The sequence below is a fragment of the Paramormyrops kingsleyae genome, chromosome 2, assembly GCF_048594095.1.
Source record: "Paramormyrops kingsleyae isolate MSU_618 chromosome 2, PKINGS_0.4, whole genome shotgun sequence".
In the NCBI taxonomy this organism is placed as follows: domain Eukaryota; kingdom Metazoa; phylum Chordata; class Actinopteri; order Osteoglossiformes; family Mormyridae; genus Paramormyrops; species Paramormyrops kingsleyae.
In genome coordinates this window covers 35,765,696-35,837,784 of record NC_132798.1, presented here as the reverse complement: position 1 = coordinate 35,837,784, position 72,089 = coordinate 35,765,696, and the positions used below count along the sequence as shown (strand labels likewise).

At 43.8% G+C, this 72,089-nt stretch overlaps 1 protein-coding gene, 2 long non-coding RNA genes and 1 pseudogene across 3 annotated transcripts; all 4 read right to left on the bottom strand.

The window, feature by feature from the left end:
- Positions 1–3,026: 3,026 nt before the first annotated feature.
- LOC140587708 (chemerin-like receptor 1) lies at positions 3,027–5,025 on the bottom strand. The gene is made up of 2 exons (XM_072709249.1): positions 4,966–5,025; positions 3,027–4,356 (listed from the first exon to the last, which is right to left on the bottom strand). Exon 2 carries the CDS (start codon positions 4,260–4,262, stop codon positions 3,414–3,416), a length of 849 nt encoding a protein of 282 aa, XP_072565350.1. The 5' UTR covers positions 4,263–4,356; positions 4,966–5,025; the 3' UTR covers positions 3,027–3,413.
- Positions 5,026–36,381: 31,356 nt separating this feature from the next.
- Positions 36,382–40,541, bottom strand: LOC140587735 (chemerin-like receptor 1; annotated as a pseudogene).
- Positions 40,542–51,319: 10,778 nt separating this feature from the next.
- Positions 51,320–53,731, bottom strand: LOC111838966 (uncharacterized). Its single transcript, XR_002837001.2, has 2 exons — positions 53,449–53,731; positions 51,320–53,239 (listed from the first exon to the last, which is right to left on the bottom strand). It is a non-coding gene; the product is annotated as an uncharacterized lncRNA (long non-coding RNA).
- Positions 53,732–58,930: 5,199 nt separating this feature from the next.
- Positions 58,931–61,072, bottom strand: LOC140587635 (uncharacterized). The gene is made up of 3 exons (XR_011989302.1): positions 60,456–61,072; positions 60,037–60,319; positions 58,931–59,909 (listed from the first exon to the last, which is right to left on the bottom strand). It is a non-coding gene; the product is annotated as an uncharacterized lncRNA (long non-coding RNA).
- Between the last annotated feature and the right edge of the window lie 11,017 nt (positions 61,073–72,089).

Sequence of the window (72,089 nt, the reverse complement as noted above, 5' to 3'; positions counted from 1 at the left end):
AGGCTTCATGTTGGACCGTCCTAATGATGACCACTGCGCTCCGATTGAGAATGTCCACCTTCAAGGGCATGTGACATCGATGCCATCCTTGTCACATCTCCTTGTTCTTTCCTTTCCTGAAGGTCTGAATGATGTGGATCAGAGCACCAACAGCCCTTGTGATAGAACTCCAGCGTGAGAAGTGACTGAAACAGTGTGAGCCTAGACGCATGAGAGCTGTGGTCGACAGTGTGGTCACAAATAGTCGTATCTCGGCATCTTGATCCGGGTGTAGGAGTTCAAAGCTCTCCTCTGGAGAAGACGAGTCTACAGGCTGAGACAAGAAGGCTGGTCCAGTGAACCACATCGTGTCTTTCAGGTGGCACGCTGGAATCAACCATGTTGCAATGTCCTCAGGATTATGGCATGTGTGCACATACCTCCACTGATGTGGCAGTGTGCTTCGTCTGATTCTTTGAACTCGGTTGGTCACGTAAACGTAAAACCTTCTCTTCTCATTAAAAATGTACCCGAGCACAATTTTGCTATTGGTATAGAAGGTTACTGCATCAAAGGCAACATCAATTTCAGACGTGATGACCTCTGCCAGGTTCACCGCCATGACCGCACCGCACAGCTCCAAACGCGGTATGGTGTGTTCTGGTCTTGGCGCGAGTCTGGCTTTGCTTGAGATCAGTCCTGTGTGACATTTTCCATCCACGTCCACGGTTTTTAAATAGGCAACTGCCTTTTCCGATACATCTGAGAATATGCATAGTTCTATCCGCTTAGCTGCAGAGACAGATGCCAGTGTGTAGGACCTAGGAATCTTTAAGTCGTGCAGTTCTTTAAGAGAATCTCTCCAGCATTTCCACGACCTTTCCTTTCTTGCAGGCAAAGGAGCGTCCCAGTCCGGCTAGTCTGTGGTGAATTCTCAAAGGAGTGCTTTACCTTGTATTGTCACTGGAGAGACACTCATACAGGCTGGAGAGAGGATCATACAGGCTGTTAATTGTTGACAGGACTCCTCGTCGAGTGAAAGGTTTTCCCCCATCCTACACACGGTAGGATAAGCAATCTGAATCCAGGTCCCAATGCAACCCGAGGCTCCTCTGCACCGGAAGGCTGTCGGCAGCCAGATCCAGGTCCTTTAGATCTGTGGCACGATCTTCACAGGAGAAGGGCTCCATGACTTCTTTGTGTTGACAATGCTGTTTGAGGCTAGTTTTTGCAGTCAGCTATCTTGCTAGCGGATGAGCTCGCTGACGTTTTGGAGTTTTTGGACGAACAAGACACACTGGACCTGGTTTCCACGGACCCTATGTTTTTCCTGCCATCTTGAGGTTAGATTTACTGCAATTGCCTAACGTTACGCTTCGGGTGAGTTCAATGCTGCACAGCACATAGACCCAACTCTGTTTGTTCTTCCAATCGCGAGTATTAGCTCGCTAGAAGGTGTCGTTTTACTGTGCTGTCCTGCCCCAACGCCTTGCCGGGGTCGACAGCTCATTAACTACTCTTCAACAAATCACACGGACGATGAGTTTAGTCCACTCTTTATGGTGCTGAAGTCGGGTAAAACTAACAAAAGAAATACAAACATTCAGAATAAGATCCAAAACTACCGAATTTAAGCGCCAAGTTAGCTTCACCACGGAAAAATACTAATGTATGTATAACACATTCATCACAACTAAGGCAGTAATCCTGTATTACTAAGATTCTATATGGACCTAAACTGTGATTCACAATGTCACAAAAATCCGAACCAGTTCAAGTTCTTCAGTAAATATGTTAAGTTCAGTTCACAGTTAATAGAAAAATTAACTTAACAGTCTGACTACAGTATGTGCATATCCTTGATGGCTACAAATGTTTGCCCTCCACATAATAACATGGCAATGAATAATGAAAACACAACAGGTACATTTTCCCCTTTGCACTGCAAAACAGTAAAGTAGCCATACACACCGTAAACGCCATATGAATTACACTTAACTACATAGATCAGCCATTGATATTCTTGCTATTTTTCTGCCAAATGCTGTGCCAGCCAGATGCATATTGTTTACTACATTGGTATAGCTCCTTGCCTCTCAAAGTGTGAGGCGGGCACCACTAGTGGGGAAGAGACCAGACAGGTGGGGCGCAACAAACATGAGGAAAGTTGTCTTTCTATGCCAGTTATGTAATACCTTTCTTTAGTGCCTATAAAGAATAGCAACCTATACATTTTACACAGACACACCCACAATATTCAAAAGATATGAAAAGGAAAAAAAAATTATGATGTGGTCTGTCACGGTTCAGGAACAGGCGAGCCGGGAAGCAGGCGAGTGGAGCCGGACTTACGGTTAAACGAGGTTTATTTTAGGGATCCGGGCAGACATCGATCACAACAATACACAACAATGACAGAATTGGGGAATACTGACTGAGACACGGACTAAATACCCAAGATTAGCCAGAAATAACAGGACACAGGTGAACACAATCAGGAATTGACACGAGGTAACGAGGGGGCGTGGCACACACGAGGATCGTACGGAGCTGGGCGTGACATGGTCTCATTTTTTGAGATTGTGGGGGAGTGCACTAACATCTGCATGGATCTTGAGTATCAGTCCTCTATATTTCCTAATTCATGCATTTGGAAGACATGGAGCTGATAATGTACATAAAACTGAGGGGCTGCTGCTGCCTCACCTGTGCAATTTCATTCAGGATAATCTTTTTAAAAGTAATTTTAAAAAAACATTGGACTTAGAAGTTAAATGTCAAAGTAATGTAAAACTAATAGAATTTACCTCAAAATTACAAAGAAAAATGCTAAGTTTTTAGTATGGTCATAATCTTTAAATTATGACTTACATTTTAAATTAGTCAATTGTTACGATTTTACATAAATTTGTACATAATTTGAGAAAGTGGGAAACATACAGTATAAATGAAAAAGTATTTTTCATTTAAAAAATGTGAAATACGTGTAATTTTTCATTACTGGAGTTATGCGTAAAATAAAAGTTTATTAATTCAGGGATAATACCTGTAATTTTACATAGTTTTGCAGATAGGTTTAAAAAATGAGAAACTACTGTAAAAAATGAAGTTATTTTCTGTAAAATTACATTTTTTTTATACAGTGCAGTATTTACCTATTAGTTTTTTTCATATGCTATAATGTGTTGACTTGCGAATGCAGGCCTTCTGTACAAAAACTCTGTTTATATACTAATCTAGGATAAGTAATCTAATGAAGTCTATGTTCCCCATTGTACTAAACTGGTCATTTCATTCCATGGCCTTTTCTGCCTTGAGTGTGAAAATGCATTTTGAATTCAGATGGACTGAGTCTGACTGCATGTCCCTTTGATGCAGTTAAGCCACATCTTGGAGCATGACTGCCCCCTGTAAATAGACCTCAGCCTCTTGCCTCAAAGGTGGGCGGAGGCTCTGCCATCCATTGAACTGGACCTGGAAAAGTAACGGCTGGTCGTACGAACTTCCTCACCCATTGCGTTCTCTATTTTTGACAACAAAGAGCTCTTGAACTTATGCTTGAAGTCTTTGCCCATGAAAACATACAGAATAGGATTTAAAAAACTATTAGCACTGGCAAAACTGGTGCCCAATGTTAACCCAGCTTTTAAAAACTCAATGTTATTGTGATTATGGTTTAGCTCCAGCAGAACAAATGTATGATAGGGCAACCAGAAAATGAAGAATGCCGCTATCAGTGCAGACATGACCTTGAATGGTTTGGAAGACTTGGTTATTCTGCTGCTTCTAAGTTTACAAATGATGACAGAATAGCAAGAGATAATGATTAGAAAAGGCAACAGAAACCCACACACAAACCGACTCAAGACAACAGCGGAGTGGCTGGAGGACAGCTCATAATCATTGTAGCACACAGTTCTTCCTCCCTTGACTTTAGTTTTTCGGAAAACTGCTGAAGGAGAGCTCAGAGCAATGGAAACAATCCAGGCCAAGGTAACCATGGTAAATGCCTTTCTCAGTGTGCGTTGGTTTTGTGACCAGACTGGGAACACCACGGAGACACAACGGTCAATACTGATGATGACCAGCAGAAAGATGCTGCTAAACATGTTGAGGAACATAACAAAGGAGGTGATCTTGCACATGGGGAGTCCAAAGATCCAGTTTTGGGTGGCTGTATACACGGCATTTATAGGGAGGAAAAGGCAGAACAGGAAGTCGGAGATCGCCAGGCTGAGATACCAGGTTGTGTTGACAGTCTTGACCATTTTGAGCCCAGCCATCCAGATGACAACACCATTCCCAAAAATCCCCAGTAAACAGATGATGGTACTGACTGTAGTGACAATTATGCACAAAATGTCATTCCTGCAGGATCTGTGGTGATGAGAAAAAGCATGATCCAATGTTGTGTCTTCAGAGGTGTAATTATTATAGGTGTAATTTTCATAGTCATTGGAATATTCTTCCAAGTCAAACTGCACCATACTGTAGGAAATGGTTTGTCTGCTTTCAGTCCAAAAATAAGTAGAAATCTATAAAATCTTACAATTTACATTCCCACACTCTGCCACCTATTTGAAAAACAATAATTAGTAATAATTCGGTTTACTGACACATCATGTGGCAGTCTATTTTTACATTTTCTTTTACATTTCATGCACATATCTTGTGTTTCTAGCTTTTGACTTTTATTGTCTCCTAAATATGAGTTGGTTAGTATGACTGTGTTACTGTATAACTAGATTTCTACAAGCTCTTTTTCCTTTTGCTATTCTTTATGGTTTTTAGCTACTTTTGCAACCAGCTATTTTGGTGAGGTACTATAAATGGAGGCTCTGCATTGTTTACATTTTAGGTAACATTGTTTTATTTAAAACTAATGCTACACAATAATGGATAATGGACTTCAAAAAAGGTTAAGTGATTGTAATATTTACCAACACAGTGTGTTTAGAAGTAAATAAAGAAAAGCTAAGACCTTACCTTGTGAATAATGAACACAGACAACATCATCTAGAATGGCCAGTCAAAACAAGACTCTCTTAAATACATTCAATGTCACACTTCCTTTTTTGAAGTTCTTTTTAGTAATGCTAAACTCAACATGACACTCCTGTAACAGTTTCCTCCGGCTGATGTTGGATTGTGGTAGGAAAAAAAACCTACGTCACCACGAACGAGGAAAAACAGCAACTTTATATACCTTTTCTAAGCTTCCCTAAAAGGACATTCTCAACAGAATTGGTTATTGTAGTACGTGGTCCTCAACAGGATTGGTTATTGGAGTACATGATCAAAGCATGACTTCCTCCTTTCACAAGATGTGTACTATTCTCACTTCCAACCCCTCTTCTCATTATTATCACGTCTCAACCTCAGCAGAGTATTTTTATCTTATCAGGTTTGAGACATACTTGCAAATTTCCTGTCATTTCTCTTCTTGGTAGTTCACTGGCCACACTTGAGACCCTGACACCACAGCCTGAACCAAAAAAAACTACACATCCTGTTCCATCAACTCATGCAAACAATTTTCTTCATGCCAAAAGCCTAAACATGACAGCAATCCTGTAATGATTCCCTTTCATTTTAGCTGATCAATTTCCCATTCACAGTCTCCCCTTTTGAAGAAGCACCTGCGCCTTTCACACACTCTCCAGTCCCTTCACGAGACTCCCTCCAACTCGCAGGGATTTTCAGAGCAGGAGGCCAGTGAGGGAAGACATTCAGGGACTATGACCACTTGGGAAACAGGACACATCATCAATGCTTGAAAAAGTGACTCTTCCACCACAGGGGAAGCCGGGTGGGGAGAAGTCCTCAACAGCTTGACCTTCTTTGCCTGAGAGACTATGATAGCTGAGCAGCACTAGAAGAGAAGAAGAATCATCAGAAATACAAGTAGCACTGCCACCAGAGTGAAAAGCAAGGGTTTAAAGATACCAGATAATCCCAGAATTAGCAAAGAAAACCAACTGTTTCAGCTGTACTCAAACAGGACATGTTGCTTATGAGTCACCTGTTTAACCATACACAGTTCACCCTTAACAGCTTTTATGGTGACAACTATCAGGTTGGCCACCTTTTCCATTGCAGTCTGCAGGGCTGCAACTTACAGTTTCATTTACATGTTGCAATGCTTTGTCAAGGGTCCACATAAGAGCTACCCGTTAGATAAGAACATGACTCAAACATCTCTTTTGCCCCCCCTTTGGATTCTCACTTGTGGTTTTGGTGTGTTCGACTTGGTTAATTAACCAGTGTTCTCACGCATTACGGGGTCCGCCTCTTCCCTGGTCTCTGGGCATTACAGCTGTGTGCAATGAGGTATATATTTTAAACATTTTCCACTAAAATGCACCCCTAAAAATCCATAAGACATCGATATTATTCACACGGAAAACAAAGCACATAAAAATTATTTATTATAAGCCTATAAATAAAAGGATAAAAAACATTCAAAAATGGCTGGAGGTCTACTAGAAATAAGAAAAACACTGTATTCTATTTATTAGGAAGACAATTGATATTTTCGTAATACTATTCACAAAAGTTTGTATATGTATGTTTGATGTTGAGCTCACAGAGTACAGTTGAAATAGAATGCAACCATCATGTAATGGGAACACCTACATGTAAACACAATGATGTGCTACAGCATTTTGTTGTTTGATACTAAAATGACAACTCAGAGTTTCATTCTCAAATTTCACTTCATCAAATTTCACCAATCGTTGTGTAAATAGGCAGTAAAATGATAGCAATAAACATTCAACATTGGACTGTAAAACTGTCTGTTATGTCTGTGTTTATCTAGTGGATCTTAATCTATGCAATGCTTTTCCATTTCAATTTCTTTCAGATGTGATTTATATATACACTCACCTAAAGGATTATTAGGAACACCATACTAATACGGTGTTTGACCACCTTTCGCCTTCAGAACTGCCTTAATTCTACGTGACATTGATTCAACAAGGTGCTGAAAGCATTCTTTAGAAATGTTGGCCCATATTGATAGGATAGCATCTTGCAGTTGATGGAGATTTCTGGGATGCACATCCAGGGCACGAAGCTCCTGTTCCACCACATCCCAAAGATGCTCTATTGGGTTGAGATCTGGTGACTGTGGGGGCCACTGTAGTACAGTGAACTCATTGTCATGTTCAAGAAACCAATTTGAAATGATTAGAGCTTTGTGACATGGTGCATTATCCTGCTGGAAGTAGCCATCAGAGGATGGGTACATGGTGGTCATAAAGGGATGGACATGGTCAGAAACAATGCTCAGGTAGGCCGTGGCATTTAAACGATGCCCAATTGGCACTAAGGGGCCTAAAGTCTGCCAAGAAATCATCCCCCACACCATTACACCACCACCACCAGCCTGCACAGTGGTAACAAGGCATGATGGATCCATGTTCTCATTCTGTTTACGCCAAATTCTGACTCTACCATTTGAATGTTTCAACAGAAATCGAGACTCATCAGACCAGGCAACATTTTTCCAGTCTTCAACTGTCCAATTTTGGTGAGCTTGTGCAAATTGTAGCCTCTTTTTCCTATTTGTAGTGGAGATGAGTGGTACCCGGTGGGGTCTTACATAAGAACATAAGAAATTTACAAAGGAGAGGAGGCCATTCGGCCCATCAAGCTCGTTTGGGGAGAACTTAGCTAATAGCTCAGAGTTGTTAAAATTTTATCTAGCTCTGATTTAAAGGAACCCATGGTTTTAGCTTCCACTACAATAGCAGGAAGACTATTCCATACTCTGACTACATGCTGTGTAAAGAAGTGCTTCCTCAAATTTGTTTTAAAATGTTCTCCCGCTAATTTCCACTTATGGCCACGAGTTCTAGTATTTAGACTAATATTGAAATAGTCATTTGGCTGAACAGCATCCAGACCCGTTAGAATCTTATAGACCTGAATCATATCCCAACTTAGTCTCCTTTGCTCAAGGCTGAACAGATTCAGTTCCGCTAACCTCTCCTCGTAAGACATTCCTCTAAGACCAGGAATCATTCTCGTAGCTCTTCGTTGCACCTTTTCTAAGGCAGCAATGTCCTTCTTGAGGTATGGTGACCAAACCTGCACACAGTATTCTTATTATATAAGTGTAACATCACCTCCCTTGACTTAAACTCCACACATCTAGAGATATAACCCAATATTCTGTTCGCCTTTTTTATTGCTTCCCCACATTGGCGAGAGTGGGACATGGAAGCATCAACATACATACCGAGATCTTTCTCGTAATCAGCTACCTTTATTTCAGTGGAACCCATAAAATATCTGTACTGTATATTTCTGCTCCCTGCATGGATTACCTTACATTTATCTGTGTTAAATTTCATCTGCCAAGTATCAGCCCATTCGCTAATTAAATCCAGATCCCGTTGAAGCCTCTCTGCTGCTAGATTAGTATCTGCTACCCCGCCCACCTTAGTGTCGTCTGCAAATTTAACCAGTTTACTGTATGTATTCGTGTCAATATCATTAATGTAAATTAGGAACAATAGTGGTCCTAAAATTGAACCCTGCGGTACCCCACTATAAACGGAGGCCCACTGTGACATAGTGCCTCTAATAACTACTCGCTGCTTCCTATCAGTTAGCCAGTTTTTGATCCAAGCTGCCACAGTTCCTAAAATTCCTGCAGCTTTAAGCTTTAACAAGAGCCGTTTGTGGGGGACAACATCAAAGGCTTTCTGGAAATCTAAGTAAATCACATCATAGGCCTTTTTGTGATCAATTTCACTTGTAGCTTCCTCAAAGAACTCAAGCAGATTCGTTAAGCAGGATCTACCTCTCCTAAATCCATGTTGGCTATCCTTTATAATGTTATTTGCATCTAGGTAATCTACCATTTTCACTTGAATTATAGGTTCCATTATTTTTCCAGTAATGCTAGTTAAACTGATTGGCCTATAGTTTGCTGGATTACTTCTATCCCCTTTTTTGAATATGGGTGTTATATTAGCATGCTTGCAATCTGATGGTACCACACCCGCAGATAACGATTTCTGGAATATTAAAGTCAAAGGTTGGCTAATAATATCCCTCATCTCTTTCAAGACTAAAGGTAAGATGCCATCAGGCCCCTGCGATTTATTTATTTTGAGTTTAGCTAGGCTTAGTATCACATCAACCTCAGTTATACATATACAGTATTGGTCATAGACGATGCTGTATTCGTATTAATTGGTGGTAAGTTACTTGTGTTCTCTATTGTGAACACCCTTGAAAAATAATCATTAAACTCGTTTACCATATCAATTTCGTTATCAATTATAAGGCCCTTACTATCCTGCAAATTAGTGATTTCAGCTTTTAGTGCTCTCTTGGAGTTAAAATATTGGAAGAAACCTTTACTGTCATGCTTAGCCTCCAATGCAATTTTTCTTTCTACATCCCTCTTTGATAGCCTAATGTCATTTTTTAACTCTGCCTGTAGACTTAGATACTCCTGCTTGATTTTGAAATCATTAGTTATTTTCCAGTTGTGGAACAGAGCCCTTTTCCTCCTGACTTTATTCTTAATTTCCTTAGTAAACCACCTTGGTTGTCGTTTCCTAGATTTAGTTTTGCTGGAAACAGGTATGAAGTCCTCTTGCACTTGCAACAATGTGCTTTTGAAAAATTCCCATGCCTCTTCAACTGTTTTGCTATTTAACTCTGTCCAGTTTACAGTTTCTAATTTCCGTCTCATACCATTAAAGTTAGCCTTCCTAACATTGTATACTTTTAATTTAGACTTTGCTCTTCGGACACTAAAATTAACCTCGAATTTAACCATGTTATGATCACTACCGTACAATGGGTCTAAAACCTCTAATTTTCCAATCCTATCCTGGTTATTACAAAAAACGAGATCAAGAAGGGCTTCTCCCCTGGTAGGAGTATTAACAAACTGAGTAAAAAAACAATCCTGTACTAATTCCACCATCTCAAGTTCATTTACAGAAGAGCCAGAGACTGTGTCCCACTGTATCCCAGGTAAATTAAAATCACCCATAACCACCACATCATTTTTATTACCCATAATCCTGATATCATCATATAATATTCTGCTTTCCTCTACAGCTACATTAGGTGCCCTATAACAAACCCCGACAATTAGGCCATTTGAATCTTTAGCATCAAGTTTGACCCATACAGCTTCTGAATTTTTATTTTTATCAGTGAGATCCCTTGCCTGCAAGTTTTCTTTTACAGTACGTATACTGCAACACCACCTCCCTTCTTGCCTATCCGGTCTCTACGGAACAACGTATAACCATCCATATTATATTCATCACCATCATTGTCACTCATCCATGTTTCAGTTATTCCTATAATGTCGTAATTGTCTGAAGAAATTAAAGCCTCTAAGTCATTAATTTTGTTTCTAATACTCCTAGCATTCAAATACAGACCACTAATGGTAGGCCTTTTACAGTGTCTACTTTTAATATTTATTTGGGCTTTCCGTCTCTCCCCACATAAATTCTTAACTGACCTCCCTGCCCCCCCAGTCCCTAGTTTAAACATTCCTCAACTATTCTGCACATACGCCTCCCCAATACACTGGTTCCCCTATGGTTCAGATGCAACCCGTCCGGCTTGAACAGGTCCCACCTGTTCCAGAAGGTCTTCCAGTGCCCCATAAACCTGAACCACTCTTTCCTACACCACCATTTTAGCCACGCATTTAATCCCCTTATCTCAGCTAATTTTGCCTGACTTGCACGTGGCACGGGAAGTATTCCAGAGAATACCACCGTGGATGTTCTGCTTCTAAGCTTATCCGCGACTTCTATCCGCAATTTTGAGCGTGGCATGGTTGTTGGTGCCAGACGGGCCGGTCTGAGTATTTCACAATCTGCTCAGTTACTGGGATTTTCACGCACAACCATTTCAGGGTTTACAAAGAATGGTGTGCAAAGGGAAAAACATCCAGTATGCGGCAGTCCTGTGGGCGAAAATGCCTTGTTGATGCTAGAGGTCAGAGGAGAATGGGCCGACTGATTCAAGCTGATAGAAGAGCAACTTTCACTGAAATAACCACTCGTTACAACCGAGGTGTGCAGCAAAGCATTTGTGAAGCCACAACACGCACAACCTTCCAGCAGGATAATGCACCATGTCACAAAGCTCGAATCATTTCAAATTGGTTTCTTGAACATGACAATGAGTTCACTGTACTAAAATGGCCCCCACAGTCACCAGATCTCAACCCAATAGAGCATCTTTGGGATGTGGTGGAACGGGAGCTTCGTGCCCTGGCTGTGCATCCCACAAATCTCCATCAACTGCAAGATGCTATCCTATCAATATGGGCCAACATTTCTAAAGAATGCTTTCAGCACCTTGTTGAATCAATGCCACGTAGAATTAAGGCAGTTCTGAAGGCGAAAGGGGGTCAAACACCGTATTAGTATGGTGTTCCTAATAATCCTTTAGGTGAGTGTATATATAATATATATATATATATATAAGCGGAAACATAGGGTCTAATGCCTTGTCCACACGTACACGGGTACACGGGTATTTTGTAAAATGGCATTTTTCCTCCTCTGTTTTAAAAAAAATCCCCGTCCACAGGAACATTATCTTCTAAAATATTTCCGTCCACATGAAACCGCTAATATCAGAGTGCGAATTACCCCTCCAGAATTGGAGGGTACTGCCTTCATAACACTTCTATGACCACAGTGGCGACTGGCCCATAGGGGGCGCTCGGGCGCCGCCCTCCCAGATGTGGGGGAAATATTATATATATATATTTTATATGTTTAACATATAATGTTAAAAGTCTAATATATGTTTAACAAAACAGTATCTGGGCTATCAGATGAAGCTTCTAAAAATGTCCATAAATATGAACTTGTGGAATGCAGAATCAATACCACTAAAATTCAAATAATAGGGCTTATTATTAACTAGCTAGTTTTTTTTTACGTTGCTCCTATAGGTTTCACTGATAGCAATGTTTTTTCAGAGCATAATGTTAGATCTTCTTATGCATTAACATTAGCCTAATAACAAGCCACACAGGCTAAGTGGCGAAATAATTTCAGAAAGGCACAATTTATTCATGATAAAATGAGAATGAAAACATAGGGAGTTCATCTCCTTGAAAAATGACCGTGATCGATTTTACTTCACCGAATAAGCCTGGTTTAAATAGAGAACGTAACTTATCTTGCTAGTTAACGTAACTAACGTTTACTGTACCGGCCTCAGAAGGACAATGGTAAGTAATTCAACTTATAAAGATGTCAGCTTGCATTAGTAGATGAAACACTTAAACGAATAAATGAAGGTTGTAAAATAATACATTTTCAACAGGCTACTTACAGTTACAAATGCACGATGAACACAATGAACAGGTCACTCAATTAGAATGAATGACGCAACCGACTGGCTAACCTGCCTTTAGCGCTGAGGTGGTTAAAATAGTACAGTCCACATTAGGGGTGTTTGAAATCGTTTTACCTAAAATTTTCCTACAAGGTGAGGTTATCTTTTTTCTTTCTTTTTTTTTACAACAAACAAAAAAATGGTAGTACCCCCCCCCCCCCCAAACTGCTATTTTTGTCTCTTTGGTGGGGTCTGGGTCTTGATCGGGGGGTACAGTACCCCCCAGTACCCCCTGTTATTCGGACCATGGCTAAAATGCGAAAACAACAGGCGGCATTATAACTGTAACCGTACTGCCATGTTAGCCAATCAGAAGCCTAATTGCCAGTCCTGTTAAGTTGAAAACCATGGCGCACATTCTGACTCCTGTGTTGATCAATGTAATGCGAGAGTGACTCAACATTTATTTGTACACATGTAAGAAGTCCTGTCAGCAAGGTTAGCACAAGCACTATTTCGGCTAAGTCCACCATTGCTCAAACTCGCCTACACAGCAAACAGCGCACGCTCTGACGTTAAACAAAGTGGACAACGGCGCACAATCTGACGTTTCGAGCCAAAAACTCTGTTTTCCCTGTCTACATGTCGACGCTGAAGACGGAGTTTCTTAAAATCTTCATCCTGGATGGAGTTTTACAAAAGCTCCGTTTTCAGTGACCTAAGAAGCCCAAAACGGAATAAGCCTTGCATGTGCTGTGATAGCATCGTGCATGTTTACACTAGCTGAATACATATATTTAGACAGTAAAAATACATTTAGACAATGATAGATAGTGTCACGGTAGAAAGGGAACAGAGACCAGGATCCAGAAATGCAGGGTGGACAAAGGTTTAATGGGTGTTTCAAGGAAAGTGCACCACATCAGTAATCAGAGCAGGAGGCACCGTCCACCGGATCTTCCCTCCGTGTCAGTTTCCTACAACAAGAAGTTGAGAGTAGTGAACACACTGTATACTTAACTAAACCTAGAAACACCAATAAGGATGCACAATCGAAGTCATATGCAGCACTGCAAGCCAGATTCAGTTAAGTGGAGACAATTGGAAAAGGGCCAATGTACCATCAGCTGTAGCCCTCTATACTAGCAACACAGACACCCCATTCGTTCCTCGTTGTTTGTTCTGTGACAGTACAAGCCATAAATCAGAACAGGACACAGACAACACGGTAGCAAGAAGGAGGGAAAAATTAAAGAAAATTGGGAGATGTTTTATCTGCTTAAAACCACGACACATTGCTAAAGACTGTAGAACAAAAATGTGTCATGCACAATTTGTGGAAGGAGATATTACCCTACAGTGTGTGAGAGGGGTGAATGAACAGAGAGCCCAGATGCTACTGGAGAGACGAGCGACGCTCTTGTTTCCGCTGTCATGCCACGTGCAGCGAAGACAGGTTCTGAGAGGCATGATGCAGTACTGCTGCAGACTATGAGATGCCTGGACTGAAGGACCTTGAGGAAGGAAAATGGTGCGCTGCTTGATGGATGGTGGAAGCCAACGCAGCTTCATTCATGAGAAATGAGTTAAGGCTCTTAGGTTGCCAACCGTGAAAAGGGAGACACTGAAGCTCCATACATTTGGATCTATGTTCAAACACCAAAGATATGCACTGCTGTTATGAAAGTCCCTGCCGAAGCTGGGCTGAGGTTAGCCGATGTGTCAGCAGGTGGAGAAGAAGATCCAGAAATGTCTTTATTGATTGGGGCCGATTTCTACTGGAAGATAGTGACTGGCAAAATCAAAAGATTGCCAGAAGCCTTGGTTGCCATAGAAACCATCTTCGGCTGGGCAGTGCAAGGACCAGTGGCCATGTCCAGCCTGAATGAGGCTACCTGCATGAACGTTGGCGTTGATGGAACTGCTACTGAGCTCTCAAACCAGCTTTGCGTGTTTTGGGATATAGAGTCTCTTGGCATCACCAGTAATACTGAAGAGACCGCTGAAGAAACAGAGGCCAAATTGAGCTTTGACAAGTCAGTCAGATACATTGATGGAAGATATGAAGTTACCTTGGCGACAGGATGCACCAGAACTCCCAAATAATACGAGAGTCGCCCAGAAAAGGTTTGAAACTCTGAAACGAAGGCTGAAATCTGACGTGACACTTTTCAAAAGGTATAATGATGCAATAGAAGACTATTTGCAGCAAGGCATATGTGAAGATGTTCCAGAGCGTGGCAAGCCAGCAGAGACAGATAAGTGTAATTTATCATTTGCCTCACCATGCTGTAATCAGGGAGGACAAGCCAAACAACTAAGTTGCGAGTAGTGTTTGATGCCTCGTCACATGAGAAGGGCTGTCCATCGCTGACCGGCCCAAATCTGAATCCTGACCTCCTGAGTGTTTTAATCAGATTTAGACAGCATCCAATAGCCTTCATGGGTGATATCGCTAAGGCTTTCTTGCAAATATCCATCGCTGAAAAGGAAAGAGATGCTGTGAGATATAGGTGGCTCACATGGGCACCAGATGCAGAGGGCATGAAAGCACGCATGATGCGAACGGCATGGGTAGTGTTTGGAGTATCGTCAAGCCCGTTCTTACTCGCAGCTACAATCAGACATCACATGGAAAAATATGAAGATGCCCAACCATACGTGGTGAGCGTTCTGAAGGATTCGCTTTATGTGGATGATTTCATTGCCAGTTCAAATAATGTTGAAAGTGCCTATGCACTGACAGCAGGTGCAAAAGAGATCCTGGCTGCTGCCAGCATGAAAGTATGCAAGTGGTCTACAAACTCCCCCGAACTGAAGGCCAAATGGTTAAAGAGTGACCTTAACTTCGTACAGGAAGCTGAAGCACATGGCAGCATGCTAAAGGTGCTTGATCTGGTGTGGAGACCAGAACCTGATGATTTTGTCTTTGATCTCAAACATCTGATGGACATCCTAAAAGGAAAGCGGAACAAGAAGTGGAGTGTTTTGAGGTCATCGGCCAGAATGTTCGATCCCATAGGATTCCTGACGCCTTTCACTATCAGAGTAAAATGGTTATTCCAAGAGATGTGGCACCAGGGCCTCAGCAGGGATGAAGAGTTGTCACCTCAGCTCTCACAAGCATGGCAGCAGTGGTGCATGGAGCTACCTCAGATCCGCCAAATAGTTATTCCCAGGTGGTATGGGTCAGAGGAGCTGTCAAGTGAGCAATCGCAAGTTCTTCATGTTTTTACTGAAAAGGCCTACGGAGCAGTAGCCCATCTGCAAGGATGTACCACAGGAGAAGAGACTGTGATTAGGCTAATTGCATCCAAGTCAAGATTAGTGCCGAAAAAGATGATGACTCTTCCATGCCTGGAGCTAATGGGTTTTTTAATTGGAGCTAGAATGGGAAACAACCTGCTGAAGGTGCTGAACATGCAACCCTCTCAGCTCAGAATGTGGTCAGACTCCATGATAGTGATCCATTGGATTTGAAGCTCAGCTCCAAGTCGGAAGCAATTTGTTGCCAATAGAGTGATGGAAATACAGTCATTGATAGCACCAAAATTGTGGTCACACTCCAATGGGAAAATGAACCCAGCTGATCTTACCACAAGAGATCAGACAGTGTTGAGGCTGAAAGAAGAGGAGCTCTGGTCATCAGGTCCCCCATTCCTAAAGTCAGAGAAACGGTCAATAGAACAGTAAGAGTCAACTGAAGAGGAGTTGTCAGAAGACGGGGCAAAAGCTGAGCTTAAGACAAAGCATGGCATGGTTCAACTGAGCAACAGTGAAAAGGGTGTCACCAGATCTGTTACTACAGTTGGGAAAATACAGCAGGTTACAAACTGTACTAAGGATGACGACCTGGATCAAACAGTTTATCTACAACTGCTGTTCAACTGAAAGGAAAAGGGGACAACTGACTTCAGAAGAGCTATCAGAAGCAGAAAGAGTTTGGATACGTGAAACACAAAATCATGGTTTCGGCATAGAAATAAGTGAAATGAAAGCTGGACAAAGCCTGCACAAGGACTCAAAGATTAGAGACTTTAAACCATCCTTTGATAAGCATGGACTACTCTGTGTTGAAGGAAGGCTGCATCAGTCAGACATGATCGAGCTTCAAGGAGTAGCATCCATGGCTGTTGCCACCTGATCACAGATTTGCAGAAATGATGATTAAATACTTCCACGACAAGGTCATGCATTGAGGTGTGAGGGACACTCTCGTACAGCTGAAAGAAAAGTATTGGATTGCCAGCGCTAGACAGTTGGTGAAAAAATGTATTGCAGATTGCACCGTCTGTAAAAGATTCAGAGTAAAGGCAGGACAGCAGACAACTGCACCCTTACCTCAAGACAGACTTACTGAATCACCTCAATTTGAGATCACTGGAGTGGACTTTGCAGGGCCTCTGTATGTGAAAGCCAAAACACTGTGGAGAAGACCTACATAGCGCTCTTCACTTGCACTGTGATACACGCTGCACACTTGTAGTTGGTGTCTAGCCTGCCTACAGAAAGTTTCCTTTTGGCGCAAAAGAGATTCATATCCAGAAGGGGTCTCTGTAGAATAATTTATTCAGACAATACCCAAACCTTCAAGCAAGCTAATCAGGACCTCAAGGAGCTTTGGAAATCTATGTAGGAGCCCGACCTTTAGAGTATTTCTCTGAAAAGGGCATCAGCTGGAAGTTCATAGCAGAATGAGCGGCTTGGTGGAGTGTATTCTGGGAAATACTAGTTCGCTCTGTGAAAACCTGTTTGAATAGAGTGATGGGGAGAGCTTCTCTGAGCTTTGAAGAGTTGACCTCTCTATTGTCAGAAATAGAGGCAACAATCAATTCAAGACCACTAACCTGGGTACACACCAGGGTAAACATGACACTAAGACAGGGGCAATGCACTAACAGGAACGAAACACAGGCAAGAAACCAGACAGAACAGGGAACGCAGGACACAACTGATACACAGGCTAACAAAGGGCAGACAGGTGAAAGGTCACCAGGGCAACACAAAATCAGCAGGGACAGACAAACAGGGGAGAATCATGGGCCTGGGAAGACACAAGGCAGGATTGGGCCCCCGTTGATAATGGAGGCCACTTTGGGACAGGGGAAATGGGCGGTTCCAGTTTGGGGTAGGGACCAGACTCCACAGTGTGGCCCTCGGGGCCACTCCAGAGGGGTCCCACTCCAGGTCATCTGGTGGGTTGACCGCTGGGTTCACCCTCTCAGAGCAGGCAGTAGCCAGAAAGTCAGGCTCGGGGCTGGAGGCCAGTGGAGGGACAGGCTCAGGGCTGGAGGTGAGTTGAGGTTGGAGTGTGAGCTGATGAGATGGCAGTGGCTGCAGATGAGCAGGCCGGAGCAGAGGCTGTGGGTGAGCAGGCCTGCAGGTATCTCTGGAGCCAGGGACAGCCCCCTGGGAGTCAGGCAGAGCTCAGACATCTCCAAAGATGGGCAGAGCTCAGTGAATAATTACTTTCTGTAAAATGTAACTAAATCCACTAATTGAACACAGTTTTATTTATTTATCATAAATCTCACCTTACAAAAGTAGTTTCTTCATTAATTCACTCTTCTCTGCAACTCTGTCAATCACTGTGTCAGTATCAAGGGACACAAGGACATCCTTTTCAGTGGCCATCAACATAAAAGTTTCCAGTTTCCTGGCAGACATGGAATTCCTCAGTCTGTTTTTGATGTAGCGCAGGGTTGAAAATGACCACTCATAGGCTACCTGAGTTATTGACAGGGTCAGCAAAAACTTGTACTGTATGCCAACCCAAGTAGGGGATATGCATGAGTCAGCATGTTAAATCTGAGAAGGATTTTGTAGCAGCACAGGGGGCACTTTTTGCAAGAGACACAGGTTTCGCTCATTATGTCCATCTCTTCTTTATCATCTGATTCTTCTTTAACTGCACTATTTACGTAGTCATCCAATGGCGATTGAACCAGCCTGTTCCATTGCTGTGCAAAGTTTCTCAGTTCAATTTATAGATTGGTAACAGTTGCCCTGCTGTCAAACACAACTAGGCACTTGCTGAGTCCTTCAAGTGCAGATTTAGGGAGAGCACTGGTGTGGATAAGGGGGACGGTTTTGGGATGTAGGAGAGATAAACCTAGATTCAGGGTGCCATGGGTGAGGAATCTTTTGTGCATGACCTCAACTGCTGTATCAAGAATCTTTTGGTGAACATTGATCTCACAGGCCTTTTCTGAATCACTGAGGCTTTCATCCTGGGCTATCTCTCCTGCCAACACTTTCTTCCTCTTTACCCTCCACTTCTACATCTTGTTCATCGTGCTCCTCTAGTTTTTCATTTGCCCAATGGACAAAATGGTCAGCTGCATCTTTGACAGCCGGGAAATCTCTTGCTATCTCTTTTAATGAATCTTGTGTTGTGGTGACCATTCTATGTGCTAAGAGGATGTCCATTCCTCCGGTCTGTAGGTATTTTGATAGTGAACATAAGAACATAAGAACATAAGAACTATACAAACGAGAGGAGGCCATTCGGCCCATCGAGCTTGCTTGGGGAGAACTTAACTAATAGCTCAGAGTTGTTAAAATCTTATCTAGCTCTGATTTAAAGGAACCCAAGGATTCAGCTTGCACTACGTTATCAGGAAGACTATTCCATACTCTGACTACACGCTGTGTAAAGAAGTGCTTCCTTAAATCCAGTTTGAAATGTTCTCCCGCTAATTTCCACCTATGGCCACGAGTTCTTGTATTTGAACTAATGCTGAAGTAACTATTCGGTTGAACAGCATCCAAACCTGTTAGAATCTTATAGACCTGGATCATGTCCCCCCTCAGTCTCCTTTGCTTGAGGCTGAACAGATTTAGCTCAAATAACCTTTCCTCGTATGACATTCCTCTAAGACCAGGAATCATTCTTGTGGCCCTACGCTGCACCTTTTCTAAGGCAGCTATGTCCTTTTTAAGACATGGTGACCAAACCTGTACACAATATTCTAGGTGAGGTCTCACCAAGGAATTGTATAATCTTAGCATTACCTCCCTTGACTTAAACTCCACACACCTGGAGATATACCCCAACATCCTATTGGCCTTTTTTATTGCTTCCCCACACTGGCGAGAATGAGACATGGAAGCATCAACATACACACCAAGGTCTTTCTCATAATCAGCTACCTTTATTTCAGTAGGTCCCATAAAATACCTGTACTTTATATTTCTGCTCCCTACATGGAGTACCTTACATTTGTCTATGTTAAATTTCATCTGCCAGGTGTCAGCCCAGTCACTAATTAAATTAAGATCCTGTTGTAGCTGCTGAGCCGCTAGTTCAGTATCTGCTACACCACCCACCTTGGTGTCATCTGCAAATTTCACCAGTTTACTGTATATATTGGTGTCTATATCATTTATGTAAATTAGGAACAAAAGTGGTCCTAAAATTGAACCCTGCGGTACCCCACTATGAACGCAGGCCCACTGTGACATTGAGCCTCTTATAACTACTCGCTGCTTCCTATCCGTTAACCAGTTATCAATCCAGGTCGCTACAGTTCCTAAAATACCTGTCGCTTTGAGTTTAAGTGAGAGCCTCTTGTGGGGAACAACATCAAAAGCCTTTTGGAAATCTAAGTAGATGACATCATAGGCCTTCTTATCATCAACTTCCTGAGTAGCTTCCTCAAAAAACTCCAACAGATTTGTTAAACAGGATCTACCTCTCCTAAATCCATGCTGGCTATCCCTCAAAATGTTATTTGAGTCCAGGTAATCTACCATTTTCTCTTTGATTATAGCCTCCATAACTTTACCAGTTATACAAGTTAGACTGATTGGCCTATAGTTTGACAAATCACTTCTATCCCCTTTTTTGAAAATGGGCGTTATGTTGGCATGCTTCCAATCAGAAGGTACCACACCTTCAGATAAGGATTTTTGAAACAGTAATGTTAAGGGTCGGCAAATAATATCCCTCATCTCTTTTAACACTATAGGTAAGATGCCATCAGGGCCCTGTAATTTATTTATTTTGAGCTTAGCTAGGCTTTGCAAAACATCAGCTTCAGTTATATATATATTAGTTATAGACGATGTTGGATTAGTAATAAGAACTGGTAAGTTACTAGTGTCCTCAACAGTGAATACCCGTGCAAAACTATCATTGAACTCATTTACTATGTCAATGTCGTTTTCAATTATAAGACCCTTACTATCCTGCAGATTAGTAATTTCAGCTTTTAGAGCTCTTTTAGAGTTAAAATACTGGAAGAAACTTTTAACGTCATCCTTAGCCTCCAATGCGATCTTCCTTTCGACATTCCTTTTAGCTCGTCTAATGTCATTTTTGTCACGCCCCGCTCCGTCCGCTCCCGATGTGTGCCACGCCCACCTCGTTACCTCGTGTTCAGCCCTAATTGTGATTGCCTGTGTCCTGTTAAGTCTAGCTTGTCTTGTGTATTTAGTCCTCGTCTGAGTCAGTCTTCCCCAGACTTGTCATTGTAGTGTCCGTCGATGTCCCTGCCTGTCTGTCTCTCGAGCCAAATAAACCCCGTTTCCCTGACTACCTGGCTGCTCTCGCCTGCTTCCACGGCTCGCCCGCCCCGCAACGTGACAGAATGACAAGTCTCCCACACAAGCTCAGCGCTTCTGGGGAAGGTCTCCCCCCGGAAGAAGAAGTCCTCCATTGGACTAACCTCCTCGAGCTGCAGGAGGATCCAGTGGCCCTCCGGTGTTGGGATCTCCTGCACAGGAAGGTCCACCCCAGTGAGCAACAGCAGCGAATCGAGGTAGGCAGAAACCTACTGCTGCTAAGGGAGAGAGCGGCGGTTTGGCTGGCCCCCCTGGGGTATGCCAACTGGGAACCGCCCCCCGGCTCGCCACCTACCTTCCTCCCGGTCGTAAGCAAGACTGCGAAGGCTCCAGCCACCCAGCGACAGACGACTTTCTCCAAGCGCACGACTGAGCTTAACACGGCTTCTACCGCTCAAAACCTCAGCTCCGGAAGGAAGCGGCGAAAGCCGCGCCGAGCGCGGTATGAGGGGGAGACAGCTATCTTCCTAGGTGCCTGCTCCCTAATGCCCGCGTGGGAGGACGCCTTTCCTACCGGTGAGCCCCATGTAGAGGAAGAGCTGCCTCCGTTGGAGACCGATGCTTACCGGCCCGAGCACTTTGCTGTAAGACACGCTATTCCCCGGGTCTCTAGAGCTTTTAAAGGAACAGCGTCAACGCGCTCGGCACCCCTCCTGCCTGCTCCGGACCTGCAGGCTCCGGACCTGACCGCGGCAATGCCCGCTGCTGCCTCCGCCGATCTGCCCGCGGCTGCGCTGCCTGTGGCTGATGCCGCCGCTCTGCCCGCGGCACCGCCTGCTGCTGCTGCTGCTGCCGCTCTGCCCGCGGCACTGCCTGCTGCTGCTGCCGCTGCTCTGCCCGCAGCACCGCCTGCTGCTGATGCCGCCGCTCTGCCCGCGGCACCGCCTGCTGCTGCTGCCGCCATCCTGCCAGCAGCGCTGCCTGACCCGCCTGTCTCACCTGACCCGCCTGTCCTGCCTGCTCTGCCTGCAGTCCCTGCGGCTGCCACCATTCTGGCTGCGGCACCCGCCGCGACGCCCCCTGCTGGCTGCGGGATGGCGGCACCCGCCGCGACGCCCCCTGCTGGCCGCGTGATGGTGGCGCCCGCGACGGCGCCCCCTGCTGGCCGCGGGATGGCGGCGCCCGCCGCGACGGCGCCCCCTGCTGGCCGCGGGATGGCGGCGCCCGTCCTGCCGGCTCTTGACCTGCCTTTCTCGCCTGTCCTGCCGGATCTTGACCTGCCTTTCTCGCCTGTCCTGCCGGATCTTGACCTGCCTGTCCTGCCGGCACCTGAACTGCCGGTCTCGCCTGTCCTGCCGGCGCCTGAGCTGCGTGAGGTGGCCGCGGTTGCGCCCCCTGCTGGTCGCGTGCTGGCGGCTCCCGCCGAGGCGCCCCCTGCTGACCGGACGCCGGAGGCTCCCGCCGAGGCGCCCCCTGCTGACTGTATGCCCGAGGCGCCTACCCAGGCGACCCCTGCTGACCATGTGACGGTGACGCCCGCTGAGGCACCCCCTGCTCGTCGCACGCCTACAGCCGCCTCAGCTCTGCCCGCCGAGGCGCCCCCTGCTGGCCGCACGACTGACGTGCCTGCCGGGGTGCCCCCTGCTGGCCAAGTGACTGCGGCGCCCACTGGGGCGCCCCCTGCTGGCCACCTGTCCACGGCCCTGCCCGAGGCCGCATCTCCCGTCCTGCCCGCGGCCCTGCCCGAGGCCGCATCTCCCGTCCTGCCCGCGGCCCTGTCCGAGGCCGCCTCTCCCGTCAGGCCCGCGGCCCTGCCTGAGGCCCTGACTCCCTCGCCCTTACCCCGGCAAGGCCAACGCCCCCCAGGACCCCGCCTGTCGGTGTCCCGTAAGGGACGGGGACATAGGCGTCGGGCCCGGGTCCCGCCCGCCCTGCCCCCTGGCTCGCCCGTTCGGCCCCTGGCTGTGGCTCGGTGGCTGCCTGCGGGTCCTCCGGCTCGGGGTCGGCGGTCGCCGCCGGGTCCCCCCCTGGATCCTCGGTGCCGGTCCTCGGTCCCGCCTCCGGGTCCATGTCGGCCGCCTCCGGGCCCCCCTGCTCCGCCTGAGCGTCGGACGGCGCCTTTGCCGGCTCTGGCTGCGCCTCCGCCTGCCGCGGCTTCCCCCTCCTGCCTGCCTCACTGGGTTTCCCTCCTGCTCCCTCCGTGTCCCCTCCGTCACTCCCTCGTCCCGTTCCCTTGGCCCCTGGGTGGTCCCCTCCTGCTCCCTCCTCCCTCTCCCCTGCGGCCCCTCCGGCCGCTGCCCGTCGCCCGCCTGGGCTCCCTCGTGCTCCCCTTTTTCCTCCTCCCTTTCTGCCTCCTGTCTCTGCTCCTCTGCCCTCTGTGTCTCCTCTGTTCACTCCTGGCCCCTCCGTGTCGCCTGTGGGTGTTCCCTCCGTGTCGCCCTTTTCTGTCTGTCTGTCTGCTTTCCCTGTTCTTTGTCGGGTTCTGTCCTTCGTCTCGTCCCTGTTCCTGTTTTGTGTCTCTGTCTTGTTCCCTGTTTTTGGTTGATGTTTTGCTTTGTTTTCCAGGTCCTGTTCCCCGGTTCCGTCTCGTCCGTCGCCTCCTCTCGGGCGCGCCCGGTGTGCGCGCCTTTGGGGGGGGGTTATGTCACGCCCCGCTCCGTCCGCTCCCGATGTGTGCCAGGCCCACCTCGTTACCTCGTGTTCAGCCCTAATTGTGATTGCCTGTGTCCTGTTAAGTCTAGCTTGTCTTGTGTATTTAGTCCTCGTCTGAGTCAGTCTTCCCCAGACTTGTCATTGTAGTGTCCGTCGATGTCCCTGCCTGTCTGTCTCTCGAGCCAAATAAACCCCGTTTCCCTGACTACCTGGCTGCTCTTGCCTGCTTCCATGGCTCGCCCGCCCCGCAACGTGACAATTTTTTAATTCAGCCTGTAGATTTAGATACTCTTGCTTTATTATGTCATCATCAGTTATTTTCCATCTCGGGAACAAAGCCCTTTTCCTCCTTACTTTATACTTTATTTCCCTATTAAACCACCTAGGTTGCAATTTCCTAGATTTATTCTTACTGGAAACAGGTATGAAGTCCTCTTGCACTTGCAATAATGTGCTTTTAAAAAATTCCCATGCCTCTTCAACAGTTTTGTTATTTAACTCCATCCAGTTCACAGTTTCTAGTTTTAATCTCATACAATTGAAGTTAGCCTTCCTAACATTATATATTTTTGATTTGGACTTTGCTCTTCGGGCACTAAACTTAACCTCAAATTTAACCATGTTATGATCACTACTGTCAAGTGGTTCTAAAACGTCTAATTTACCAATCCTGTCCTGGTTATTAGACAAAACAAGATCAAGAATGGCATCTCCCCTGGTAGGGGTGTTAACAAACTGAGTAAAAAAACAATCCTGTACTAATTCCACCATGTCAAGTTCATTTTCAGAAGAGCCAGCAACAATGTCCCACTGCATCCCCGGTAGATTAAAATCACCCATAACTACCACATCATTTTTATTGCTCATAATCCTAATATCACTGTATAACAATCTGCTTTCCTCAGCAGCTACATTGGGTGCTCTGTAACAAACACCGACAATTAGGCTATTTGAGTTTGTAGCATCTAATTTTACCCATATAGCTTCCGTACTTTTACTTATATCAGTAAGCTCCCTTGCCTGCAAGTTTTCCTTTACATATACTGCAACACCACCTCCCTTCTTACCTATACGGTCTTTACGGAACAATGTGTAACCATCCATATTATATTCTTGTCCATCCTTATCACTCAACCACGTTTCAGTTATTGCTATAATATCATAAGAGTCTGATGAGATAAGACAGTGCGAATGAATTTTATTCCTAATACTCCTGGCGTTTAAATACAGACAACAAAGGGTAGGCCTATTACAGTGCCTACTTATAATATGATTTTTTGGGGCTTTCCGTTTCCCCCCAGTTACATACTTAACTAACCTCCCTGCCCCCCCAGTCCCTAGTTTAAACATTCCTCAACTACTCTACAAATACGCCTTCCCAGTACACTGGTTCCCCTCCGGTTCAGATGCAACCCATCCGGCTTGAACAGGTCCCACCTGTTCCAGAAGGTCCTCCAGTGCCCCATAAACCTAAACCCCTCTTTCCTACACCATCCTTTTAGCCATGCATTTAATCTCCATATCTCAGCTAACTTAGCCTGACTTGCGCGTGGCACGGGGAGTATTTCAGAAAATACCACCATGGACGTTCTGCTTCTAAGCTTATTGGCGACTTCTATAAATTTATCCTGCAGAACAGCCCTTCTACCCTTGCCTATGTCGTTGGTGCCAACATGCACCACGACAACTGGATCCACCCCAGCTGGGGCCAAAAGCTTGTCCACACGATCTGGAAGGTCTCCTACCTGGGCACCAGGCAGGCAAGACACCGTACGGGACCCTCTATCACGCGTGCACACATAACTGTCTACTCCCCTAATAATTGAATCCCCCACTACCACAACCTCCCTCTTTCTGGGGGGAGGGGGCTCCTCAGTGCCCAAGGGCCCACCTGCTTCCCCAGTCCCTTCCGGCTCTAAAGCTGGAAGCACCTGAAACCTGTTAGACACAGACACCTCAGGTGATGCCGCCTCTGTAACATGTGTACGCCTTTTCCTGCGTCTACGACCTACGGTCACCCAGCTCTCTCGACTTCTCTGCTCTTCATTCTCCCTCCCCCCCGCTAGTGGCGTACACACCATCTCCCTAAACAGCGTATCAACTAGCTCATCTAACTCACTGTTGCATTGGATGAGAGCCAGTTGCTCCTCAAGGTCGCGAACCTTGACCATCAGTGAGTCCACTAGCTTACATCGCTCGCAGATGAAGTCCGACTGGACACTAACGTCCAGAAGGGCAAACATCTTGCAAACGCAACACTGAGCCGGCCCCATAATTAACTAACTCACTATGACCCCGTACTCCCAGCCCAGTAAATTTATATAGTGTATTTAACTATAAAGATTAATTTGCGTAACAATAGATGCAGTAACGTGCGGAGTACACTAAAATAAGCTATTACTTGTGTTAAAACGGAACTTAATTATTATTTTATTTAAAATTTTAAACCTGATAAATTTACTACTACTTACTAGAAGAACCTCTGCCTGAACCAAGTATGAACTAAAAACAAGGCGAAAATCGAAGTTGCTCTTGGGAGGTCGAAAAACCACAAAAACCCCCTCACAGCAGGCTACTGCCGGAGCGGGAAAAAAGTGGAAAATGTCCTCCCGGCCCCGACTGGCGACCGAGCAAAGCTCAGGAGCAACTGTCCTTTTCCGGCGCCGGGTAGCGATACCGACGTTAGATATTATTAGTTATAATCGCCCCGCGGGTGTTTGTTACGGAGTTTAAACGCGGACAGAAAGACGCCGCTCACGCGACACCCGCAGCTCTCTGTCGGTAATAATCGCGCTGTTAATTAACAGACAGGACAGACAAGCACTCACGCCGACCGAAATAAGAACAATAAATAGAAATAAACAGCCACCCACGTAAACAGGTAAAGCACACAAACACTCAAAACACTCCAAAAAACAATCCCAAACAATCGCTGCAGCTCAACACCACTCTCTCGCAGCAATCCCAGCAATCCTTGCAGCCCTGCGAGTTCTGTCGTGCACCAAAGAATAGAGGAGCATGAAGGAAGTATGGCACATAGACAGTGTGGTGAGGTGATCTTAAATATCCGGAGAAATAACTGAGCTGTTAGCCCAGTTTCATATCGGAGTAAGCCATCTTGATATCGTCTGGCTTTGTTTCGTGCATTTGATGCAAGTGTCTTCAGGTTCACTATGGCAGAGAGTGTGGACACCACTTCAACAAAAGACCACCATGAGGTCTGCCATAGTTCCCGAAAATTTTCCTCAGGGAATCATGTTTGGCCCACCATCTCGTCTCTCCAATTGGTGAAATGTGTTTGTGCCTCTTGTCCTGGCTCTCGGTCTCCCACACACTCTTGTATATGATTCCCTGATGAATACAGCAATGTCGTTCAGCAGATCAAATACTGATCCACTTTCAATGACATTATGGGTGGTATCAGACAACACAAGGTTAAGGACATGTGAATAGCACCACACATGTTGATGGGTGGGGTTTTTGGATGTCATTAATGCAGAGAAACCTCTGTATTGACCCTGCATATTAGAGGCTCCATCTGTGGAGTTGCCGATGCACAGGCCTATATCCAGCTTCAGACAGTCAAGTACTTCAGTTAACAGAGTCACAAAAGACTGTCCTGTAGTTGTGCTGCATTATATGACTGCAACCAGCCTTTCATGGACTGCATCAGTGACATACCTCAAAATCACAGAACACTGATCTTTCCCTGTATTATGTTGAGTAGTATCAAGCTGCACAGAAAACATCCCTGCTTTCTTGATGTCTGCAGAGATGCTCTCTACAGTTAAATGCTTGATAGCATCAATTACTGTATTCACAGTTGTTTTGGACAGGACGGTGATCAGAGAGCCTCTGCCTTGTGTGCTTGAAGCATGGATCTGCTTACTTTTTTCACTTACACTGCTGAGGTGCTCTTTTAAGCACACATCATATTTCCCCAACAATATAATTAGTTCTAAGAAATTGCCATGGTCAAGACTGTCGTTGTCCAAGCTTTACACAGCTTCATTGTGCTCCTGCCTATAGCTTAAGCCTCTCTTCCTGATGACTTTCACAACCTACACCTCACGTTCCAACACCTGCCATCTCTTCTTAACCTGCTCACGGTGTCCTGTCAGCTGTCTTCCCTCAAGGAGGTGACCAGTGCTTGCTCTGGAGCAGTTCAAAAGATATACCTCAGCACACTGTCTATGTGCCATACTTCCTTCATGCTCCTCTATTCTTTGGTGCACATGCCTCCAGTCTGTCATGCCTCTAATGAAAGTACTTGGATCATTGGGCTTGCTAAAACAAAACAAAATAAAGCATGGCATTGACCACAATAAGTCAGCCATTTCCATGCCATGTCATCCATTCTAGTGAAGAGCCTTTGGACAACAGGGTTTGTGGCATTCTGTTGTGGGTGAAACTTAAAGAATTCCTGCCTCTTTGTGGAATGAGGGCGGCTAAAATAGTCTACAAATGCCTGATCTCCCTGTGACTCCTCCACTCCTATTTCAACAGTCTGGCTTGACTAAACACACACACACACACACACACACAGGCAGGAATGCAGATGTCACTAGTGTTATTTCTCTGGTTACCTATCAATAATAAATCATCCATTTCAGCAAAGCAAAGTTTTACTAATATTACATGATAATAATAACTGTAAGTTGTAACACCTGCAAACTGTAACTTTATGGCAAGCTAAAATACCACTAAGTTGGACACCAAATCTACTCATAGCATTATTTTAAAATGAAGGCTATACAGGTAATTCTCTCTCATACACACACAGTTTGTGCACAAAACTTTAGTTTTCTACACAAATGACACATAACTCTATAGGCTAATATTATTATGCATGTTTTCAGTCTGACTGAATAAAATAATTCTTTTAATAATTTCCTATGTTGAGCATTTGCAGTGGAGAACCACTGGAATTGTGTAAGGTAACACATCGCACTGTCCCCTTTTCCCTCCAAGTGGGAATGCTTCACTGGGAAACCATCCAGCAGCTGGTCCTTACCTCCACTCGGGACTCAGTCATTTTGGGTCATCCTTGGCTGAGGGAATACAATCTAGGCTTTTCCAATTTCTATCCCAGGTTAATTAGAAACTTTAGTCAGGTGGCGGCTCCTCTGACCACCCTCACCTTGACCACGAAAACCTCCCTCCAGTCGAGTTCTGATGCGACTGCTGCCTTCCAGAACCTCCAGCGAGCATTTTGCTCTGGTCCCGTCCTCCAACAACCAAACCTGGAGCTCCCGTTTGTAGTCGAGGTACTGTAGTTGAAGCGTAATCTGGTAAATGGAAGATCCTACTTATTAGATCTTCAGCATATTTTTTCAGCAGTTCTAATATTCCTATATTCCCCCACCTGTTTAGACCTCTGCCTGCCTGTTATCCCTTTTGTGTGTTAATTGGTTTGGCCAAACCACTATACTGTATATGTTCCCTCATGTCTCCTTATAGGAAGGTCAGTTTGTTTCAGTTAATACTTTGCTTTGTAATATTAAGTTATGTTTGTTTTTTTTGTTGACCTCTTTTATGCGCCCTGTTATTAAGGTCTTGAGTTTTGTTACTGTCTGTATTTTGGGGGTCAATAAAGCCCTATTTCTTTAGTTTAGCTCCTGTGTTTGTGTTGCCTCACACCTATATATTGCAAGAAATAGTCCCAAATTTTAATGAATCTGTCCAGAGTATTATTCTCCAGGTAGCTTAGCCTTTCCAAGGGAAGCAAATTGAAAAGAGCGTTATACGACTGTGTTTCTGAAGTCCGTTTACCAAGAATGCATTTCCTTGCCACAGCCAGACCTCTTAAAAGTTTGTCTCTTCTATTGAGAATGTTGCTGACAGAAGCACCAAATACCAGGACTCTGGGAACAAGTAGAAGAGCCATTTTAGGAATCTTGCTTATCTCTGTACAAATATTTACCCAAAATGCCCTTATAAAAGAAGACAACCATATACAGTGCTTGTAAGTATCTGAGTACATTGAGCACTTATTACACTTTCCAGAAATAGTAGAATCATACTTGTGTAGCATAGAGGAGGTAATGGTGTACAATTTTAAACTGCCTCACTGCAGACAAAAATCCAAAGAGATAAAGAGATCAAAGAACAATTTCAGTGTTCATTGCTGCGTCCCATGGGCGAGTAAAAATGCAAGTTTAAAAATAAAAAGGTCCTTCCATCGGCGCCTGTTCTGCCTGTCCCGTCGGCACCTGTTCTGCCTGTCCCGCACGACGCCCATTGTAGTTCACATAGTGCTTTTCTTTCCAACTGAAAATCACACAAATACAAATCCGATTCCATAATTTTAGAACAAAGTCACAATGTGATATCATGCATTGTAGCAGAGCTGATGGTATTGACACCCTTTGCTGTGATGCTTGAAATTTAGCTCAGGTGTATCCAATTTCTACTGATAATTTTTTGGATTCCACCTATGGTTTATTTAATTAATTGGTCATGATTTGGAAAGGCACAATTCTTTATAATGGTCCCACAGTTGAGAATTAGTGCAAAACCAAGCCATGAGATCAAAGCATTTACTTGCAGAGCATAGATACAAGATTGTATTGAGGCACAAATCTGAGGAAGACTACAATTTTTTTGCAGCATTAGAGCATCCCAAAAATACAGTGTGTTCCATAATTCTTAAATGGAAGAAGTTTGGAACAACCAAGTCCCCTCCTAGAGCTGGCTGCCTAGCCAAATTGAGCAATTGGGTAGGAAAGGCCTTAGTAAGAGAACTTCACTGTCACTCTGGCTGAGCTTCAAAGATCATGTGTGGAGTTGGGAGAAACTTCCAGAGGGACAGCCAACACAGATGAAAGCCCACCTGGGGATTGTTGAAAGCCAAATAAAAGACTCTCAGACTAAGGGAAACAAGATTCTAATGAAACCATTGAAATGCTTGGCCTCAATTCTAAGTGTAATATCTGAAGGAAATCGGGCACTGCTTATCACCTGTGCAATAAAATGCCAGTGATGAAGCATGCAAGTGTCAGCACCATGTTGTTGGGGTGTTTTCAGCGGCAGGGACTGGGAGACAAACCAGAATGAAGAGAAAGTTGAACAGAACAAAGTACTGTACAGAAATATCCTTAATGAAAGCCTGCTCCAGAAGCCTCTAGTCCTCAGACTGGGCTTAGGGTTTACCTTCCAACAGGACAATAATCATAAACACAGAGTAAAAACAATGCAGGAGTGGCTTAATGACTACTCTGTCAATGATCTAGTTTGGCCCAGCCAGAGCCCAGACTTGACCCCAACTGAACAACCACTGAGAGACCTGAAACTAGCTCTCCACTGAAAGTTCCCATTCAAAATGACAGAGCTTGAGAGGATGTGCAGCAAATGAGATAAAATCTCCAAATCCAGATGTGCAACGATCTGTAAATCTTACTGAATTTTTGAAGGAAGTGCTGTAGGAACAAATAAATATGTGAGTAACACATGTAAAACACTGATCTCATGTTTGTTCATTGTTAATGAATTGTGACACATCATTTATCCTAAGCAGTTACTATATTTGTTAAAGTATCTGTTAATTCTGTAAATTATAGTGTACTACTGAAGGAACTACCATGTGTAATTTCTTATCTAACTCTGTCTAACCCTGCTACATCTACAGTCAGGTCCATAAATATTGGGACATCGACACAATGCTAAGATTTTTGGCTCTATACACCACCACAATGGATATCAAATGAAACGAACAAGATGTGCTTTAACTGCAGACTGTCAGCTTTTATTTGAGGGTATTTACATCCAAATCAGGCGAACGGTGTAGGAATTACAACAGTTTGCATATGTGCCCCCCACTTGTTAAGGGACCAAAAGTAATGGGACAATTGGCTTCTCAGCTGTTCCATGGCCAGGTGTGTGTTATTCCCTCATTATCCCAATTACAATGAGCAGATTAAAGGTCCAGAGTTCATTTCAAGTGTGCTATTTGCATTTGGAATCTGTTGCTGTCAACTGTCAAGATGAGATCCAAAGAGCTGTCACTATCAGTGAAGCAAGCCATCATTAGGCTGAAAAAACTTAAGAAACCTATCAGAGAGATAGCAAAAACATTAGGCGTGGCCAAAACAACAGTTTGGAACATTCTCAAAAATAAAGAACGCACCGGTGAGCTCAGCAACACCAAAAGACCCGGAAGACCACGGAAAACAACTGTGGTGGATGACCGAAGAATCCTTTCCCTGGTGAAGAAAACACCCTTCACAACAGTTGGCCAGATCAAGAACACTCTCCAGGAGGTAGGTGTATCTGTGTCAAAGTCAACAATCAAGAGAAGACTCCACCAGTGTGAATACAGAGGGTTCACCACAAGATGTAAACCATTGGTGAGCCCCAAAAACAGGAAGGCCAGATTAGAGTTTGCCAAACAACATCTAAAAAAGCCTTCACAGTTCTGGAACAACATCCTATGGACAGATGAGACCAAGATCAACTTGTACCAGAGTGATGGGAAGAGAAGAGTATGGAGACGGAAAGGAACTGCTCATGATCCTAAGCATACCACCTCATCAGTGAAGCATGGTGCTGGAAGTGTCATGGCGTGGGCATGTATGCCTGCCAGTGGAACTGGTTCTCTTGTATTTATTGATGATGTGACTGCTGACAAAAGCAGCACGATGAATTCTGAAGTGTTTCGGGCAATATTATCTGCTCATATTCAGCCAAATGCCTCAGAACTCATTGGACGGCGCTTCACAGTGCAGATGGACAATGACCCAAAGCATACTGCAAAAGCAACCAAAGAGTTTTTGAAGGGAAAGAAGTGGACTGTTTTGCAATGGCCAAGTCAATCACCTGACCTGAATCCGATTGAGCATGCATTTCACTTGCTGAAGACAAAACTGAAGGGAAAATGCCCCAGGAACAAGCAGGAACTGAAGACTGTTGCAGTAGAGGCCTGGCAGAGCATCACCAGGGATGAAACCCAACGTCTGGTGATGTCTATGTGTTCCAGACTTCAGGCTGTAATTGACTGCAAAGGATTTGCAACCAAGTATTGAAATGTATAAGTTTGATTTATGGTTCTTATTCTGTCCCATTACTTTTGGTCCCTTAACAAGTGGGGGGCACATATGCAAACTGTTGTAATTCCTACACCGTTCGCCTGATTTGGATGTAAATACCCTCAAATAAAAGCTGACAGTCTGCAGTTAAAGCACATCTTGTTCGTTTCATTTGATATCCATTGTGGTGGTGTATAGAGCCAAAAATGTTAGCATTGTGTCGATGTCCCAATATTTATGGACCTGACTGTATGTCCCACTATTGTTTTTATATCATGGAGTGTCATGAAATAACATTTCACTGTGAGTCATACTGTATATAATTGGTAAAGGACAAATAAAATTTGAATTTGAACTATTGAAGGAACAAGTAAACAGAGGGAGTTGGCGACAAGATCTGTCAGCATAATCCACAGGCAGACAGTGGAGGTGGTGGAGGAGTACAAATATCTGGGCACTATCTTTGACTACACCCTGAAGTTTGCCAAGGAGATGTCAGCAGTGGCACTATCACCTAAAGAAGCTCAACAGCTTTGGGGTCAACAAGGTCATACTCAGAACCTTTTCCTACTCGTTAATTGAGAGTGTCACCTGCTGGTATCACTCCACCAGCCTGCAGCACAGGACCTGCCTGCACAACACAGTGAAAGTCTGCTCTAAGATAATCGGACTCCCAGTCAGAGCACTTTTATCCCTGTGTGAGCAGCAAACTCTAAGAACACCGTGCAGGATTCTGCAGACCCCTTCCCATGCCCTGTTCCCAGAGTTCGAGTGGCTCCCCTCAGGACGACGGCTCAGCTGTCCTGGCTGCGGGACACAGAGGAGGAGAGCGACCTTTGTCCCCAAGGCCGTTCAACTCCTCACTTCACAGACTTCTCTTCCCCCCCACCTCCCTGCACTGGAGTCCATCATTCATTCTGCACTTGACCCCCCCATGCCCACTAACAATCCCTCCCTTTCACATATTTATTCAGTTCTCATCTACCTGTTTGACTGTAATTTTGCACAGCATCTTCTAAATACTGTAAATACTGTCGCACTTTATGTTATTGTGTCCATTGTTCAACTGCCCTGTGTGCTTTTAATTGCCCCTTTGGAACAAATAAAGTTTTTTTTAATTGAATTGAAGTAATGAGTAATGCAAGTGAAATACTGATCTCAGGTTTGTTCATCATTAATGAATCATGACACATCTTTCATCTTAACTAGCGACTACATTTGTTCATGATTTGTACTTCAGTTGTAACTGAGTTGCTACTAAGTATTTGTGTCCACTTAAGTGATGCCTAATATTTTAAAATGCTGCATAAGTTATGCTACAAAATAAATGAGTGGTGCCTGCAGTTCACAAATACAATCCATTCCAGAAAAGTGGTCGTAAACCAATTTGTACACGAACCATGGTTTTTCCCATAAGAAAGCATTGAAATTTGATTAAATCGTTCACAAGCCTACCAAATAATAATTTTAGTTAATTCATTTTCTGATTTTAATAGTAAAAACTTCAAAGAAAAATAAAATATAATGTGGCGACCGGCGGACCGATGCATCACAGGAGCAAAGAGGGACAGTGAAGATATATTTGCCAGGGAAATCACACTCTTTATTAACAGTCTTTAACCCTTGTACTGTTGTTGTTGTTAATGTTAATGGTTGCATTTCCCCATTGTCGCGTGTGTGTTTACCCATGTCTTGTGTGTACCAGGTCTGATCCTCCTGTGTATTTATTTGTAAATCTTTCACCGTGTGTGCATCTTGCAGTTCGGCGTCTTACAACCTTGTGTTTCCCGTCTGTGTATTTGGGTTTGGTGCTCGTTGGGTGCCTGTTGTGGTCCTTCTATTTACAATTGCACTTGGGGCATGCTGGGACATGCGCCCTGCCGGTGCTACACTAGTATAAAAAAAGGAATCTGGTCGAGGAATCTGTTCGTCAACCAAATTTTGTACGTGAACCAATGCATTTTTTTCACAAAATTTTTCAACCAAATTGTTCGTAGACCACAGCATTCGTGAATGGCAGGCACCACTGTACTACAAAGGGATTAAACAAAAGTAAAGACAAACAAGCAAATTTCTGGTGTACTGCTAGTCAAATATTGAGCTTTTTGTACAATGCCATGACTATAGAATCCAAAAGATATAGTTCAATGATTTTCAAACTGACAATAAAAAAACATAATGGAGTATTTAATATGGAGTATACCCACCTTTTGCAGCTATAACAGCTTCAACTCTTCTGGAAAGACAGTCCACAAGGTTTAGAAGTGTGTTTACAGGAAATTTTGACCATTCTTCCAGGAGAGCATTTGTGAGGTCAGGCACTGATGTTGGATGAGAAGGCCTGGCTCGCAGTCTCCGCTTTATTTCATCCCAAATGTGTTCTATCGGGTTGAGGTCAGGGGTCATTTCAGGCCAGTCAAGTTCCTTCACAAAAGTCTCGCTCACCCATGTCCTTATGGACCTTGTTTTATGCACTGGTGCACAGTGATGTTGGAACAGGAAGGGACCATCCCCAAACTCTTCCCACAAAGTTGTGAGCATGAAATTGTCCAAAATGGCTTTGAATGCTGCAGCATTAAGAGTTCCTTTCACTCGTACTATTGGGCTAAGCCCAACCCCTGAAAAACAACCCCACACCATAATCCCACCTCCACCAAACTTTACTCTTGGCAAAATGCAGTCAGGCAAGTATCATTCTCCTGGGAACTGCCAAATCCAGACTCGTCCATCAGATTGCCAGACAGAGAAGCATGATTCGTCCCTCCAGAGAACACGTCTCCACTGCTCTGGAGTCCAGTGACGGCGTGCTTTACACCACTGCATCTGAAGGTTTGCATTGCAATTGGTGATGTAAGGCTTCCATGAAGTTCTGTATGCACTGTTCTTGAGCTAATCTGAAGGCCTCACAATGTTTGGAGGTCTGTAGCTATTGACTTTGCAGACAGCTGGCGACTACTGCACACTGTGCATCTCAGCATGCTTTGTCCCCGTTGTGTCATTTTACGTGGTCTACCACTTCGTGGCTGAGTTGATGTTGTCCCCAATTGTTTCCACTTTTGATATAATACCACTAACAGTTGACCGTGGAATATTTAGTAGCGAGGAAATTTCACGAATGGACTTATTGCCCAGGTTGCATCCTATCATGGTACCATGCTTGAATTCACTGAGCTCCTGAGAGCAACCCATTCCTTCACAAATGTTTGTAGAAGCAGTCTACATGCCTAGGTGCTTGATTTTATACACATGTGGCTAAGGAAGTGATTGGAACAACTGAATTTAATAATTTAGAGGGGTGTCCCAATACTTTTGGAAATATAGTGTAGTTTGTTAATAGAGTGATTTAGGAAAAGTAATTTAATGAGTGGAACAAATTAAAAACTGTTTTCCTACTTGTTTAAGGTCTTTGTTCCTCATTGTACTAGACCAGGGGCCAGCAACCCGCGGCTCTTTGGCTGTCTGCTTGTGGCTCCAAAGCAGACTATCATGCATATGTACAGTATGTACTACCTTGACAGTAAAACACTACTGTTCAATGAAATTTAGTCAGTAAGTTATAGTATGTGGTATTGAACACAACCTTATGCAGAGAGCGAACATTGCAGAGCCTGCACAACACCTCAAACATTTTGAAAAGGCTTCCTTGAATGTCACATATTGATTATTGTTGGCTTTTGATGTTTATCTTCTTAGCTCAGCCTGATGGGGTAATATCAGTCCAATCGGTACCAATTTTCATTTTTAAGCTAATGAAGACGTTTCAAACATCAGCCTATAACAGTAAAACTATTGAAACAAATCTAAACAAATCATTTCACAAGGTGTCACAATCTGCCGAGCTGGGACCGGGGAAGCACAGACAGGACTCAAGCGATCAGGGAACATGAGGTTTAATGGAGGACAGAGGACAGGCAGAATCACACAACGACATTAGACTTCAATGACTGGGGAAACATACTTAAATGTGGACTTAAATACAAATGTCAGACTAAAACAGGCCAAATTTGGGCAGGGTTTGGGCATGGCTATTGGTCGTAGGACAGACAAATGACAGACTTTTTTATAGCTATTGATCAGCTCAGAGGACTGATTGGTTTGGCAAGTTGGTAGGGCTGGGCTGTCTGTATCTGCAGAAAAAAAATTTGACTGTAGGACCAACGGGTCAGGAGATATCGCACGAAATGTGTAGGGGGGCACTACAGCTCTGACTGACAGGCATGGGTCGGAGGGTCTGAGTGGTGGGTAGGAATAGGCATCCTCCTGCCAAATTTGGTAGGCCTAGGTCTTATGGTTTAGGCTGGGCATTCAGTTTTAGGGAAGAAAAATAATAAAAGGAAAAAATCTTAACAAAAACATTATGGTTCCATAGCACTATGTGCTTTGGACCCTTAACAATGATACACTGTTGTGGTTTTCTTCTCAACCAATCAGCAGTCAAGAGCCGCTTGTGTAGATCTTCAGATTCAGTCTTTATTGCAACCATGGAGTCACAACCAAGGCTGGACACCCTGCAGAAGTGTGTCTAATGCTGGCTTACACTGATTCTTATACCCTTTTCTTATCTCATCAGATTTTGTCACAGGGGATGCACTAAGCATCATCTCTCCTTGACTAGTCGCCACCATTGCATTCTTCCTTATGGGGTTTTAGGTATTCCCTGCTCCCATTTGATTGGCACTATTATTTCCTTCCTTGTCGAGTTAGGTATTCCCTGCCTCTGTGTGATCAAGCTGTCATTTCTTTTACTGCTTGGTCCCTCTAGTAAACATAACTGTGGCAAACCATCTCTACAAATTTTTTTTTATGTATATTAGCAATGAACTAGGTGATTCTCTTCAAAGACACTACGGAAATAAAGTTTCCTTACTCGGTTGGCTGAAAACTACTTATATTTTATGGCCTACATCATAACAATGTACTGCAGGGCTAACATAGGGTATGGATACATACTTGTATGGTTACACTGTGCTACAGTAAATAGCATGCATTAGCTAAAGGTTAGAAGGTCACATTCTCTATGGGTCTTTTATGTCACATTTTTGTTATACAGTGTTATATATCCCATATAAACTCAAAACACTTTTGTTCAAGGACACACAAAATATAACTTGTATATAACACAGGGAACTGCATTTAAAACAAAGTGGAAAGGCAAGCCAAATGCAGTAGCATGCCTTTAGGTGCAAACACAAAATCACTGATTCACCAACAAGTACGTGATGAACTATATTCTTTATAATGATGTATACCTCCGATAATATATTAAAAGATATCACTCTCAAAAAGCTGCACCATGCACTTTGTTCTAATTGGCTTAAATGAGCTTAATATGCAGTAGGATACATTCACTCCATAGCAAACTGGGTTACATATGACAACAATGCTTGGCAGAGCTGGACTGGGATTAATTATCGGCCCTGGACAATGGAGTCCCCCATCACTTTTACCAAGTGATAAATTTTGCTGACTGGGTTGGGGGGAGCATGGATTGGGGTCCCCCACATACCCCCTACATTATCCCACCAGGAAAATGCCTGGTATGCCAGCCGGTCAGTCCAGTTCTGATACTAGGAATAAATGCTCCATAATAAAGCTTAAATAGAGTGAATGTAGCCTGTGGATGAACTGAGTCATCAATGCCTCAGCATGGAGCATGGCTGCCCCCTGTAAATTTCATTTACCTCAGAGGTCACAACTTGAAACTGGGAATGACATCACACAGTTAATAGTGTTTCAAGACAGCAAGTTGGAAAGCATTTAGCGGTACCAGGAACCCATTTCAAAAAGCAAGATTTCTTGCTTACCTGGATAACTTGTCAGTTTTAATTTACCCCAGTTTAAATTGCCTTATCTTCATTCACTTAAATACGACAAGTTGTCCACTTAAGCAAGAAATCCTGCTTAATGAAACGGGCACCAGTTCTAGCCCGGTTAATTGTTAGCAATATCAATGGATAACACATTACGCTGTATTTTGTGCATAAAAACACCGTAGAAACAAGTCCACAGATAGTGGTTGGACAGTACTGTGTATACAACCGACTTAATGAGCCACAAATAAGACAAAAGTGCTAATAAACAGTATAAAACTACAGCTTTGACTTCTGTTGATAAAGAGTACAGCCATCTTGAATTCTGAGCTTGGGGTTGTGTAGATTCTTCTGAGTTCACAACTTGGAATTCTGACTTGAGAGGGCGTTCCAGTTGAAATTTCCAACTAGGAACTCGGAATTTACGTAACAGCTGGTTGTACGTCCTTCCTCCCCCACCCATTGTGTTCAGAGTTAGGGCTCTTGAACTTATGCTTGAAGTCTTTGCCCATGAAAACATACAGAATAAGGTTTGAAAAATTATTAGCACTGGCAATAGTGGTGCCCGATGTTAACCCAGCTTTTAAAAATTCAGTGTTATGGTGATTATGGTTTAGCTCCAGCAGGACAAATGTATGGTAGGGCAATCAGCAAATTAAGAATGCTGCTATCAGTGCAGACATGTGTCAGGGTCAGCCCCTGTGGTCCTACTGTGTCCCTTCCCCGTTTGGCCAGCAGGTGTTGCTGGTCATCCCGTCCATCATGTTGGTCTTTGTGTTTCCCCAGTTCTCTGTTAGCCTCATAGCTCAACACATTGAGCATCCAGTTGTTTATGAACCCTTCTGTCCTGTGTTCAAATCCCCCCTCCTCTGTTTTTGTATTTTGATCCCTTGTGTTTCATTTGAGTTTCTCTAGTTCTTGTGTCTGATTTAGTAGTTGGTTTTTGTTTTGTTCCTTGTGCCCCAGCTTGTGTCTTTACCTGTTTATAATCCCTTAGTGTTGGTTTCTATTTCCCTGTTTCCTTGGTTAGTTCTTAGTTTCCCTGTTTCCCTGTTTTGTTCCTTTGAGTTTATTAGTTTCACCTGTGCCCTATTTTCCTGGTCTCTGTTAATTAGTCTCACCTGTCCTGTGTTAGCCTTATTACCCAGTTTTGGTTTCTGTATTTAAGTCCCTGCTTCTGTTCTGTTCTCTAGTGGTTCGTTGATTGTTGTTGATTGTCTTACGGTTTTGAAGTTAGATCTGTCTTATGTTTACCTGCCCAGTTTATGTTTATTTGTGATTTGTAGTCTTAGTTTATTGCCTTTAGTTTTTGACCCCTCGTGGTCCTTTTTGGTTTTGTTGTGTTTGTAGTGTTTTCTGTTTATTTAATAAACCCCATTTTTTGTTCCTGGAAGCCCCCAGTAGGTCGTCCACCCTTTTTTGTGCACTATGCCTCGTTCTCGCGCCTGAGCCGCCCGGATCCATGGCAGACAGGACCTTGAATCGTTTGGACGACTTGGTCATTCTGCTGCTTCTAAGTTTACAAATGATGACAGCAAAAGAAACCCACACACATACTGACTGAGACAACAGCAGAGTGACTGGAGAACAGTTCATAATCAATGTAGCACACAGCTCTTCCTCCCTCGACTTTAGTTTTCCAGGAAATTGCTGAAGGAGAGATCAGGGCAATGGGCAATGGAAACAATCCAGGCCAAAGCAACCATGATAAATGCCTTCCAGATTTTGTGAGCAGATTGGAAACACCACAGACACACAATGGTCAATACTGATGAAGACCAGAAGGAAAATGTTGAGGAACATTACAAAGGAGGTGATCTTGCACATGGAGAGCCCAAAAATCTAGTTTTGGGTGGCCACATATTCACATGTTTTTATAGGGAGGAAAAGGCAGAAGAGGAAGTCGGAGATCGCCAGGCTGAGATACCAGGTCGTGTTGACGGTGTTGGTCATCTTGAGTCAAGCAATAGAGATGATAACACCATTCCCAAAACTCCCCAGTAAGCAGATGAAGGGTATTGACTATGATGACAGTTATGCAGGAAAGCTAATTCCTGCAGGATCTGTGGTGTGTATAAACAACATGATCCAATGTTGTGTTTTTATAGGGGTAATTTTCATAGTCATCAGAATAATTTTTCATCTCAAACTCCTCCATACTGCAGGAAATTTCCCTGGACTCCTGCTCCTGCTTCCCCACTCTGAAACCTCCACCTTGTGACATGCATCATGTGGCAATCTATTTGTAATCTTTTTTGTCATTGTTTTATTCAGCCATCCATCCATTGTCCAACCTGCTTATCCTACTGGGTGGTAGGGGGTCTGGAGCCTATCCTGGAAGCAACGGGCACGAGGCAGGGAACAACCCTGGATGGGGGGCCAGCTCATTGCAGGGTACACTCACACCACTCACTCACACATGCACACCTAAGGGCAATTTAGCAATTCCAATTAGCCTCAGCATGTCTTTGGACTGTGGGGGGAAACCAGAGTACCCAGAGGAAACCCCATGACGACACAGGGAGAACATGCAAACTCCACACACATGTGACCTAAGCAGAGAACCCAGGTCCCAGAGGTGTGAGGCAACAGTGCTAACCACTGCACCACCATGCCGCCCCATTCATTGTTTTATTTAAAACTGAAATTGAGTTTGTCTTCTCTCTTGATGTTACAGTGAGTACTCTTTAATTTACTTTAAAATATTGTAAAGTGGCTGATTGTCCTTTACAGCATAATGATTTATTTGGGAAGAGAGTCTTCACTTACTTACTCTCACTCGGTTTTTTAAGAAACAGCCCTTAAATGAATAAAACACAAATAAAACCACAAAAGGTTTTTAGGTATGTATCTGGTCTCTGAACACTGACTGCAGAGTTCAGTTGGCAGTGATGTAATGTATGGTCAGGTTCATGGGGTCATATTTCAGCTTGACACAGATCTGTAGTAGCAAAGTAAAATGTAAATACTTACATTTTTTTAAATATCTCCTTCAAAATGTCCCCTTTCATTTTTTTGTACAATTCTGGAATGGCAGTTTGGGAGATGTATGTTTTCTTTGCCAATTCATACTGTTTCTCAAAAGTTTGCAGCATATGTTTTACTACTGTTTTTTCAACTGTGTTAATGGCTGCATTTCTTTGGCTATATAGCGAATTATGGCATCTGTAAGTGTCCGCCGTTTCATGTGGTCACATTTATATTTGCATTGTCACGCAAAGGCGTCTGCAATAGACAACTATTTTGATGGAAGCGCACTTGTAATTGAAAGATTGCAGGTTCGAATCCCCGACCAGCAAGGCACCACTGAGGTACCCTGAGCAAGGTACCGTCCCCAAGCACTGCTCCCCGGGCACTGAATTAGCTGTCCCCTGCTATGTCACGAAAAGTCACATATGGGTTAAATGAAGAGGACACATTTCGTTGTTGCACACTGTGTGCTGTGGTGTGTTGACAATGACCACTGATCACCAAATTCTAATTCTAATTCAACTCCAACTGCAGTTTTTTGATCCCTCCTCTGAAAACTGGATGGGATAGTCATGTTTTAGATGCATTTTTGACACTGTGTTTAGTCAAAGTCGACATGCTGGCTCATTCATGTTAATTGGCTCCCCTCTCTCATTCAGCTTAAAGTCAAAATGTTCCCACACTGGAGGTGTAGAATGGAGCTTTGAAAACAAATCCATATGAACTTATTCTAATCTTCCAAACATTCTAGCTAGAATCATGCAGTAGTTGGGAAAAAAACATGTGTTAAAACACATGCCTATTCTACAGTAGTTATCTTCACCTGTCGCTGTCCACTTTGTGTGTGAAGGAACTGCCTGAACCGTGCCTGCTCCACAGAGTAGATATCTGCAATCCCACAGGACCCGTGGCAATAGAGCATGGCACAAGATACATTTTCACTTTTGAATGAAGGAGCTGGAGAATAGAAACGACTCACGGCATCCCGCAAAAAGAATTAAAATAATGAAACATTGCTGAAATGTTTCATTATCAAACTTTTGTTCATGTTGGTGAATGAAGAGGGCATCGGGTATGACAAATGCCCATTACAAATAAATGTTATTATTATTATTATTATTATTATTATTATTATTATTATTATTGTATGACAAGCTTTTCCAGGAGCGAGCGGGACAAGACATAAAAATTCTGTCCTGTGCAGAGATCAAACACAGAGAGCAGGCAAGAGAGCAGAAGCAGCCCGACTGGCTAAAATGTTGGTGGCATTCATTCTTATATAAACACATATGTAAACACGATTTTCCAATATCAAGGTTAGAAAAAGTATAGAGGTCATGCCTATATATCATTTGATGTCAGTATTGTAATTTTCATGACATTTCTAATTAATACTTACCTGCACAGTATCCAAGTTTTTCTAAGTTGAATTATGGATTATTTTGATTGGCCATCTCGAGTTGTGGCATAATCATCCTTCATCCAAGGAAGGAAAAGGCTGTCACCAGTAGTGATGTAGATGATGGGCTTGATACACCCACTTATGGCTGCAAGTGCATTGCTAACAGGTAAGACAACTGTCAAAATGGCAGAAATATCTGTAGTTGAGTGGTGCTGCCAGAGTGGGAGACATAGACAAGGCAGCCAGCACAGGCAGTGGCCAATGACTACAGCCTTTCTGATGCGATAATTCACAGATGACTTAATTCGGAAACTGTTCTTCCTCAAGACCAATAAGCAATAACAGATGGCTGCTGAAGCTACAGGAAGTATGATTCCAAAGAAGAATCGCATGTACAAAACAGTGCTTTTTCTCTTTAGCCCCTCTGAGGTTACCAGCCCGGTGGTTCCATACTCATAATTGTCCATGCACACCTCCCCATTCTTCCTGTGCTGAACTACCCTGTACAGCAGGGATGGACAGCTCAGGATAGCTGCAGCAAACCAAGACATCAGTAACATATTTTTTGACGCATTAAACCTGCAGCTAATACAAGAAAATCTGTTGAAGAACAGCTGCTCCAGGCTCATGAAGCTAAGAATGAAGGCCGTCAAATACATGGACATGAATGGCACAAATGAACTCAGCTTGCACAGTATCCACCCAAACCTCCAGGTGAAGTTGTCCCATGCAGAGACAATGTGAAACGGCAGGAACAGGCAGAAGATCAGGTCTGAGATGGCCATGCCCAAGAGCCAGATGGCAGCTTCATAATTCCCTATTCTGCAGAAAAGAGTGATGATGACCAGGATATTTAACGGTACTCCCAAGAGAATGGTGATGCTGTACATCCCTGTGTACATGTACATTAATATTTTTATTTCTTGTGCTTCTGTATATAATTTATCCAAAACACTAGATCCATTGTAGTCATAATCGAAGGTCTCGGTAAGGTTGGCCATGGTTTCCTTTCCCTAAAACAAAACAAAGTAACAAACTTATTATTTATTTAATTTAATTCATTGTCCAAAACCACAATGAACTTCATAGATGTGTTTAAATTGTGTTGTGTATAACAACAATAACAATAATAATATAAAAACACATACAATGCACATAATACATGGTAGGTACTTGCTGAGGTGAAATACAAGCAAAACAAGCTAGCAAATTTTGTTTATATGGCAGCATTGTCAGATGATGGGCTCTATTTTCCACCGGTGCAAAGAGCGATGCAAAGTAGTTTTGCTAGTTTCGTACCAGCGCATTGCTCATTTTCATGGCATGTGCACACGTTGTCAAAATACCAAATGATTTTGTGCCTGCTTTCCTCTCATAGGAGTGGTGTTTTTTTAAATGAGGCGTGGTCATTGTTGACAGTTTGCTATTTTAACGTAGTGAAGTGACATTGCGTTTTTGACCAACTAAAACCATGTCTAAAGTCACTGGTGCATTGTTAAAACTTATTTAAGGGGCGCATTTTAAAAAACATTACAAAGAAAGGTATGTGTTCTAGGTGCACTGATGGGTTTTATTTTATTTTATTTCATTTATATGTGTTTTATTATAGAGTACATCTGGTCCTTTCACGTGATCATACTATTTAGTGAAACACCAAAAGAAACATATGTATAAGTACCAGGGGCGCCGCTAGCAATTTTGGGCCCTATGACAAAATATGAGGTTGGGCCCCCCTACGGTAACTTATTATTAATAAAGCAGATCTCTGGGGGGCCCTAAAGGGCGTGGGCCCTTAGAATTGTCCCAACTTTCCCCCCCTTAGCGGCGCCCCTGATAAGTACATAATAAACTAAACATTAAAAAATCTTTCAATTTCTTTATCAGAATTAAGCATGTGCAGTAACTGAAAGGACATTTGTAGTGCCGAAAATGCAATTCAGAGATTTAGATAAGTCATGTTAAACATTACAATACAGCCATCAGAATAAGCTGGCATTTTATTTGAAAATACCTTAAAAACTGTAGGTTGTTTTTTTTGACGACTGCAGACCCAAAATTAAAATAAAAGACACACAGGATAATTAAGTTCCTGGTCGCAGTGCTCGTTCAGCAGCAAGCTTCTGTTTTCCCTGTCTTCTGACATCATACCACTTTCAGCGCTGCGTGGATGATCTGGTGATGCCAAGAAAACGAAGACTACCTCAATCCATGCCTGCTTCTCCTCAAAAGGCTTAGTTAGAACAGTGGTGCTCCCTTAGATGATGTACTCATGCATGAGCACATCCATTTAGTTGCGCGAAAGGCAAAATGGCTTGCTGGGCAAATGTGCCGTTGTTATAGCAATCCGTAATGTGGCATTCTGATTGGTTTATTGCTTGTTAAGCCTAAAACATGCCTCGGAATAATTAAGAGCGCTAGAACAACCTCTTTGTGCCTTGCTCTGGCCCAAAGTCTGTTTTTTTCTGTCGTCAAAATAGCGATGTTCAGGAGCTGACCCAGAATAACAAACAACTACACTGCTCAAAAAAATTAAAGGAACACTTTTTAATCAGAGTATAGCATCGAGTCAATTTAACTTCTGGGATATTGATCTAGTCCGTTAAGTAGCAATGGGGGTTGTTAATCGGTTTCAGCTGCTTTGGTGTTAAAGAAGTTAACAACAGGTGCACTAGAGGGGCAACAATGAGATGACCCCCAAAACAGGAGTGGTTTAACAGGTGGAGGCCACTGACATTTTTCCCTCCTCATCTTTTCTGAGTTTTTTTCACTAATTTTGTATTTGGCTACAGTCAGTGTCACTACTGGTAGCATGAGGTGATACCTGGACCCTACAGAGGTTGCACAGGTAGTCCAACTCCTCCAGGATGGTGCATCAATATGTGCCATTGCCAGAAGGTTTACTGTGTCTCCCAGCCCAGTCTCAAGGCCATGGAGGACATTCCAGGAGATAAGCAGTTACTCTAGGAGAGATGGACAGGGCCGTAGAAGGTCCTTAACCCATAAGTAGGACCAGTATCTGCTTCTTTGTGCAAGGAGGAACAGGAAGAGCACTGCCAGAGCCCTACAGAATGACCTCCAGCAGGCCACTGGTGTGCATGTCTCTGAGCAAACAATCAGAAACAGACTTCATGAGGGTGGCCTGAGGGCCCGACGTCCTTTAGTGGGCCCTGTGTTCACTGGCACCTGTGCTTTTCACAGATGAGAGCAGGTTCACCCTGAGCATATGTGACAGAAGTGAAAGGGTGTGGAGTAGCTGCGGAGAACATTATGCTTCCTGTGACATTGTTCAGCAAGACCATTTTGGTGGTGGGTCAGTGATGGTCTGGGGTGGCATATCCATGGAGGGACACACAGACCTCTACAGGCCAGACAACGACACCTTGACTGCCATTAGGTATCAGGATGAAATCCTTGGACCCATTGTCAGACCATATGCTTGTGGAGTGGGTCCTGGGTTCCTCCTGGTGCACGACTCATGTGACGAGAGTATGCAGGCAGTTCCTGGAGGACGATGGAATGGATACCGTTGACTGGCCCCCATGCTCGCCTGACCTAAATCCAATGGAACACCTCTGGGACATTATGTTTCAGTCCATACAACACCACCAGGTTGCACTTCAGACTGTCCAGGAGCTCAGTGATGCCCTGGTTCAGATCTGGGAGGAGATCCCCCAGGACACCATCCGTCGTCTCATTAGGAGCATACCCCCACATTATCAGGCATGCCTACAAACACGTGGGGGCCATACAAACTACTGAGTACGATTTTGAGTTGCTGCAATGAAATTTCGGCAAAATAGACCAACCTACCGGATCATTTTTTCACTTTGATTTTTGGGGTGTCTTTGAATTCAGCCCTCTGTAGGTTTATCATTTTCATTTCCATCAAACGATGTGGCATCCTTTCGTTCCTAACACATTACCCAGTCCATATCAGTATAGATATACAGCATGATTTTTTCCCCCATTGAGATCTGATGTGTTTTCAAAGCGTTCCTTTAATTTTTTTGAGCAGTGTATAAACACCTCTAACTGGAAAAAGGTACTCCTTTACCTAACCTAAATAAAAAGAAAATAAAAGCACACAAAACTTGTCTATCTTCCTAACTAGCCCTGAAACACTGAAAAAATTTATCAAGACAAAAATGCACCGTACTGCCTACTTCCCCAGCTACTCACAGTGGACACAATATTTACAGGCTATTTAAAAATCCAAAGTAACCAAATCCAAGAAGGGTTAAGTAAAATCAAAGGTCAAAGTGCAACAGGCGTCAAGCACAATAAGTAATCAGAATATATAGCAACACAACACATGTTGAGTTATTATTTCAGAAAAGGTATTACGTTATTGGCCACTTATTACATTATCAACTTTTATAACTTGCATTGGTTAAAATATGTATGATGTACAGCATATACTAAAAATACTGTTACGCCGATGCACAAGCGAACAAGCAGGAAGTGGGGAAGCAGACGAACGGAGCTCTAAATACGGGTAAATCGGGTTCATTTGGACGCACAGAAAACAGCACAGGACGAACGTCAATGACAGATCTGGGAAACAGAGGCAGACGTGGACTGATATACTAAACAGATCAAAACTAACATCAAACAGCCGGGAACAATCAGGGTAGTACACGTGGATAATGAGGGGGCGTGGTCCACACAAGGGCTGAATGGGTGATCATGACAGAACCCCCCCCCCCCCCCCCCAAAAGCCGCGCACTCTTGGCGCGCCCAAGGGAAGGGGCGGACGAGACCAGGGGAACAGGACCTGGAAGACAAAACAAGACCATCAAAGGGGCACTGGAAACAGGACTGAAACACAGAACAGGCACAGGGGCAAAAACCATGACATGACCTGACAAAGGACAGGAAACGCAGACAGACAAACCAGAAAAGGAGACACAGGGGGAACAGAACACGGAGGAACAAAAGGGCCTGGAACGAACAGAGGAGGCACAGAGGGACCAGGAGGGAACAAACCAGGAGGCAGGAAGGGAAAGGGCGGAGGAACAAGGGGAGACCGAGGGAACCCAGGCGGGCGAGGGAAGGCAGCCGCAGGGGCCACAGGAGGACGGGAGGCCGGAGCCGGGGGGGACCACACAGGGGACGAGGAGACAGACGGAGGGACCGACAGAGGAGACGAGGGGGGAGCAGGAGGGGACACTGGCACAGGCAAGCAGGAGAGGGAAGCCGCGGCAGGTGATGGCGCAGCCGGAGCCGGGGAAGGCACCGTCTGACGCCAATCCGAAGCAGGGGTACCCGGAGGTGGCCGACGAGGAGTCGCCGGGGGGACCGCAGGCGGGCAACGAGGCACCGGAGGGGGACCCGGAGGCGACAGCCGAGCTGGAGCCGCAGGATCCACAGGCAGCTACCGAGCCACAGCCAGGGGACGTACGGGCGAGCCAGGGGGCAGGGCAGGCGGGACCCGGTTCCTACGTCTATGTCCTCTCCCCTTCTGGGACACAGATAATCGGAGACCCGGTCAGGCTCCACCACGTTGGGGCGATGGTGGACCCAATAGGTAGATCCCCGAGTGGTCCCATTCGAGCTCCTCCTCCACCAAGGGAGGAGGAGCGATGGTAATACAGTCCGGGACCTCCTCGGGGACAGAGATTTCAGGGGTTAGTGTCGGGGCCTCGGGTGGAGCAGGAGGCGGAGGCCTAGGAGCCTCGGGCGGAGCAGAGACGGGCGGAGCCAGGACAGCGGGCGTAGGGACCTCAGGCAAGACCACTGCAGGCAGGCGGGCTGCGGGCGAGACAGACGGGACTAGCAGGCAGGCTGCAGGCAAGATGGGCCGAGCCAGCGAGATGGGCAGGACCTCAGGCATGAGCGGAGGCAGGGCCATAGCAAGCGCCTCGGGCGCAGCTGAAGGCAGACAGGGCAAGGCAGACAGGATGGGCAAGACGGGCATAGTGGCAGCAGCAGGCAGGACCGCGGGCAGAGCCTTTTCTTCTTTCGCCGGCCGGGACAGGTAGGTGGAGGCGGGGTTGCCTCTGTGCAGGCGAGCGGCTGGAGCCGCTTTTCTGTCACCGTGCCGACGAGCTGCTGAAGGTTGGAGCGCACTTCCGCCAGTGAGTGCACTTCGTTGAGTGGGGTAACCTCTTGTAGGAGGGTCCAACTCTGGTTGGCCAGGACCAATAAGCCGGGGTCTTCTCGGACCTCCGGCTGCTCGCTCACCTCGTGCAGCAGGAGTAGCCATGGGTCCTCTTCCTGCTGCAGTGATTCTTTCGTGAGATCGGTCATTCTGCTACGTTACGCGGAGCAGGCAAGCAGGAAAACAGGTGAGTAGAGCAAAGCGGACGGGTAAGCGGGGTTTATTGGCTGGACAGAAGGCACACTAGGCACAACAAGCACGAGACACGACGACATCAATGACCGATCTGGAAGATAGTGGCATACGTGGACTAATATACACAGGACAATTCAAAAGGAACAGGAAACAGGTGATGACAATCAGGGATTAACACGAGGTAACGAGGTGGGCGTGGCACACACGAGGATCGGACGGAGCTGGGCGTGACACCTAATATTTACATTAAAAAAAAAGATTTAAAAATAGTTTTTGAATAAACAAGTTTGAATAATGTAAGTACAAATCCTGATGTGCTATCACAAAAATAAATGAAGTCAAAAAAATTACTTTCTTACCTCAAATTTCTTTTTTCCTTACAAATCTGAGTGTGTTTGTTACAAGGTGCTCCTTCTTCACATGTAAAATAAGGACTAAACTTAGTATGTGCAGAGTGAGTTATGTGATTTATACCTCATTCCTGATTTGAGAAACAGACTTTGTTACAACTAACCCATGTTGCAATCATCCCTGGTCTCCCCTATTTAAGTGCTTCAGAAGCCTTTCATCCACAGTCATTAATGCCATTTCCTCTTGTAATGCCTCCTTTTTTCACCCTTTGTGGTCTGGTTTGTTTCCCTGCTCCTGTTTTGGTTCAACGGTTAGAACCCGACAAATGCATAATGCATTGATTTTTGCACTGTTTTACTTTACTGTCGCTCTAAGGCTAGGTCAAGTGTAGCATGTAAGGTGCACGAGAGGGTTTTTTTTTGCAAGTAGTGAATGGTTCGCCTCTACCTAGAGGATTTTTTTTTTCTTTGCATATACAGGTGATTCTCACAAACTGTATGAAAGTGACATCAAAATATAGTCAGCACAATTTGACAGATTTTTTAACCCCAGGGACAAAAACAGAGTGCAAACCTTGATTTTAGAAAAGCTCCATGGGAAAACATATTAATTCATTTTTATTTTCATGTCATAGTTTCATGATCCAGAATAACTCTCATTACCGATATGGTCAATAAACAAAGCAGACCACAGATTTAAAATATCTTTTTTGCTGAATTTACCCAAATGGCTACATTATATGAACAGCACAACGCATCAAAAGTAGTGTTTTATATAGTTTTTATATTACAGAGGTTATTTGAGCCCTTTTTTAACAAATAGTTTATAGAACACACGTGAAGCAGTTAAGAACATATTATAATAAATGAATTTCTTTGAAAAATAAAAATATTAAAATATCAGTTTATTTACATGCATAATGGTACTGAAAAATCCATTATGGAGGATGAGATTTTATGTTATGGTAATGTGAAAGATGTCATTTCACCTAATAGAATAGCTCATTAGGGTAAAAAGAACATAACTATTTCACATACTATTGTACATTGTATCCACCACCTACTGCTCAGCAACAATCTACATGTTAAGGACACCATTTCAAATATTATGTTTTTTGTTCATTTATGCAGGAATAAATTAGCATTTTAAAAAGTTTTATATCAGTTGGACAATGGTAGTTATAGAGGTTCAACTCTGATTTATTAATGTCATCATAATGTGTGCCACAAGTCATCTTACCCAAATGTCTCTTTGCCAAGCAGCAGTAATGTCTCTGTACAGCAATAACTAATAAACTGTAAAAATTAATGTATTACATACTATATTCATAAAGTACATAGTTAATAAATAGCAAATAATTTTTTTAAGTTAATATAATAATTTTTTGAAATAGTGATTAAAAGAACTACTAACTCTTCATTTATGATTATTTAGATCACATTACCGCAACACAACTTCTCATTACTGATATGAGCCTTACATGGTAATGAGAAATGAGTTATGGTAATGAGATGCTCTTAGCTAAGTTAGCAAATAACCTCTACCTCTGCTACATGTCTAAGTCTTTTATTACCTTTTCCATCACAAGAAAGTTATATATTTTTAAAAGTAAAGATTATCACCACATATTGGTAATGATAACTGACAGTAGGGAGATTCATTGTTATTTACAAAAATTTCATAAGGTGAGAGAAAATAGTGCAACTTGTGTGCATTTGAATCTTCTATCTCAAGTGATGCATTATGGGACTGTTTATCAAAGGACAGTGTAGTTTTAATAGACAGATGAAGCATGAAAATATAGTGCAGACATAATAATTTTCATTATAATACATTTTTTGTTAAATACCAAAAATATCGCTATCAATCATAAATATACACAATTTTATTTGACACTTCATTATGTTCTTTTTTCTATACAAACAGGACTTTTTAGAGAATTAAAAAGGACAATAGAATAATTGATCCAGACACATTTCGATAATGAGAATTCACCAGGATATTTTGTTTAATAATTACAAACATTATGCAAAATAGATTTTAAAACATTTATCCCTGTAGTACCATTCACTTCCTTTAGAGAAAATACAGTATCTGTCATGTACAGTACACAGGGAAGGGACCACAATATAGCATTTTTGCAGGTGAAACCCCACGTAGGGGAGTTTATTCAGGAAGACAGCACAAGCACAGAGGCATGGACAAGTCACAATGACCAGACTAGCGAGCACAGGCCTAGGGAGCATTTATATAAATGGGGAACACTGGCCCTAACACAAAACAGCTGGGAGTAATTAAGTAGAGGACAGAGCCATGTGATGACACTAATAATCCCCAGAACATATATTTAATTGCCATTCCCACAAGCCATCATAAAGAATTTTTGAAGGATTGACAGCATGGGTTGAATGTCCATAATACGTTCTCAGAACGTCCTTTAAATTTTCTCAGAATATCTAAAATGGTTCCTGATAATGTACTTAAAAAGTCCATAATAGGTCCACTAGACATCCTTAGGACCAGAACAGGCTGCAGGAGGGGCAGGGTGTGATATCATAAGTAATAATAATAAAATGTTTCTGTAAAATATAACTTGGACATGTTTACTAAAACTTCGTTAGAATCACCCATACAGCAAATAAGGGGCAGGCTGGAATAAGAAGTCCCTGGCCTGGATTATACTTAGCATATTTTTTTTCACTAGGGTAGGTCACTCGATCTGCTCTAACTTTGTACGTGAATGTCGGGCTAATTGCTGGACGACTGTAATTAACCTACTCCTGTGGGAGCACCGCATAGAGTGCACAGTTCCTGTGCTGTTTTTGAGGCTGTGTCCTGAGATTTTAATCCGGACAGCGTTACGGCACCTATTCATTTGAGGCAGGTATAACGCGCATACATCAATGGCAAATCTTTGGAATCGAGAAAAATTACACGATCCGGTGTTGTCCAAATTACAGAGTGATCCTGTGCGCGACGAGGCATATGTTTTACATTTTCCACCAAAACGCACACTTAACATTCCATCAAACATCGATATTATTCACATTAGGCGAAAACAAAGGGCATATATTTGTTTCCGCATTGATCCACACACTATACTCTTCTGGGGAAAAAAAATATTAATTTCATAATTTATGTGTTATAACCCTATAGCCTAAATATATGGGCTGGTGTTCAACTAGAAATAACAACAAAATGCAGCATTCTTTTTATTGGGAAGATAATTACTTGATATTTTCGCAAAAATTGTTCACAATGGTTTAATAGTATACGTATATGTTTGATGTCGAGCTCCATCAACAGTTGAAATAGAACGCGCCCACCGTGTAAACACAATGACGTGCTACAGCGTTGGTTTGTTGTTTGCTAAAATGATGGGCGCGTGAAAATTCTCAAATTTCACTTTACTAATCATAGCGAATACAGACGGATAAACGATTTCGGTAGACATTAAACACTAGACTCTAAAACCGTCTGTCCATGTTTAGCCAGTGGATCATTAACTTAAAATGCTATTTCAATTTCTTTCAGATGATATGAAGTAATAAATAAAAAAATATATAAAACCATGCATTACTGTCTATCAGGTTACTTCAACAAGTTACTGTACCAAAGGGATTCAAAATCAAAGATATTAATTTCCGCCTGGCACTAACCATTATTCCTTCAAAATACTAATTAAGCCATAGGAAGGTCTCCAATGAAAACTCTGCCTTCCCACATCATCGATACTCTAATCTCAACATTTATAACATTTGTAGTTCCTGTAAATCTTTATATTCGACGAATAGTAGTTTTTCCTTATAAAAAGGATACCAATGCCGTACATTGTATCCACCTCGTACGTACTGCATGGCATTTACACATCAAATGATGTCATGTCTGTGTAGCCCAGAGTGTCCTGAAAACAAAAACATAAATCATATGTGGCTAACTCATGTACGTACCATGTAATGAGCCTAAATGCTCAAAAATGCTCAAAAAGTGATAGGCTTCAATTGGGTTAGATAATTAAAGCCCCTTGTTTTCTCAACGCCTTCCCACGCCTACCTTCTGGTTGCGGCACACCGACATAGCTGTTTCCATTACATAATCTGAAAAGAAACTTACCTTCGATCAAATGCTATAAAACACCATAAAGCAAAAAAATCAGATTGTATTATCGTTGCAATAATTGGTATGCTTTCCAAAATCTAAAAATCAAGAGTTGTAGTGTTCCAAGCTGAATTTTCTCTGCGTTAAATGGGTGAGGGTAAAATGCGGACCGTTTACAAACAGCGGATTCCGTGTTTATAAACAGACGTGTCGCAAAAGACGCACGCCGCGTAGACAGATCACGCGGCATAGAAAGAAACCCATACGACGTTACCTAATCACGGGGTGCGTTCGAGGTGTGTCTGCAGCTGACGTTACGTGGAGCGTGATCTGCCGTCGGCAGCAGGGGTGGAGTATACGCTGGATGTAAACACTGGGGTATTCGAGGAGGTCAGGAAGGCGCAGCAGCTGCGCGTTCAGCCAGTGCAATTTTGTCATCCATATTACAGAGTACAATACGATTGTCCGAAATCCTTATTGTTGTTAATGTTTAACAATTATTTCATTGTTGGTTTTTTTGAAAAAAAAAAATTGAAAATATATAATTTGTTGAGCGTTCTCTAGTCGTGTATAATTTGCATTTGGACGTCCAGCTACCATGAACGTCACAGTTTGTGGGTGCCTGTTCTGGATGAGTAAAATAAATCGTAATAAATCAATAAATAAAAATGTTTCTTTCACCAATAAAGTGTATTCTTAAGTATTTTTGTAGATCTCATATCGAAACACTATCGAACTATATCTTCGTGTTGTCTGGTTTCATTTTCTCATATAAGTAAGGCTACTGTACACCTTGCAAACACTCATGTGAAATATCTACACTATTATAGAAACGTCACATTGGTTGGCACTGTATAAGTCATTATATCAGAATTAATACAAGAAAGAAAAAGAAAATTGTAAAGCAGATCTGTTACATTTACAGTTTTTCTCGATTGCTAAAACACTATAACCAATCTTTTGAACTAAAATTTCAAAACCATAATGCTATTTTTCAAAAAGCACACCCATTTCCCTGAACTATAAACACTATTCCCCTGCTTTAACACATGAGTCAAATTTGGTGAACTGTTACTGCAAAACTCTACACAGAAATCCCTACATTTTTCAGTGCTAACACCATGTGGTCATTTAGAAAGCACTAGCATTCAATAATGTTACAGTTTTTCTCGATTGCTTAAACACACTTTGCCCACAGACATCACACACAAGGCCTCAAAAACACACACACTACAACATAGTCTTACACATTGGTGCAATAAATTAAAAACAATATTGCCAAAACTGGCAACTTAAGTCAGCAGAGTTTAAGCTCAGTTAGCACACAATTAACCAAGTGGAAACACTAGGAGTCAAAATTTATCACACACCAATCAGAAACTTTGATGGATAGATAAAAGGGCCAAAGTCAGCTCATTCAGGTTTGAAACAATGGATCCAAAGAGATGCAAAGGAGGAGGTCGAGGAACAGGAGTAGAAGGAGGTCCAGGACATCAGGGAGGACGAGGTGGAGGAGGAGGTGGAGGAACATAATTGGCCATCTGGCTATTGTACATGTCCCTAGTCAGCGTGGAGGGAATGTCACTATGTGCGCAGCCATCAGCCAATGAGGGGGACACCACCGCCATGCCATTCTAGGACCCTATAACACTATGCTTCTCCTTGCTTTTCTTGATGGTCTAAGACAACATATGTTCCAGCTGGACTACAGGGAACCAGCACAGCCAGAGCAGCCTCACTACGTTGTTGTAGTGAGGCTGGATAACGTCAGCTTCCATCGCGCTGCTCTGGTTCATGACTGGTTTACCAATAACCCAAGGTTTTCTAACATCTTTCTGCCTGCATACTCTCCCTTTCTAAACCCGATAGAGGAGTTATTTTCGGCATGGCGGTGGAAAGTGTACGACAGAACCTTATGTCCGTGTTCACCTCCTCCAGGCCATGGAAGAAGCCTGCCTAGACATATCAGTAGATGCATGCCAGGGGTGGATCAGGCATGCATGAGGATTTTACCCCCGCTGCCTGGCTAGGGCCAATATAGCCTGTGATGTGGATGAGATTCTCTGGCCTGACCCAGACAAAAGACAGGATGCTGAGGTGGAATAATGTTTTTGGTGTGTGTTGTATATGTATAGTACATGAATAAAAATGTGTCACTGTATATACATTGGTTGCGTCTTTTGTGTTCATCATGTGAAAAGATTTTTGAGGAGAAGAACCACAAGCAACATAACTTGCCAGTTTTGGCAATATTGTTTTTAATTTATTGCACCAATGTGTAAGACTATGTTGTAGTGTGTGTGTTTTTGAGGCCTTGTGTGTGATGTCTGTGGGCAAAGTTTGGTTTTTCAGCAACAGTGAATGGTTTTGAGTGTAGAGCTTCATTTTGACCTGAAAATACGATGTTTGGGAAATTGGGTGAGACGTTATGGATTTGTGTTTACTGTTTTGAGAATACGAGGCATAGTTTCAAGAAGTGTGTTTAAGCAATCGAGAAAAACTGTAATGAGTTACTACCATTTACAAGTGGCAAAAGGGAGCCTTATTGTAAAGTGGCACTGGTTTATCTTTTCATTTTTCACAAATGACTGATGCATAAGTGGAAAATTGAAATACAAATGTTGTTATTTCATTTTATTTTTCATTTCCATTTTTGTCATTTCTGCAGGATCTTTGCACATAGATTTTGAAAACTAAATGGCTGCATTTTCATTTTGTCATTATAATTTTCTTCTTTTTTTTTTGCCTCCCACATATGTGTGCCTGGCGGTGGGGGGAGAAGGTGGTGATCTACTTATTGTGCTCGTAAAAGAAAACAATGTAAGCCCCGCCCCATTGTGACGTCCCCGACCCGGGTATACTACCCCGATACTGCCAATGAATGCTATCTATGGTATCCTTTCCCATCTCTGATCCCACTCTGCGCAAAAAACGCGCCAAGGAAAGGGCTCTGATTTCAGTTTATCTTCTCCATGTTAAACTAAATTCTCAAACTGGGTTTCTTTTGCATCTTTTCTGAATGATTAACAGGGACGATTTAACGCGGGTGAGGGTAAAATGCGGATTCCGCCGAACGTAAACAAAAGGAGGAGCTCAGCATTGCGGTGCAACTGCGCAGTCAGTACAATACGGATGTCCGAAATCGTATTGTTCTTAATGTTAACATTAATTTCATTGTTAATTTGTTAAACATGTGAAAATGTTCTATATATTATCTGTTGAGCGTTCTCTGGTCGAGGATAATCTGCATTTTCCCCCTCTCTTGTCCCGTCAGACAGATGTATCGGATGTCCATGGCTACCAACGTCACTGTTCATGGATGCCTGTTAATTCCTGACGAATAAAATAAATCATAATAAATCAATAAATAAATATGTCTTTCACCAAACATGTCAGTATTTTATTGTAATTCTGTATTTCTGTAGATCTCACATCCAAGCACCATTGAACTGTTTTGGTGTTATCTGATTAAATTTTCTCATATAAGTACAGCTATACTGTACAGCTTGAAAGCACTCCTGTGAAATATCTACGTAGAAACGTGGTTGCCACTCTACAAGACATTTTATCAGAATTAATACACTAAATAAATAAAAGAAAAAGGATATTGCAATTAAAGCATCTGTTATATTGAAACATGGAAGTGGCACGTAGAAATCCTGCCCCGGGACATGTGATATACAGTATTGCCGGAAAGCTGGCAATTTGTACTATACGGAAATGCATGGAAGTTCCCAGGGCAGGATTTCTAAATGTGCACTTCGCCCTGTACACTGCAACCATGTGGAAGCTGCCATCCATAATCTTCAACTAAAAGTCCACGGAAGTGGCACGTAGAAATCCTGCCCTGGGACATGTGATATACTGCCGGAAAGCTGGCAATTTGTACTATACGAAAATGCATGAAAGTGCCCGGGGCAGGATTTCTAAATGTGCATTTCGCCCTGTACACTGTAACCATGCATGGGGAAGCTGCCATCCATAATCTTCAACTAAAAGTCCACGGAAGTGGCACGTAGAAATCCTGCCCTGGGACATGTGATATACTGCCGGAAAGCTGGCAATTTGTACTATACGGAAATGCATGAAAGTGCCCGGGGCAGGATTTCTAAATGTGCATTTCGCCCTGTACACTGTAACCATGCATGGGGAAGCTGCCATCCATAATCTTCAACTAAAAGTCCACGGAAGTGGCATGTAGAAATCCTGCCCTGGGACATGTGATATACTGCCGGAAAGCTCGCAATTTGTACTATACGGAAATGCATGGAAGTTCCCAGGGCAGGATTTCTAAATGTGCATTTCGCCCTGTACACTGTAACCATGGGGAAGCTGCCATCCATAATCTTCAACTAAAAGTCCACGGAAGTGGCACGTAGAAATCCTGCCCTGGGACATGTGATATACTGCCGGAAAGCTCGCAATTTGTACTATACGGAAATGCATGGAAGTTCCCAGGGCAGGATTTCTAAATGTGCACTTCGCCCTGTACACTGTAACCATGGGGAAGCTGCCATCCATAATCTTAAACTAAAAGTCCACGGAAGTGGCACGTAGAAATCCTGCCCTGGGACATGTGATATACTGCCAGGAAGGTCGGAATTTGTACTTTACGAAAATTCAAGATTGAAGATTCAAGATTCAAAAGGTTTATTCGTCACGTACACAGTTGTACACATACAACATGTAGTGGAATGTAACCCTGGTCACTCTGAGCAGCTGTGCATGATAAGAGAGTAACAAAATATTGAAAAAATAAGAAAAATAATAAAATAAAAAATATATGAAATGTTCAGCTGTACATAATCTATACATAAGTGATAGGTAAGAGGTATATAAGTGCAATGTGGAAGAGGCCTGAGGTATGTGCCAATGATTCGGACAGGGTGAAGCAGTACCTAGAGGCATAGAGTATTGTCCTGATTTAGGAGCATTATGACCTGGGGGAAACAGCTCTTCCTTAACCTTTCCGTTCTGTGGTGCGTTTCCCAAAACCATAGTTCGAAGGAACGTTCGCAAACACTGTCCTTAAGTTGCGTATTTCAAACAACTCACGAGCTGTAGTTAGAAGCTTAGTCCCGGGAAAATACGTCAGCGATGGTGGAAAATGCATTCTAAGAAGGGTATAGTGCAGTGGCGTAGGCAGAAATTGTATTTTGGGCGGGCCATTGAAAAAGTGAGCGGGCCTATATTTTTTCCTAGAAAGAATATTACTTAAATAATAATTAAACCTTAGAGAGTAGAAAAAATAATAGACAAACAAACTGCAAAAACACACCTTTATTTTGCAATATTCGGCAAAGGCAATAACAAAACACCGTCTAACCATCATGTTCAACAGTGCTCAATAAAGGCTGGACAAACCACCAGCATAGACATAGTCTATATATTTTTTACAGTTTTTCTGAATTGCTAAAACACATTTCCTAAAATCTCATCTCTTTGTCTCAAAACACTAAACACAAATTCTAAAATTCAAGCTACACTCACAAAACCTTCAACTTGTCTTGCAAAACCAAACATTTGACCCAAAACTATTTTAACTTTACTCAAAATCAAGCACTACTGTCAAAAACCACACAAAACCAGCCAATGTGCAAACACAACTTAGCAACTATTACACACTACATATATAAGTACAAAACACTGTGGGATAGCGGGAAAATAATATTTATTTATTCATTCATTCATCCTTGTACATTTAAACAAAAAAGCACACATATAAACAAAAAAGAACTGCAGCAAAAAAAGTTTTACATAAAAAAAAAAAAAAAAAAAAAAGATATATTTGTACCGCATATTCAGAAAAATTATTCTGCCTCAGCATCACGCCTCTGTGCTGGGTCAGGCCACAGGACTTCATCCACGTCACATGCTATGTTCTCCCTTGCAAGGCAACGGGGAAAGAAACCTTTAGCATGCCGAATCCAGCCCTGGCAAGATTCCACTCCAATGTCACCACATGCTCCATTCATTGCTTGAAGCAGATTTTCCTGTGTGTAAGGGTTTCGGTCATATACTTTCCATCTCCATGCCGAGAAAAACTCCTCAATAGGGTTTAAAAAAGGAGAGTATGGTGGAAGAAACACATTCATAAAATGCTGCTCATTGTGAAACCAATCGCGAATTCTTTGACCACGGTGAAAGCTCACATTGTCCCAAATGATAACATACATGGGATGCTCTGTCTGCTCGCGATCTCTCTGCTCAAGCAAAGCATCCCGTAGGCCATCTAGGAATGCTAGTAGTACTTCAGTGTTGTATGGCCCAACAGTAACATGACTGTGGAGAACCCCATAGCTGCTGATGGCAGCACAGATAGTTACATTTCCACCACGCTGGCCAGGCAGTTCAATAATGGCACGTTGACCTATGATGTTGCGACCTCTTCTTCTCCTTTTTGCTAGATTGAATCCAGCTTCATCCACAAAGATGTATTCATGAGGCCTAACCATTGAGTCAAGCTCAAAGATTCTCTGTACACAGTGAAAACAAACTACATTTAGTTCTGTAAATGACACAGTATGATGTATACATGTGCTGCTTCCCAGACAATACAGGATACATTCTAGTACTGAGTTTACTGTAAAAAAGTTTACTTACTTGCACATATTGACATCGTTGCTCTTTCACTCTCTCACAGTTTCGCTCAAATGGTACCCGATAAACTTGCTTCATCCTTATCCTGTTGCGTTGCAGGACACGGTCAATTGTTGACAGACTCACACTAATTATTCCCTCAAAATGTATGTTGTCTTCTATAATCTGTTGCTGTATTTCACGCAGTCGAATTGCATTATTTTGACGGACCATATCCACAATAAGTGTCTCCTGGTGTTGTGAGAACATGCGTGTTCTTCCACCCTCATGTGGCCGTCTTTCAATTCTAAAAAAAAAAACATTTAGTTAGAAGTATACATATATACATACATATATATTTTATTCAGTAAATGTTTTCAAACACAGTACCATGGAGAAAATATTTTTCACTGTCCCCTTACTGAGACAAGTATACTTTTTACCTGTTTTCTTCTCTGAAGGTCCGGATTATAGTAGCCACTGAGAACCTGCTTAGGTTTGGTTGTACACGTTGCCCTGCCTCCCTCATAGTCATGCCATGCACCAGAACATGATCTATGACAGTTGCTCGAATTTCATTTGAAATTACAGATCTTCTTCTTGGTCTTCGCCCTTGCCCACCACCTCTTCCTCTTCCTCTTCCTCTTCCTCTTCCTCTTCTATTGTGTTGCTCCATTGTTGGATCCACTCATGCCATTTGCATTTGACTAGGCTTATATACTGTTTACTAATTGGGTTCACTGATTGGACACATGTGTTTTCAATTTTGAGTGGTAGTGTGTAAATGATGAAAACAGTGTGTTAGTTGTGTTTAACTTCTGTAGCCTGTGTGCATCATTCTGGGTACAAGTGCACCACACTGCTAAATGTGTTTTGTGTTTGAGAATGTGGTTAGAGTTTTGGTAAATGGGAGATTCAGATTTGCAAATTGTGTCCTAACCAAGTGAATAGTGTTTAAGATTTTGACAACTGTGGAATTGATTTGATGAAAGAGTTTTGGTAGTTGATAGTTTAGTTTTTACAATGGGATTTAGTGTTTTAGCAATTCAGAAAAACTGTAATACATTTGAATAATAAAAATAAACTAAAAATGTATTTTGATCAAACTTGCCTGGGTGGGCCAGGGAGTAATGTGGGCGGGCCAGTGCCGCCCTGGCCCATTACTGGCTACGCGCCTGGTATAGTCACCGTGTAAGTAAAAAATTGTATAATCTTTCATAACTAATAGGGAATAATTTAGCTCTACGATCACATATAATGTGAAGTTGTCTGAAAATGTTTGAAACGTAATTGTTGTGTGGGTCTCTGGTCATAAGTATGGTAACTGTCGGTAGTGAGCAATAGGGACACCTTGCTGGGTGATGCGGGAAGAATCCTCTGTGTGACCCATCTGTACGTTGACGTCGAAATTCAACTCACCAGTGGCACTTGCACTCTCATCTAGCACATATTGTATGTTCTAGTCACTCTTTGGCTTCTTCTCATGTTTAGAAACATGTGTGAACAGTTTTGAGTCATTGTGTTTAAATGATGACTACTGTATGGTGGCTGTGCTGAACTTCTGCAGCCTGTGTTTTCTATTTTGCATCAAAGTTCACCACAGTGCAAAATGTGTTTTGATGAATGGGAATGTGTTTAGAGTTTTGCTCAAATCTGCAAATTGTGTTTAAAGTTTCACCAAAAGAGTGATTGATTCAATAAATGAGTTTTGGCAATTGGAAGTTTTGTTCCAAGAATGAGGTTTAGTCTTTTAGCAATTCAGAAAAACTGTAATAAAAAGAAAAATGTGTTATAACTTGTTTAAAATTGTCTATTGATAATTTACAAAGTGTTAAGCCTAATTAATATCCAGATTATAAACCATTCATAAACTCTTTATATGGGTAGCCTTTTTGTAAAGTGGCACCGATAAACCTTTTGTCTTTTCATTTCCTACTTTGCTTTTTCATTTTCAAGTTCACAACATGGAATCACATGCTAATTTGGAGTAGGGAAGTGGGCCCCAGCAAAGAGAAATACATCCTTAGGCCGTCCTTTTGGTCTGGATGACGTCCTCAAAGGACATCTTTAGGGCATCCAAATGGAAAGTTTTTTTTAAGTCCTGAGTAGGGATGCACCAATACCACTTTTTTACAAACCGATACAAGTATCAGTATTTTTATAAAAAAAATATAAGATAAATATTAAAAGATTACATCTGCAAAAATTTCAGTCTGAGCCTTCATCAGTCGAAACCGTCGGAGAGTGAATTGGACCAGGCCTGTTGGGGAGCAGGGCTGTTGTGGTGCTGAAGTGTCACCTGCTACATGGCGGCACTTGGGTCACAGTTTGAGGCGGCCCATCCGGCTAAGTGCGTGGAACGTCTTGTCTCTTACAAGATGACCATCTTTCTCTGCTGTCGGGGGAGCTACATAAACACATTTTGGTGGCGGCACTCTCTGTCAGTGGGTATACCTACTTTTGGTTTGGTCGATCTGATGGCTGCCATACTCAGGGAGTAGCTGTTGCTGTAACGGATTGGCTCCTCCCGATGGTGTCTGATGACCAAGCTCATCAGCCAGAATGACAGATCAAAATCAATACTGGAACCACCAGGAGTAACAACACATACAACAAGGGCAAAAGCAGGTACAAGGCTGAGCGTCGTAAAATCAAGGCTCCCAACACTGGCTCCCTGAGTGCTTATATACCGTCGCCCACTGATGACATCATCAGGATGGAGAGAGTCCACAGGCTGGTGATGAGGTTCAGGAGAGTAGTAAGGCCTTTTCCAAACTTCACAATCCCTTTTCCAAATTCACATTTATCCAAATTCAAGACTAGAGAAGCCTCAGAAAGACGGGTGAAAACAAGCTCGAGCAACTCCAAATGCTGTTCCCATGTATCAGAATATACCACCACATCGTCAAGGTATGCCGCACAATTCGGAACATCTCCAAGCACCCGATTCATGAGCCTCTGGAATGTTGCAGGTGCGTTCTGGAGACTAAAAGCCATGACTGTATACTGGAGGAAGTTATCAGGTGTAATGAAGGCAAAGTTTTCAGATGCCCTCGGACTGAGGGACACCTGCCAATAACCTTTTAAAAGGTCTAGTTTAGTGGTAAACTTTGCTGTACCAACGCAATCAACACAGCCTTCCATTCTTGGCAGAGGGAATGAGTCAGGTTTAGTTACAGCATTCACTCTTCTGTAGTCAGTACAGAAGTGAAAAGAGGAGTCAGCCTTGGGCACTAAAAGGCATGGAGAGCACCAAGGGCTAACGCTAGGGACAGCTAACGCATGTGTCAGCATATATTAGTTCTCCTGTTTCATGAGGGCATGTTTGGTTGGGTTAACCCAGTGGTTCTCAATCCTGTTCCTGGCACCCCACCTGCCAGAATGTTTTCATTCCAACCCTACCTTAATCAGGCTTATATGGTCTTTAATAGGCTTAATAGGAACCTTTTAACTAGTGCTAGAATGTCTCCCTGGAAGGACTGAGGCAAATTTGCCAATTTCTCTGGCAGGTGCTGTAATACGACAGAATTAGACAGATGAGCAGTGGACACACAGTTTCTCCCAAGATGTAGACCATCCTCTTCTGGAGAGTACTCAGCAGATGTAACATTGACATCAACAGGTAAGGTGACTACAGGTGAAATAGGTCCTGCCTCAGGGGATGGAATTCGAACATAGTATTTCTTTAACAAATGAACATGGCATAGGCAAGTTTTGTGTTTATGGTCCGGAATACTAATTACATAATTGGTGGGGCTAAGCTTCTGCTTCACTTCATATGGCCTGACAAACCTAGCTTGGAGTGAGGACCCTGGTACTGGCAATAAGGCTTGAACTTGATCTCCAGTACAGAATGCATGTGGAACTGCCTTACGGTTATACCGCTCCTTCATGCCATCCTGGGAACACTGTAGAGCTTGGTGAGCCATAACCCTTGCCATCCTTAAACGTTCACGAAGGGTCTGGACATACTTCAGAATCAACCTCTCTTTATGTACGGGTGAGGTGGACAACCATTGTTCCTGTTGGTGTGACCAAACAAGTTCTGAGGGAATGTAACCAAAAGACTCCTGCACTGCATCCCGAACTGCAAACAACAAAAGGGGAACCCCTTCATCCCAGTCCCTTCCCGTTTCTATGCAATATGAGCGCAGCATGTTCTTAAAAGTCTGATGGAAACGCTCAAGGGCGCCTTGAGATTCAGGGTGATAGGCACTAGAGACCTGATGGTTAATTTTCAACTCCTGAATCACCTGAGAGAACAGTCGCGACATGAAATTAGAGCCACGATCAGACTGTAGGCATTTCGGCATGTCAAAGCTAGTGCAGTTTTTTACAAGGGCCTTAATGACTTTAGGGTCTTAGACTTTAGTGAGCGCAAATGGATAGCTTCCGGGAACCGGGTGGCAGCACACATGAGAGTGAGCAAATAACTATTCCCAGAACGAGTCTTCAGTAGGGGACCAACACAATCAATAATGATACGCTCAAAAAGCTCAGTACTGATAAGGATAGGTTGTAGTGGAGCTGGTGGAATAGCCTGATTAGGCTTACCCACTATCTGACAGAGGTGACAAGTTCGGCAGTAGCGTGCTATGCCGCGTTTTATGCCAGGCCAAACAAAACACTTTAACACACATGAATGTGTTTTTTGGACACCTGCATGTCCAGAGCAGGGGTGATCATGAGCTAGTTTTAGAACCTGGGGCCGAAGGGGGAAGGGGACCACCACCTGGAACCTCTCCAACCAACTATCAGAGGATCCTAAGGGAGACCATTTCCTCATCAAAACACCATTCTCCATAAAATAAGCAATCGGGTAATTCATCAGGTCAGACTTTTCCACTATAGAAGCAAAACAGCATGCTAAGGAGGGGTCTGCTTGTTGAGCTGCCACTAATTGGTCGTGTGAAACAGGCAGTTCACCATCTAGCTCAGAACTGAAACTGGTGCCATGAGGTGTCACTTCAGTAACTTCTTTTGCTGGGCATGAGTTAATACACAGGTAGGAAACACAGAGGGATACTGGGTAGCTACACCAGGGGCCTCATGTATAAACGGTGCTTACGCACGAAAATGTTGTGCACACCCGTTTCCACGCTCACGTCGAGATGTATAAAAACTAAACTTGGCGTACCGCCACGCACATTCTCACGGCAACCCCAGACAAGGCGTACGCAAGTTTCTGCTCGATTTGGCAAAATGGAGGCACCTACTGGCAAAAGAGTGCTACTGCAGTTTCACTGTGTCAGACTCGCATTCATGACACGGTCTGCATGAAATACACCGAAATTATTTGGCCATCGGTCACCTGATCGTAATCAATCTGTGACAATAAAACGGTGCAGGGAAAGACAAAAAATATTCCAACCATGGCTGCTCTTGCATTGTTAGAGGACATTGCAAATGGAAGAGTCAGAATTGAGCTCGTATTCAGGGATCATATACTGATTTCCTGGCCAATGATGATGACTGGCTTCTAAGTCGATTCAGATTTCCAAGAGCAATCCTTTTGGAGCTGTGTGCTAAACTGGGGCCAGCATTACAAAAGCAGATGATGAGGAATTGCGCTATAGGCTACCTGTTCCTTTACAAGTTCTGTCCACTCGCGGGTTCTTAGCCACAGGTGCTTTTCAGTGAGAACTTGCGGACTGATCGGGTATTTCTCAGTCAACACTGAGTCGCGCCATGCCGGTGTTGTATGGGACAGCAAAATCTGCTTGTCACCCAGATACATGGGCGTAATTTCCAGGGGGGTCATGACCACCTCCCCCCAATAATCATGTTTCCCCTGTCATGGGTGGAGACTTCCACCCCCCCCCCCCCCAATGTTCCAGCCAAAGTTACGCCCTTGCCCAGATACAGTATATAAAATTTCCTTACACTGTGGTTGAACAGGCAAATATTAAAGTGCAATTTGCAGCGATGTCCAGTTTTCCCAACGTAGACGAAGCTATCGACTGCGCGCACATTGCTATTAAGTCACCTTCAGAGAACGAATTTGCTTATGTAAATAGAAAGCACTTTCCCTCTATTAATGTACTCTTTTAATGCATTGGGGGCACCTCTTGTACTGTTGTCTGTAAGAATAAACAAACAGAATAAACGAAAGTAACACCGCATCTGCGCCCTACGTGTTATTCATAAACATGCAAGTAATACAAACAAGTATGGTACAAGAAAAACTCACCCGCGATGACATCAGCGTCCCCCTCACCCGATAAAAGTGTGTCCCCAATCATCGCAGCAACTAGTTGCTCAAAGGTTGTGAGACCGGGAATTCCGCCACCTCCGCCTGTGCTGTTAAGACTCTTACGGTGAGCGGCTGCTCGTTTTTTCACGTCGATTTTAATGTCCGACCACTTCTTTTTAATTTCGGCCACCGTGCGAATTTTGGAACCAACACTTTTAACTGACTCCGCCACGCTGTGCCACTCCGTCAACTTTCGTTTATTGCTGATGCCACTTATACCACCAAATAATATCACTTTTCTTTTCTCAATTTCTGTTAACATGACCTCCACTTCGCACTCGCAGAAATACTTCTTTTTCCCTCGTGGTTTGTCCATTGTTGTTTAAGAAAAACATAGAAGAAAGCGGGCATTTATACAGATTTACATATGCAAATATACATAAATATGGGCGGGTCGGGGGAGTGGCTGTGGGCTCGTTCACGTACGTAAAATTTCACGCTCATTGGGATTTATAAAGGGAATGTGCGTAGATCTGTGCTTACGCACAGTTTTATGCATCTGGATTTTTTCTTGCTTACGCACATTCCTAGTTTTGTCCGTACGCCATGTTTTAGTGTGAATTCTACGCACGTTGTTATACATGAGGCCCCAGGACAGTTATTCACAGGTTCAGACACAACTTCGGGCAGGGAAAACACTTTATCGCCAGTTATATCATTTCCCAAACTAAAGGAGATCCCACTGACAGGTAATATTGTACGCACAGCCACCTTTACCAGGCCTGAGAACCCTCCAGTTTCCACATACACATGATGTAAAGGCACACGAATTACTGTCAGTTCAATACCCTGAATTAAAACGTCACTGCCCGTGTAGGTAGCCTCTGAGAGGGGAAGTACACTCTCCAAAACAAAAGACTAAGCAGAACCAATGTCTCTCAGAACCTTAACCGGATACTTCACCTCGCTAACACCTAACGACACATAACCTGTAGAAACAAATGATTCAAATGCAGGCTCAATAGTATGCTGAGGAACCGAAATGACATGTGCTGCATTAACCTGCTTATAACTGCAACCTGCTGTCTCGCTCCTTTTTGTTGCAGTACTGGGCATGCAGCAATGAAATGACCTTCTTCATGACAATAAAAACAGCCGCGAGATTCAAAAGGGGAACCAGTGGACAAGCGAGTCTGGGGCGGTGGACTAGACTTCAATGGGCGCAAGGACGCATCGCTACGTGAAGAAGAGGGGTTGAACACTGTTTTGTGGGTTACCACAAATTCATTGGCGAAAATGGCAGCCTTAACCAGGACATCAATCTTTTGCTCATTCAAATACACAGCTACCTGCTCGGGAACACACGACTTAAACTCCTCCAGCAACATCAATTCTTTAAGCTGTTCAAAATCCTTCACACCGCTTGCCTAGCACCATTTCTCAAACAGGGTGGTTTTTTCTCGAGCGAACTCAACATAAGTCTGGCTGTCTGATTTAGCAGAATTACTGTACGCTTCCACAAGCTTTTAAGCCAGTCCAGTGTTGTAGCTATCCTCTCAAACACAGAAAAGTATGCATCAATTTCATGCTCTCGAAACACAGGCACTAACCCAATATGCACTGGCCTCCTACTCTGGATAGCCAGGTCCAGCCGCTTACTCTCAGCTTCCTACTCGCTTTCCCGAATACGCAACAGCTGTGTCTGATACTCGTGCTGCTTAATTTCCAGCTCCAGCTCCTTCAGCGCAACCTGTAAACCAGGATCCACTGTACCCACCCATAGTTGCTTGGTAATTTCCAGGGTGTCCTAAGAGATGAAACACCTTGTTCTGGGAACACTGACAACACCAACACAGCCCTTGGCAACCTTCAGGGTCTTATCACGGAAGGTCTTCCACATCACAGTAGAGTCAGCAGTTGCACCCAAGTCTCCAAGTTCCTCACACATACTGCATGTGAACTCATCAGAAGCAGCTTAATCTTGGAGTCTGGCTATGTCCAGCCACATTCTCCTAGTAGATGGTAGCCTACTGGATCTAAACTGAACAACAAGTCTGTGGTCAGAATTCACAAACTGGGCACTTTGTAGACCATACAGTTCTACAGGAACCTTCAGTGTCTGCTCATGAGGATGTGATCAATCTCCTTCGCCGCACCACCAGTATTGGAGTACCAAGTCCAACGATGCGGCTCAGAGAATTGGAACCATGATCCAGCGACCCGCAGCCCCTAACCTTTCACAAAGTCAAGGAACATGGAGCCACTCTCACCCCCCTTTCCAGATCCATGGGGACCGACACAATCCTCATAGCCAGCTCTGTCAGTGCCAGTGGTCACATTGAATCATCCATGACCAGAGTAGTGTCACCTCATGGGCACCCATCAACTACCAAGCAAAGTTGCGAGTGAAATGTCTCCTTCAAAGAGACAACACTCACCGGCACCTTTAAAAGAATATAGGAAAATTAAGTTGGTACAGTACATGAAAATTTACCTCACCTTTTACATACGTATCGTCACATTCAATAGTCATAAGGCAGCATGATATGGACAAAGCCTAGTTAGATGTGTTGGCTTACGGTAAGTGCCAAAGGTTAGCTGTAATCGCACACTCTATTTGTATTGTTCTTCTGACTTGTTTGGGTGTTGTGGGCATCACTGCATTTTCCTTAGATGCAGTGCTGTCATAAAGATTGTCCATTTTAACATTAGATTGTACTCAGGGGGCCTAAGTTAGGACAGCATGAACTTACTACGCTTTGTCACTTGGAACGTGCGTGGTATTGGCTCATTTGCTAAGAGACACAAAATCTTAGAATATCTAACAACATTACAGGCAGACATTGTCCTACTGCAGGAAACTCACTTAGCCAAAACAGGACAGTGTACATGAAATTCACCAGAATTCCCACATGTATACTTAGCTAGTTATAATTCAAAACAAAGAGGTGTAGCAATTTTAATCAACAAAAGAATATGTTTCAACTGTAAAGACACTATCGCAGACCCAGAAGGTAGATTCATAATTATTAAAATTTCAGCATATAACAAAGAGATATGTATTACAATATACATCACCCTATCACAATCAGTGACCGTGCACCTGTCACTATGGCGGTCATTGTAAAAGTTAGTGCTCCACCTTTTAAACGGTGGAGACTGAATACATCATTACTAACAGACCCAGAGTTTCTAGAAGTTATTAAAAAAGATTGGACAACATTTATTGAAACAAATGACCAGCCAGGTATCTCTGCGTGCATTTTCTGGGAAACCGCAAACGCTGTAATACGAGGCAGAATAATTTCATATTCAGTACATAAAACGAAAAAGGAAAAAGCACTCGAGACAGAACTAGAACAGAAAATTAAAACTTTGGAATCAGCACATGTTGCCTCCCAAGAAAAACACCTTCTCGATGAGCTGAGAAAAAGTAAAATGAAATTGCAAGAATTAAGAGACAAAAAAACTCAGTTTTACATACAGAGATTACACTTGGACAATTTTGAACATAGTAATAAATCAAGTAAATTTTTAGCAAACCAACTAAAACAGAATAAAGAGAAAGTGGCTATCTATTCAGTTACAGACCCCAATGGGAAGGCAACTCATAGCCTAGGAGAGATAAATAGGATATTTAGGGACTTCTATAAAAAATTATACTCACCTAATATTAATCCAACCAATTCTGAAATCGAAGAGTTCTTAAACAACATCGACCTACCAAAATTAAATAATGAACAAATAACGGCATTAGAGTTACCTCTCTCAATAGTGGAACTTCATGATGCACTACAATGTATGCCTAACGGGAAAGCCCCCGGTCCAGACGGATTTCCAGCAGAATTCTACAAAACATTTTGGCCTCTGCTAGCACCACTATTCCATAGAATGGTTATAGAAATTAAAGAAACTGGCAGCATCCCTCCAAATATGAATTGTGCCCTAGGTGTGTCGATAGAATATAGACACATTCTAAATATGAAACCTGCTCCTCAAACCTGACAAAGATCCTGCTCTCCCCTCTAGCTATCGACCAATATCACTTATAAATGCGGACCTTAAAATCATCAGCAAGGCACTGGCTAGTAGAATTGAAAAAGTGACATCCAGATCAAACGGGTTTCATTAAAGGCAGACAGTCCACTAACAACATGAGGAGACTAATTGGCGTAATAGACTACTGCAACATTCAAAATAAGGAAGCCATAATCATGTTATTGGACGCAGAAAAGGCTTTTGATCAGTGTCTCTGGTTGGCCGCTGGCCTGGCCTGTTGGGGGCGGTGCGGGGGATGGGGGGTTCTGCCCTCCCGGGGTGGGTGGCACGCTGGGGGGGGATTGGGGGGTGGGGCCTCTGGGTTCCGCCTGGGCCGCTGCACTGGGGTGCGTGGGTTTGGGGGCGTGGGCTCTATCTGCTGGGGCCGCTGCTCCGGCTCCCGGGCGGGTGGTCGCCCGCATGCTGGGGGGCCTGGTCTGCCCGGGCCCATTGCCTGGTGGGGGTGGGTCGTTGTCTGCCGTTGGCGATTCCAGCGCGGGGCCCTCAGGCGCTGTGGGGTGGTTTTGGGGGGGCGGTGGGGGGAGCCTCTGCCTCGTCTGGGGGGGGGCCTGGGGTGGCTGGGGGGCGGGGGTCACCCCGCCTGGCTGGGGTGGCTGGGGGGCGGGGGTCACCCCGCCTGGCTGGACCGGCTCCCCGTTTGCCGGGGGGTCTGGGGTTGTCCCGTCTTTGGCTGCTAGCTGGGGTCTCATCGGGCGTGGTAGGGTGGGTCTCTCCCGGTCTGTGGCACCCCTGAACACCTCGGTTGGCCGTCCCTGCCGCCAACTGTACGGGGTCGGGGATGGGGACTAATCGGGGCCAGTCGGGGATCTGGCCCCGGTGCCGGGGGGGGCCCACTCCTGGCACGCCCTTATTGCTCCCCTGGGCCCAATACCACATTTCACACAACACTAGGGGCTTTAGGGGCAGTGGGGAGGTGCGCCGAGACACTGGCCCTCAATTTTTACTTGCATGTTAGACACCACATGACACTAGGGCTGAGGAGGTGGGTTGAGGCAGGTGGGGCTCTGCCGTCTGCCAGCGGTGGGGTGCCCATGCCTCAACTGCTCGCCCACTTTTTGCACCTTAGTCATATACACAGTCCATATTACATTAGGGCCTTGGGGGTGCGGGGAGGGGGATGGGGGACTCTGCCATCTGCCAGTGGTGGGGCCCTCATACCCGAACTGCACCCACTAATTTTAATGCATTGTAGACATAAACACACTACTCTCTCACACATGTACATGCACACCTCACACCAACATGGGTCGGGGAGGGGATGGAGGCCAAGGGCCCCCCCCTAACTCTCTGTCTCTGGCCCTGTGTGGGTGGGGTGGCCTGCCGGGTGGAAGATCCATCATGGGGGGGTTCGGGCGGCCCTGGCGGGTGTGGGCGGCCTCCTCTCTTGGGCCGCGGGCCGGGTTGTGCTTGGCTCTGCTGCACCGTGGTGGGGCCCTGGCGGGCAGTCCGGGGGATCTTGGGACACTCTGGGCCCTTCTAGGCGGATTGGGGGGTTCGGTTTGGGCCGGGTGGGGGGTCTGCCGCTCCCCAGTCGCCGCGGGTCCGCTCCTGGGTGGGGGGCTCTTTGTATGGGCCCCCCTTGGATCATCCTGCAGTGTTGGGGGGGAGGCGTGCCCGTCCTGCCGGGGGACGGGCTGGGGTCCCTCCGTTGTGGGGGGGGGCGTCCGCTGGTACCCGGTTGGTGGGGCCCTTCGGCCCTGGACCCGCCTGCCTCGGTGGGGGGGTTGCGGGTGGGGCTGGGGGGCTCGCCGCCCGTCCTCCCTCTGCGGGCCTCCCTGTACTACGGGGGTTGGCGCCCCCTTAGTCCCTCGCGGGCTCCCTCTCG

Coding starts and splice junctions, on each gene's coding strand:
- LOC140587708 (XM_072709249.1), bottom strand. CDS start 4,262: ATGGCTGGGCTCAAAATGGTCAAGACTGTCAACACAACCTGGTATCTC.